This window comes from Anguilla rostrata, chromosome 6, assembly GCF_018555375.3.
Source record: "Anguilla rostrata isolate EN2019 chromosome 6, ASM1855537v3, whole genome shotgun sequence".
Taxonomy (NCBI): domain Eukaryota; kingdom Metazoa; phylum Chordata; class Actinopteri; order Anguilliformes; family Anguillidae; genus Anguilla; species Anguilla rostrata.
Window position 1 is genome coordinate 34,179,527 of NC_057938.1, and position 72,089 is coordinate 34,251,615.

The window sequence follows — 72,089 nt, forward strand, 5'->3', positions numbered from 1 at the left end:
GCCTTTTGTGCAAATATATATTTTTTAAAGTTTTAGATGCTTTTTAAAATCGATTTCCCATTGATTAACACACTCGGAATGTGAACAACATACTTGCAGATGCAAGCTGCCAAGGGGTGGCTGCCGCTGCCATAGGTACACACCGTCTCTCTCTTTTGCAAAGCTTCTAAGGGACAAATTCTCTGGCAATAGGTGGGTGACGTTCGCATCAGGAACATTAGCAACAGCAAAGCGCGTTCAACCCAAACTGATATTAGTTTTCATAATTCCTGCCAGCTAGCACACACATTTCAGCACTGAACATAATGTTAATTATTGTAAGATACTGACACTTGTTACTGATACATGTTAGAATTATTTCTCCTCTCTTATCTTTTCAAAATATGTGATTAATAAGTGAAGAAATTGCCTTTATAAATGCTTTGGTAGGAAGAGTTAAAATCTGTGAATCTGCAGTGTTCACCACATGCGAATTGTTTGACTACAAATATAAAATTGTGGATTACAGAGCCAAATTTAAAAAAAGTCTTTACCCCGAATATTATGGAGCTCACTGTATGTATTTGTGTGAGCGTGACTCATTTTCATTTCACAGCTTCAGTTGATTCACAGATTTGCCATTCTATGTTCTGTACATAGTAACACAGTCACTGCTTCCAGACACAAGTTGTCGATTTGGATTAGACATGGGATGTGTTAGCTAAATTACTAGGAAATCACACTGAGTGTGACTCTAGTGCTGGACCATCTTTGCTTCCGTTGATAGCACCAGTAGAGCAGGGCTGATGCGTGTAAAATGTCTTGTTTATTGGTAAACCACCTCCAACAAGTAAATTTGAAATGAGTGAAAAAAAAACAAAAATAAAAAATAACAAGTGAATGCTGATGCCGAAAACACTGGAGACCCATAATATATGTTTCCATCTTACTTATACACACATAATTCAGTTTGTTCATTCAAAACTTTTTTGTTTTTATTTTTTTTTAATTTTGTTTTTACATTTTTTTGTACATGCGCAAGTGACATTTCACATAAGAATTTTTTCTTGCAAATATTTCAAAGGTCACCTTATTAACTGTGAATTAATTGTTGGCTTATCAAGATGAAGGGCATTGCTGTCCTAGTTTTATCAAAATCAACATACATTTTTAATACTTATGTTGTCACATCAACTCTCTTGGGGACAAAAATTATGTTTGTGAGCATAATTTTTCTAATTCTGGGTTTTTAAAAAAAAGGCAAAAACAATGAAATCTGTCATTTCTGCAGAGCACAGTGTGCAATAATTAGACAGGCATCTTTAAAAACAGGATGGGCAAGAAGAAAATTAATATTAGAAAATGAATTGTCAATTTGTCCATTTATTGTCCAAACGTGGCACTTAGGACCCTTAATGCACTTGGCAACCGCGCTCAGCGACTTCGGCCAACCAAAGCCTCAACCACATGTCCTGACAAAAAAAGGCTTAAAGGTTGCAGCAGTGCTTTCCCAGGCCTTCTGTGAAATGGTAAGAATTACTCATATCCCACCACCTGTTCTATGCAACCAGAGAGATGCTTTTTTTAAAAGTGCTCTCAGTTTAATGTTTTGGACTGAGAACATCCTGTCTGCGTGTGCTTTAAATAGATAACAGGGATTTGAAGAAGATATTGTGTGGAGGGGTGGAAATGCACTAATCATGTGATTGACAAATCATTAATCCATTAATAGGAAGATAACTTAACATGGGTATATAAATATCTCCCAGACTGAAGCAGGAGAAGTAGTCAGACAGTGACCTGCTGCTGTCTGGGGAGAATGTCACCTATCAACGCCCAGTAATAAAATGTGTATGCCTTATAGAAGACAGGGAAATAAGGAGATGAGTTGGGCCCAAGAAATTATCTGTGTTACTGACAGAATCTTCTTCTGTTTTACATTTGTGTTCACTTTAATATATATATATATATATATATATATATATATATATCAGTCAAGAATTTTCCAGTTTTTAGCTTTGAAAAAACACCTTTGTTGCTTTAACAGTTTATTTGGGATCATTGTCTTGCTGTAGAATGAAGCGCTGTAAAATGAATTTGGTGGTATTTGGTGGAACTTGAGCAGATAAGATGCTCTTGTATACATCTGAATTAATTCTGCTGCTGCTATCAGCAGTTACATCATCATTGAAGACAAGGGAGCTGTCTGGGGAAAAAACCATAACACCCTCACCACCAGGTTTGACAGATGAGGTGGGTCGGTGCTTTGGATCTTCGGTAGTTCCTTTTGGCCGGTACTTTTTGTTCTTGCCATCAATCTGATAGAAGTTAATCTTGTTCTCATCATCTGTCCACAAGATCCTTTTTCCAGAATTGTGTGGGCTCTTTTTTTCTTTGATTTTGGTAAGCCTAAATTTTGGCCTGTCTGACTTTTTTTATTTTTCTCATAATGGCTTCCTTGACGTCTTTAAGCTTCACTGGCACAACTCTGGTCCTCATGTTGACAAATGCCAATAACAGACTCCAAAGGTAATCAAAAGGCTAGAATCAAAACTAGATACTGAAAGCTCTCTTATACCTTCACTAAGGAAGCAGTTGAACACACTTGACTAAACAGAAGAACCTGTGATTTGTCCTGAATGTTATGATGCCCTGATTTGGGGGACTATTTATAAAAAGTGCTGTCATTTCTACATGGTGAAGCCCAAGTCTATAAAAACACTCTTAAATACGAGCTGAGAATGTGCACTTTAACCACATGTGAGTTGTTTCAATACAAATCAAAAATTTTGCAGCACAGAGCCAAATCAAAAAAAAAAAATGATGTGTGTATATATAGCTTTGGCTATGAATATGAGGATAATGTGTGTGTGTGTGTGCGTGTGTACATGTGTAATTAAATATCAAGTTGCTATTACAAATTTTATGAGAAGTAAATTTCCATGTCTTGTTCCAGATCACCGGGAATAAGTACAAATGCATATAATGACATATGACATTTGACAGGTCTGCTATCTTTCCCTAATTGATGGAGGCTGCTGTATAAATCTGACAGGGCTACATGTGCTATTAGGCATCCTAAATGGCAAAGAGAAACAAGATTTAAAATATTCAGAATGTTTATTACAAAAATGTGGTCTATGAACAGAAGCTGATAAAAAATTCCACACAAGCCCTCGGCACTGGTAGCAAACAAAGTAATGCATGTGATTCTTGAGGAAATGATGTGGGGGGAGATGTTGACCTACCTCTGTTACCCGTTTAATCAAGATGAATGGCTCACCTGTACAGCAGATGGCCTTCCTACAATCTGAACTGACCTTAGACGACAATCTGAATGTCCTCTAAAATGCTTTCATGTCCAATTCGTCTATGTATGTGTGCATGCATACATGTGTGACTGCATGTGTTTGTGTTTGTGTGTGTGTGTGTGTGTGTGTCTGTGTACATTATAGACATATGTCCTTGGTTATGATCTAAGTTATGGGCTGTTTGGGATTAGGAGGCGGGGTATTGCAGTTGAGTGTACATTTATCCCTGCCCATGTGTCTCACCCCCAACAGGGAATGGAGAGCATGTGACCCATCTCCTGCTCAAGCGCCAAGGGTAGAGTTTGAACACCATATGGAATAAGTCACAGAGTCTTAAAGTGTTTCTGTGGCCTGCTATACAGCTGGTTTAAGACGAGAATGGCCATCTCCAGCTAGTGCTAAGCTTGAAGAGAATCCAAGGACAGAAGGACATTTTGACAAGAAATATTGTAAGTTATTCTCAGTGTTGCTCATCAGTTGAGGTGTCACAGGGCGTAAAAGACAAACTAAATTTATTTTTGTTACATGCTCCTGTTATCACCCATGACCCTTGACCTTTTTACTTGTGATTCATCTACCCCAGAGTCTATCTGTGTCATACACTGTCTATGGTGTTTTTCTAGGACATTCAGCGGTTAATAACCGTAATTAAAATTGGGGTATCAACCCTAAATGGTGACCATTTATTCATTGTCACTTTTAAAAGGAATGCAGTTATCCTTGTTATTTTTACATACAGTATGTGCTGTTAACAGAGATGCCAGTGGGAGGGGCTGAGAGATTCCAGTGAGGGGACATCAAAAGGGGAAATGAAAATGTACAGAAAATACTGACTCAGCATGAACTTGACTAGCTGATTTATGTTTGAATTTATGAGTTTTGACTTTTTGAGCTAATGTTATTGAAATGTATCCTGAAATGACACTGAACTATATGAATACTATGCATTGAACAAAAACAGTCATCTTCAGGGTGGTGGTGTTATTGTAAAAAAATTACTTTTTCCATAAGACTACAGGAGAAGGTAATTTTGTGCATTGTTTTAATGAAAGCAGTACATGGCTCTGTGTTTCTCTTCTTTTAAGTGATTCACAGTCATTTAAATTCAGTACAATGAAAATAGTGACGAAATAGGTTGCCCAACAAAGGGCACACATGCAGAAACCATACAGAATGGAAGGGAGCTACGAAGACTAATTTTATATCAAATGAGTTGCCTTTCAAATCAATATTTGTATATCAGTCTAAGAAATTTAATTGATTGCTTGTTATCAACCTTTCTCCATGAACAGGTGGATAAGCAGATCATTCTGTGGCCTTCCTGTGAGTGTGAGCCTTGGCTGTATTTACACCAACAGCCAGACAGAGGATGGAAATATGAAGAGTGCTATCTTCTGCAGCTAATTACCTTTGATGAAGCGCTCAGAGCTGGAGAGGAAGAGGGGGAGTTCTCAGAGGTTCTAGTCACATCCTGCTCTTGTAACGGCTCCAGGGACAGGCTGGTGGTGGCAAAGGTCTAGGGGTGGGTGTGAAGTTTGAGTCGTTTCCTAAATGGCACATGTACAACCTGCATTTTTGGGGAGGGAGGGAGCAGGGGGAAGTCAGAGATGAGCACCTTTCTCATTTTCTTATCCGCAGCACATTGACAGGTTAGCCCAGGACCAACGAGTCACTTCCGCCTAGATGGATTCATCTTGTCGAAACGGCAATATATTTCATACAGAGCTGGCCCTCTCAAATCGGGCGTCTGTAGAAATGATCGAGAGAACAGACCATTGTGTGCTCCATCATAACCTGGTGTGATAAAAAAAACATAGCATTCAATAGAATCCAATAGCAAGGCTACAGTCATGTTTTTCTAGGCAAAATGGGACGACAAGCTCTAGAGATGAATATCTGTGTCCAATCGCAATGTTTCAAATAGCAATCTCCTCCAAGGACTGTTGACCCCCTGTTTTTATTTCAAATGAATTTTGCGCTTGTCTGTATTCCTTATATCCATGCGCCAATAAATATTTTGAAGGCACAGTTTTGAAGTTGGAAATGGCCCAGCAGCACCTGCAGATGGACTAGAGCAGAGTGAGTGGACCAGTATCCAGTGAAATGGAGAAAGGAGGTAAAATCCTACTGCACACTGAGCCCATTTACCTCATCAAAAACTGGAAAAAAACTGAAACGGGAAGAAACAGAGTTTCTCTTAAAACCCATATCATCAATGGTGGTGGGGATGGGGGTGTACCTGGTGTTTTGGCAAAATTCCCATCAAATATTTTTTGTCTACTGTCTGTATTATATAAATCAAAATAACAAATTGTGTTTCTAAAAATGGTGGTAAATTGAAATGGTGGGATGGTTGGGGGAGGGGGGGGCTTCATTAAAATAAAAAAGAGTGCGGTGATTAAACAGATCAAGCTATGCTGTGGAGCATGGAGCATTTGGAGCTTTGAATTACGAGCCTTTGACTGAACGTAACCATGAACAAAAACCGGCGACACACAAGGTCTCAGCTCACAACGTCCAAATGAATGCAAATGACATTTCTATTCGATTCAAATGAAATTAAAATGAAATGCAACCTCCTCCCACCTCCCTTCTGTTCAGCAGCTGCTTCTTGGAAGAAAAGAGAGCGAGAGGAAGAGAAGGACAGGAGGAGACATCTGCTGGGCACATTCAAAGTGCACCAAAAGGACAGCAAAAGGGTAAGGGCAGCTTTCCAACCTTCTGTGTGCAAGGTCCTTTTCCTTCTGCCCAAAATTGTCCAAAGCCCATTACTCTGAGGTGCTCGGCTGAAAAAAGCTGCAACATGTTAACAAGTCAGCCCGGCAACGAGCCGGGGCTTTAACGAGTCGAGGCATGCTCGAGGTCAGTTAGAGGGTGGTGTTCTCTCCCTGTATCCATAGTAGCTGCTTGTTTGTAATTTTTGACCTGCCACAACTCTTTATTCAGTTAAATAGCACCTCTGGTCCTTTGTAGCTGCGTGGATTTTTGTGGATTGTTTGCCTTGGCTGATTAAAGAAATTAATGGAAACAATTTGTCACTGTCACCACAAGAGCCGCTGCTCCTGCCCACCCCCCAAGCACAAAACTGTCCACAGTTCATTCTGATTCCTTGGGTGTTGTCAATAATAGTAAAATCTACAACACTACTACAAAGACTGACTATATACAGACTGTACATTGAAGAAAAGAATACAAGAGAAGGCAACCTGTGATTTGTGTAAAAATGTGGCTTATGGTACTGTGTTCACTGTAATGATCATGATTGTTTAATATAAATTCAGTACAATCAGAATAAAGTAGAAATAGGTCATCCAACAAATGGCACACAGGTCACTTAGAGGGAACTTGCTGTTTTTGGCTCACGTTAATGGAAATAGCTGGTTTTGAATGAAATCGGAACAGTTCCCGTTGCTTAGCAACAGCAACTCAAACCCATATTGTTTGGCTCACATTGTCCGGCCTTGTGGTAGTGGTTTAACGTTAAGACCAATGTTCACTGCATCGCTTTTCAGAAAGTCTATTTCCACAACATCCTGGTTGTGCAACTAAAGCTTTCATAATCCATTCACCTAGCTCACCTGCAACAGACATATGAAACAGCAAAAATACAACCTGGAATTTGACTTCATTTATTAATGTACAAAATGGCATTATGGGATAACTTTTATGTCCATATACTGTAACACTTAATATGTGTTATTCTTTGTATTTGGAATAAAATGAACACCCTAATATTTGTAACCACATTGTTGTTTCTTCAAAATCAAGGATGAATTTATGTGTAGATTTTACCACAGAGCAAAATAACCGCACCACTGCATGCACTGTGCATTAATCAGACTTTCCATGTAGGTGCTATTTAAGAGGCACACTGCCACAAGGTGCTATGCATGCTTGCTAGAAGTTTGTTGCATAATTCCAGCAGCTGACAACTGCTGTTTGGGATGTTCATTAAAAATGATTACAATTATTATTATTAATATTAATGTTCACACAGAGAATCCTTGCCGAGTCCATTACAATGGATGTAAATTTGTGATTTTCCTTCTGTGTATATTTTTTCTTTCTAAATATATATTTTAAATTCAAGAAGCTAAGGATTTAAACATGGTATTTAATAGGGGTGGAGGGATGTGCCACTATTTGTATTTGTAGCTGTATTTGTTCAACCAACAAAAATGTTTCTATTTGTATTTTGATAAAAATGGAAGTGGGCATGGTTTAAATGGAAGTAGGTGGAGTTTAACTGTATAAAATGTCATTATAGTCACTGGCACTACTATTGTTGCAATATTAAAGCATCAAAGTCATGGTTTTACAATGACATCAATGATAAAAAAAGTCCAGTTTAACAACAGGTAATTTGCTTTTTGAAGCTGTATTTAACAAACAATGACCTATATGTTGCATAGCCATAACAGGCTTTTGTAACACAGAGGTAAACAAACAGTCAAATCAAGTTTCAAACTTAAGCAAAATATTTTTATAAATCAAAACATTTTTTTTCTTCTCATTTTCACTCGAAACTGCATAGTAAGAACTTCATGAAACCCTACTATCATCCCTACCTGAGGGACACTGAAGTCAATTATAAACTGAAAAAAATGCTTTTATAATTCAAAAGATAGTTCCTCATCTTCATTATGAACTACTGTGTGCTATGAACTCCTAATGAAATAAAAAACACTACAGATTGTAAGGCTAACATGTTTTGCTGTTTTTTGTTTGTTAATACTTTTTTTCCCCCTCATTGTGCTGTAGCCACACTTTACCTTTATGTTTGATTTGCTTGGATAAATTAAAGAAACAATCAATCAATGGAATACATCTTCAGCTATTATGTTCTTATTCAAACTTCCTGAAGTTGTATTTTGTGGAGACAAGCTCCTGCACATAAGCTGGGAGCAGTCTACAGTGATGGGGAGACACAACATCCCTGCTATACTGAAATGTTGCTTGGAGGAAACACTTATTGTGTTATGAAAACCATATATTGCAAAACTATTTTCTTGAAATAAAGGACGCAACTGAATCAACTGCAGTGTTTGTATTTCTAAAATATGGTGTATTTGATATATAGACTAAGGAAAAATGTATTTTTCATATTACAGAAACACTGAGGAAAGTGCTGAAATGTGCATGACAAAATACAAAATGGAAAAAGTAGTTAAAGAAATACAAAGTGTGATATGCAAAATCAGCACATTTCTCCCTCCCTTCTCCATGGCTTTTACATAGCCTATACATCGTCACTCTACTCCTAGAACATTCAGAACATGCAGCTATGGTGTACATTCAGAACGTGCAGCTACGGTGGTTTGCTGTGACTGTACAGTTGTCATGTAGCTGCTCCATTCAGTTTATTCAAAATCTCAGTTTCAGTGAAAACCTGAAAATATGTCTGCGGCGTTATCTTCGTGAAGTTCTAAGCCTATCATTTCCATAACTACCGCATCCACAATTATTAATCCCACTCTAAATGCTTTATCAGCTTCATCACATTAATGAATTTCATGTGATTATATGTGCAAAATGACTTTCGATAGCACTTGTTAGGGAAATTTGTATCAAAGCGCCAGTCACTCAGTTGAATACTGTGTCGGAGTGGACAGCAGCAAGGTTGCACCTTGGTAAAAGCACCTGTTGTCTGTTGCTGGCGGCGAGTTTTCTGAAGAAAAAAATGGCACAGAATGCCTGTATTTATTTACTGAGGTGATTTTTATTTAAAAACTATTTTAAGCCCAGATATTTAAGTCGTGGAAAGAGGAGGATATAGCATTTATGATTTAATTTAATTGAGTAATTTAAATTTTAACGAACTCAACACCCGATAGTGGCGCTATGGCTTATCTAGTGTGAAGGGAAACTCTCACTCGCTGTCTCACGGCAGGTGTATTTAAAGATTTAAATGATTATTTTAGATACTGTATATTCATCATCCAAAACTGGAGTTCAAAAGATACTGAGAAAATGGGACTTCTAACAACCATGCAATAATTGATAGACCACCAAAACTATCACCATCACAAGGACAGTACTTAAAGATTTTATCTTTGAGATAAAGGAAAAATCAACCGCCACTCTTTCTTCAGATCTGATGAAATCCACAAGTGTTTCTGTCAATCATTCAACTGTGAGAAGACAACTCAATGCTATGGGACTGAAAGGATGTGTAGGTGTCAAAAGCCACTACTAAGAAATTTAAATAAATAAAAGAGAAGAAAATTTGTACGAGTACACCGAAACTGGACACCTGAGATGTGAAGTAAGTTTTTATGGACCAATGTCTAAATTTGGGATTTTTGGAAATAAGAGAAGGCAGTACATATGTCACCAAGGCAATGAAAGACAATAAAAACAAAAAAAATGTCTACAATCATCAGTCAAGCATGGTGGAGGATTATTACAAGTTTGGGGTTGTACATTATAAAAACATCTCAACAAAAAACATTATCAATGTACAAATGCAATATTGGCTATCTAGCTAGCTCACACAAATTAAACAGGCTCTATTCAAAGGCAACGTTTTCCATATTTTCTAAATAATTTAATGTAACTTGGTCCTGTGTTTTTCATCTTACTGTCTGAAGAGAATGTGGTCATTCAAGCTTTATGTGTCACTAGTTAATATGTAATCAGCAATATTAGGTCAAAGTAAACATCTCACAGTATATGCAAACATAACAACTTACTGTAATTCCATAATTTGGATATGCCTGATGTCAGAACATACAGAGCGCTAATTCACCTACCTGCATGTCTTTGGACTGTGGAAAGAAACCAGAGTACCCAGAGGATTCAATTCAATTCAATTTTATTTGTATAGCACTTTTTACATAGAACTGTCACAAAGACGCTTTACAGAGTAGCAAGGCAAGAAGAGCAAAAAGAGCAATCAAAGCAAACACCAGACCTGAACCCCCAAATAGCGAGAAGATAAACAAGACCAGGTCAAAACCTAGTATATGGCTGAACACATGTGATCCGGCCGACCAATGGTGTAACTTCATAACTCCGCCAACCAGTGGCGTAACTTCATCACTTAGTCACAGACATTCGCGTTTGTAGGGCTTGTAGACCGCTGTTTGTCCACTGTAATATCTGAAAACAATTTTGAAAATTGGCAAAATCTTGAAACAATTGAGGAAACATTAGGTAGCATTGCTTTGGAATACAGCTTATTTCATTTTGGTGAGGCAAGATAGCCTATATTGTCTGTAGTACAGTAACTTGCCATCATTTTGATATCAATACTTTTAATGGCAGGCCTAGATTTTGCCAGTTTGAATGAATGAGTTATAGACAGTGTATGTCTTGTATGTGTGAGTATTGGCATTTTTGTACGTTGAAAATGTATGAGATAATAATCGACTGAACCACACACAAATTTGGCTAACTATTTTGAATAATTGGGGAAATTAAAGTTCTCTGTCATCCCTTTGTAATGTTTAGATAGTGTCAGATTCTGTGGAATGGCCTTTCAATCTCTGTGGGTGTGAACACTGCGTGAATATAGAATTATGAAAAGACTTTTGCGGTAGCTAGCATATACCAATATATCCTTCGTCAGGAGGAGACGAGGAGCCGAGTTGGAAGCTGCTTCACTCGTCTCCTGCAATATTGTGACATTGAATAGAGGGAGGACAGAAAGATCGGTTTCTTGGCCACAGAGGAGACGAGGTGGTTGTAGAGAAAAGGAGGATACATTTTGAGTATTGATACGCACCCAATGTAATCTGTAAGGGGATGAAAAATACAAAAGTAGGCAACAGACCAGTAAAGTGTTATTAGCTAGCTAACGTAACTAGCTTGATAGTTCTCATTAAGTAATATTAGCAAGTGTCAAATACATTAATCCAACATTGAATAACAAAAATAACCACGCCATCTTTTTGTCTTACTACCCTCATTTTAAAAACTACAATTTAAAAAAATCTATAAATTTGTACAAATATATTTTACCACAACCTCTCTCTCTCTCTCTCTCTCTCTCTCTCTCTCTCTCTCTCGGTATCTTTCATAAAATCTCTTTACACTCTACAACTGAGAATGATGGCTTACATGCATTGACACTTGATCAACCCCTCCCATATACTCTAATAGAATGTACAGCTGATTGGTTAGGGAGGAAATCCTCCATAAGTGTCATTTTTGCAATGCAAAAATAAGAGAGCAAAAGTCATGGTAACGAGGTTATATTTGAATGGATGCTTATTGAGGCCTGGGGAGGACGAGGCCGCGGTGTCCTCCCTGCTACATTTTTCCATTGCACTAGAGGGTGCTGTTAAGGTCTTAATATTGGCAATACTTATTGGCAATAATAATAATAATTGGTTTTCTGTATCCTAAATGCTTGGAAATGGACATGAAAGTGATTTATTGAGTGTTATTTTTATGGAATTATTTATTTTTTCCTTCAAATTTTTCAGGAGGACAGCTGTGTCTTCTATGGATGGACCTCCTGTGATATACACACAACACATTAAAAAATTTCACTGTCTTAATACTTGCATACTACACCACTTTCAGACATGACTGCTATTGCGTCTCAATGCACAGTAATTGGCCTGCTGCTTTCTGTCTAAAACTAAACAGCATGTTTATGGACTTGAGAATAGCAGGTCATGCTACCTCTTAAAGCAATAAAAGTCAAACAAGCCCTTTGACAGGATGTAAACAGACACATCATCCATAGGAGCCATTCTTATTTTGGGACTGTTAGATAATTCATCATAAACCACCAATAAACACATAGAATGGTGAACAAAGAAGTGCAATAGTTACTTTATTTTAATTGGATAATGAATATATTAACATGCCATTGATATACTTCCCTAATAAATATTTCTTTTTGATCATTTACTGAGATGTCAGATATAATAGATTGCATCATATTTCATCTTGATCTCGTTCTGCCAAGCTGATGAATAATTAAGATGAATTATTTCAGCTTTCAGACACAATAATCAGATTCTCAGACTTTCCCCCTTATTTGCAAAGTGAAACTTTTTTAAAATGGGAACACACAAGTGTTTGTCTGGTTAAAGAAATGAGCCTATTTAAATGAAGACACAAAAAACCCAAATCCTTTTCATTTTGTGCGTTAAGTTATTGTTTCTCACAGTAGTGTTTATTTTCTCAGGCTGAATGTCAATGTCAATTTTAGCACTGAGATGTTCTGCAATTTCCATTACAAACATTTCACTTTGAAATTATGTTGGTTGGCATGGGTAAAGCCATGCTACAATCCTCTACTAAACCCTACGGCATGACAATTGTAATCAGACAATGGGCACAAATGCTTGAAGGAACATACTGCTATTTTGGATGTTAAAGACCATTTACATTACTACAAACTTTGAGTACATCGCTGCAATCTGTGAAGCACACAACAGCCTTTTAGATTTGTAGGAGGCCAAGCACCAAGGGTGCATAGGACCCCTCTTGTTTTTGCTAGGACTATTTAGGGGTCCAAGCAGCAAGGCTACTATTGTTTTTGTTTTGTTTTTTTTTTAATTATTTTTATTATTAGGGGTCCAAAGCAGTGAAACTTGGACAAACAATATGTATATTCACAATTTAATTTGCACCATATTATATTTCTATGCCATTATGAATTGGAATTGTTTTCAAAAACATATATTTTGTAATTCCCACAATAGTTTTCCAATCTTCACTAAATTTGGCTCAAACAATCTTGGGAGTATCCTGATAATGCCTTTTCAACAGCCTTTTGACATTCAAGACTATTCACGTACACAACAGGCCAATGGAACTTTTGGGTAGGCCCAGGACAGGACATTTCTGAATATTAGGCTGCATAAATCATGACTGCAATGCCTGATTGCCATGAACCTTCAGAACTTTTATCAAAAACATTGATTTGTTGTACCAAATTTGGTGCAGTTTCTGCAGTAGGTGAAACTATAACAAGCTATTTTGTTTTATTAGTTGATGAATTAATAATTTCCATACCCATACGTACCCATTGATTCTCACCAAATTTAGCATACATAAATTGTAAAGGAACTTTTCATACATCAAAAGATGGCCACAGGCCTGTAGTTTAAATTTAGGAACTAAGGCTGACTAAGGTCAAAATATGCATATGGCCACAATTTAGGGCATTTACAATTATATTTCAGGGAATGGTAGATTGTGGATGATTGTGGATGCCCATGCACAGACTAGTAGCATTAGAGTGTGATATGGCCTGTAGGGGGTGTTTTTTGCTAAATACAAATTCTCATTTCCTCCCTAAGCTCAAACTGTATGAAATTTGACAGGAACCCTCAGACAGCTTCCCTGAGAAGCACATCTCCCTCAGTCCTACATTCTTTAAAAAATTAAATATCAATATGCCTACAATGTGGAAAACATATTTGACCACACTTACTTTAAATCCTGCCTCTATTCAATTTTTAAAAATTGAATAGGGACCCACGTAGTTCATGTGTATCAAATATTGTGTCACTACCAGCCTAGGTAGCACTACAGAACCACTTCAAAATTGTTTTTTTTTTTCCTAATGATTATTACAGATTAGGTAATAATTATTACCCTTATATCTCATACACACCAAAGTTTGCAGTCCATGAGAAGTACCCCCCAATGTGCTATGGCTCACCTTTGGTGCTTGGCCCCAAATCAAAGCTGCTGCTTACTTGAATTTGTTTTTCCTAACAATTTGTATACCTTCCAGTCAGCCATTGGCTTCCATTCATTTCCATATGGTATGAAAATCAGCTTGCTGAAACTTGAAAGTTGCTTGAGATAAGTCATCTATCATCATGAAAATGACATTCAAATTATATTGTCAAAATGTATTTATTGTTACATAATAATGCATTTTAAAGTACAGATTGATATGGAAACTAGCCTGGCTAACTTTCAAGAAGGGAAGTCAATTTTTATTTTTACCAAACAGGAATTGCATTGCTAGGGAACAGCATCAATCCTCTCTCTTTGATTGGATGAATATTGGATTGCAAGAAGATGAAAATGTAAATACAGAATGGAACCTTTCACCGTAACATTTTCTGTAACTTTTTTTGATGACATTCTCTGTAATTACGTTGTGCTTTGCTAACTGTCAGTCACAACACATTTCCTGAAGATGCCACCTCAACAGAATGTTTCTCTGCTAGAAAGTAGTTCATGGTGAAAAGTCAGGGGAAAATCAAACTGCAAAATCAAACAGACTTTTTTAACCCTGATTGTTTGCAGGAAATTTGGAGTAAATGGGCTTTAACATCCAAAACACTGGTATGGTCCTTTAAGGGCATAGGACACAGAATAATCAGATGGCAACTTATGCCTATTTTTATACATACAGTATAAGTACTAAATCAAAATGAGTGAGACATAGATTACTACAGAAGTGGCACAGAGGTATCAACTATACATCAGAGCCAAGTGTTCCCTATTAGGTGACATACATAAAAAGCACACTTGTTTTACCTTATAAGAACTGCAGTATCCCAGCATGCTCAGGTGCATGTACAAACATGCTGGGCAGGCCTACTTACCTTTAATTATGGTCAGCATGGTTAGTGGACAAGGCTTCAGTGACTTTGAAAGAAGGGTGATTTCAGGACATGTTTGGCAGGAGATGATGAAGTGAAGACAGCTCAACTTTCTTGTTTCCCTTGGAATCTCATTTAAGGACATGGAGAGAAAGACATCATCAAAAAAGGGCAACTGTGGTTGAAAGCACATGCTCCTGGACTGTGATGTTTATGCATTAGGTCGATGTACATGGCTTAACAGACCAGCAACTCTAAATCAATTGACTACAAATTTCAATTTCAGGCGTGAGCAGGCAGTTCAAGAACAGTCTGTGAAGAACTGCGCAGAGCAGGACACCATGGTCGGGTTGCAGTGCGCAAATGACTCATTACAACCAGCAATGCATGTTTGAGAGTCAAGTGGTGTAAACAGCACAGGTAATGGACTACCAAGCCGTGGAATGTGATATGATGAATCATCCTTCATCCTGTACTTTCTGGACACCTAAATAAGCCAATAGGCCTGATTTCTTGGATCCAGCAGTGAAGGGTTTTGGTAATTCTGTAATGGAGTTGGTGCATTTTCCTGGCATGGGTTCAATACACTCATCCCTTGAGAAAGCAAGGTCACTGCTAATTTCTACCTAAAGATACTGAGGGATCAAGTTCATCCCATAATGCAAAATTGCTGCCCTGCTGGGATGGGTGTCTACCAGGATAACAATGCTCCATCCACAGAGCACATTCATTCATCAAATGGTTTGACGAGCATGGAGAACAATATTGTTGATGCGCCGTTGCTTACTTAGCCAAGTGGTGTGTGAACTCAACCAAGCTTTTATAGGAGATTCTGAAATTATGTCTGAGACATAGTTTTTCGCCTCCACCAACAAGATTTACCTTCTCTTGTAAGAGTGATGTTGGTGGATTCTATCCCACAGTGGATACAAGCTGTTTTGTTTGTTACAGCACCCTATTAATGAACTTCATATTTGTGTTTCCATCTTATTTGCCCCTTTCTGTAGTTACTGTACACATACCATCTGTATATGTAAAATACAATAATGCTACATACACATATTGGTGTTTCAGTTAATATGCTATTGAATATTAACCATATATGATCTTTCCTAAAGCAGTTAAATCATTTAATAAGCTTGTACTAAATATATAATATCTTTTTTGGAATTGTAATGCTTTTTTTAGGAGCTACACTAGGCATATGAATGTTAGAAACAGGTATTAATTGAATGGTACAGCTGAACTTATCTGAATGTTTTGTGAAGCTTGTTCTAAACAATTACAAATAAAGGAACATTTTGTTAATAAATAAACTTTTTAAATCATAGGCAAATTATGTTATCATAGTAATTGGTCATTTATGCCAAAAATGGCATTGCTTGGCAATTATTTACAAAACAACCTACGTAATATCAGTAAAGGAATAATTTTATACCAGACATTCTAGAGCTAAAAAATATTTGGCTGCACATTTTTTCAATTTTCAGTTGCCTTTTGTGGTAGAGTAGGCTTCCATGGCTCATGAACTCTGAAAATGATCGACCAACTAAAATCAACTCTCATCCTTGACTATTTTATTAGAAAGGCAAGCATTGAAGCAGCGTGTGCTCGCTTCTCTTGGTGCATTGTGCCTCTTCCTTTCTGTGCATACACAAGGAAGAGGACTTTAGCCCAGTCAGGGGTGTACTGTATGTTAGGGACCTTCATCTCAAAGCATCTTCCCCACCCCTTTTATCACTAAAATGAAGTGTATTTATGATCTGGTCCATGGGCCTTGAACGAGGCAAGTCATTTTCTCTTTCTGACACATTGTGAAATATAAACTCATATTTGATGCCAAAAGAATACATTTTTTCCCCTGCTTCTGTCACTTAGGTTAGTGTAATGATTTGCTGGAAAAATAACCCCCTGGCATGGCTCTGCAGAAAAACATCAGGAACCACTCTTTCTTTTTTTGATGCTAGGACTCCTAATAATATTTTATGAAAAGGCAGCTTCAATAATAGTATGCTTTGTGTGCAGATTTTCTACGATGGCTTTCATTACCATCGTAGAAGCCCTGGCATCAAATAAATAACACACGGTTTTTGTTGCCCTCTCTTCTTTGAAGCACAGATTACTTGGTATAAAACATGATTATTCTGTTAAAGTAATGCTGCAAGCAAAATTCAGTAAATCTGCTGTGTACTCCCAAAACATCTGCACAAAAATAAGATCCTTGAATATGCAGCCCACAACCACGCAGGAAGCATTTCCTGTGTGAATAATCATATACCACCATAAATGGGAGCTTTCTTGAGAGTTAACCATGTCTTTTCAGGAAGTGTGTTCTAGATTTTAAAATGGGTAGGCACAACCAGATTATAAATAAAATCTCTCCCCGTACACATTTATACATCCACATTGGATAATTGATGGTGACAGCCATTGAATAACATGTGGCTCATATAGTATATCTGAACAAAAAATATTTTTAACATACAAAAATGCCAAGTTACTCACATATACAAAGCAATATAATAAAAATTAAACATGCTGCTACCCAATGTTTCCTAAATTATTTCAAGTAACTTGTGCCCTTTATTTTTTCATCTTACCATCTGAAGAGAATGTGGTAATTGAAAGCGTATGTCACGTCAAAGTATCAAATGACAATTATTTATAGTGGGAATAATCTTGCTGAATTATTTTGGCTGTGTTACACCAATTTTTTTGTTTTGTTTATAATGACTACACAATATGTTTGAACAATTGCCTGCATCCACTGCTTTGGGTGTATGATAAGCACATCTTGAATAAAAAGCATGAATAAAATAGTTTTGTTTAGAAAATTCAGTTCAGAAACATATTTTGTTGAAGAAGAAATTATACTATTGTACTTATTTGGTGAACATTTATTTGACTATCAAGCTTCTATTACATTATTGAGAAAACATATGGGTGGATTGGTTTGTAAGATGCAATATTTATTTCATAGGCCTAAATAATTATCATTTTTATGTATCCCCTCCCCCTTCTGCCATGTGAATGATTGAATGTTTCTTAGTATGATTGTGTGTTTGTAAATGTGAATATTATAAGCTGCCAGGAAAATGTTGTGATGGAGATAATGAAGTATTGCATGTAGACATGTATGGATGTACAGTATTTGCAATATTTTACAATCACAAATGTAGTCGCTTGCACTCCCCCTGCAACCACTACCCACCACAGGTGCAAGGATCCACCCACCACAAACAACCAAGACACAGGGATAAGGTAAGCAGAGTCTTTATTGAGTTTATAATAAAAATTGCAGAAAAAAAAAGCAAATCCAAAAAAAACCCAAGTTAAAAAGTCTACAGAGCCTGTTCCTTCCTGGCCACCCGAACCCAAACTGCCGCAATCCCCGCTCTCTTATCCCTCTCCCTGCGTCTGAGAAAACAAGCGGAAGCTGTGTGAGCTTGTTCACTGGCGAAGAAAAGGAAACCAATTAACCCCAGTCCCAGTGGCGTAGGTTTCGTTTGAACATTGGGGGGGACACATTAAGCGGGGGGTCTAAGGGTCCTCTCCCAGGAAATTTTGAGCGTCAAACACTTCATTTCCTGCATTCTGGTGAATTTTTATGCACCAATTTGTGTTTCTGCATTCATTTATGGTGGAAATGCTTCTTTCATGTTTTTATTGGGGGGGGGGGGGGGGGGGGACAAATGCACATGTTCTAAATATTGAAGGGGACCCCTGCGTCTCCTCCGAAATCTACGCCTATTCCCAGTCCACATACCCACACGTGCTCCCAATTACCAATTAAGAAGTGCTCTTACTGAGCTGGCGGCTTGTCAGGCTCACCTCCTGACAGTAGCAAATGTAGAAGAGCTTGTACATTTTGTAAAATTAACTTTACAAACAAGAATAAGCATATCCTGGTGTATAAGTGTTGTTTAAAACATTAATTTAAATGATGTCTTCTTCCATGTGGCAAATGTTTTTTATGTGATACTTTGTGACACTTAAAAGTTAGAATAAGCACAATGTGTTCAGATGGTAAGATGAAAAAACACAGGGCCAAGTTACTTTAAATAATTTAGGAAACATTGGGTAGCAGTATTGCGTTGAAATACAGCATGTTTCATTTGTGTTCGCTAAGATAGCCAATATTGTTTTTTTGTAACTTGCCGTAATTTTGATATCAATATGGCAGGCCTAGATTTAGCAAGTCTTAACGACTTATAGTGCTTTTTATATGTGAGTCTAGTTTTTGTGTTTATACGGTTTATAAGGCATTTTGATATGCTTACAGTAGGTGTAGGTAGGCTAGAACTCCTCTTTTCTCTCTTCCTCAGCTAGCTTGCTGACCTTACGAATGGACACTTGACATTGGACAATAGCATACACAGACATATTTCCCAGCAATCTTTGCATATCGAAAAATAATAGTAGTACCAAAGAAATTGCCACAAATTATTACTTTGAATAGTTTAAATAATATGTTTTCTGCAAAATAGGCATACAGATTAAGTTTTACATGATCACAAACTATTGTACAAAGAACGTGTACGAACCATGACAGAGATGAGTTTGCTTACGGCACCTACATAAAACTGTATTTTGCAATGCTCAACAAGTGTCTCAAATGTAATTCAGAGTTGTGGGAATATTCTGTTTCCGCGTAAATTACTGCAATGTTATGTGTTTATGTGTTAAGTTTTTTAATGGGGTGTTGTCGACATGTCAGACGTGATTGTTTGTATGTTGGTAGAGAATAGGGCTAGCTAACATTAATCTAGAAGCGTGGCATTTTCAGGTAATGTTAGCTAAAGTAAATTATTCAAAAAAACCATCAATCAGTAGAAACGCCACAGCGGTCATCTTTTTGAAGTTTTTAAGAAAACCAATATATTTGACGTTATGAAATGCATATGGCTCCCCATTTGTGACTTTTGATAAATATATGCAGTGAACATTCTGATACATTCTGAATGTCAATAGTACATGAGGGAATGAAGTTATAAACACAAACTTAGAGTGAGAGCACCTATTAACGACTGGGTTGTTTGACAGACAGGAAAACATAAACATATTTGCATATATGAAATAGGCAAAATATCAGTAACAACATGTATTTATCTTCTGTACTGTAAGTTACTTCATAGAATCAGTTGGGTTCTGATACTGGTCAGAGTACGTTACCCATAAACATCTATGATCCTTCACAACAACAAAAAATAGATGTCAGCCACCATATAACCTCACAGTCCAGATAACCTTTTTTTCATGTTGTTTCTCAGCATCCCCAGAAACTTAAGTGTTTTGGAAGTATTCCCTGGATTTCCCTTGAAAGTAATTTTTTAGTCGCAATAAATATTACAGATTGTACAATGCTGTAGTTTTTTTCAACTTAAAATATTTTGATTTGTGGATGGTCAATCATGTTAATTTTAACTAGAAAGCTAGCGGTGTTCAATGAATGTGGCATTTCAATATTTAGATTCAATATTTTAAAATATTACTGACATAATTTTTTTTCCATGACTAAATGATAAGCATCGGGGGATGTTACTGCTTAGTATTCTCCTATAATTTTGACAGAACTTGCTTGGTACAATAAATATGTTCTAAGATTATTTGGGGAATATTCTCAGCATAATTTAATTTCACAACCAAATAAGAATCTACATTAAATTTTCCTTTGTGTAATTGAAACATTTTGTCTTAGCAGGGAATGTTGCCAGTAAGTTTATATGCAACCTGCCCAGTATGTTTTCAGAGATTTTGAGCGAACTTGTTTGGCTGAGGGCGTCTGAAATGTTCCAAGATGTTTTGAAAACATTTTCACCATAAAATTGTATCAAATAACAAATTGGAATCTAGGTTAACATTCTAGAAATGCTGTGTGTTTGCTGAACAAGTGTGCATACCTTTTTTGGCAATGACATAAGAGAATGAGTCTTCAATGGCAACTATGTGACCCTCTTTAAACACTGAATCACAGAACTGGCTTTTCTCAACCTCTTTCTATGTAAATGTATTTCAGAAGTATCCCACAGCTTATTATAACTGTGAATACAGCCTACTTGAATACCATTGGTTGATGGAATCAGAAATAAAGACAGTAAGCCTGGCAGTGATGAGGTCTGCAGCATCCAGATATGATTCTCCATGCCAGTGAGTTCTGTGTTGGTAAAATTCTCAGATAGCATTAGCCAGAGAGTAGAGAGGATGGCAGGCCAGACCCACAGTTTAACTAGAGCTCTTGTGCCCGAAGCATCTGCCATCTCGCAATGCCGAGCAAATTCCAAGCAAAACCAAACCGTAATAAAATGGACCCATCCAAATTTGTGAATTGGTTATGTTCTGATACTAGTTAAAGTTCATATCCATAAATATCTATGAAGTGAATCCTGTTTAACAAGGGCTCTTGTGCGTGAAGTGTCTGCTCTCTGCCATCCCACAATTCTGTGCTTCACATCTGCAGATTCATTAGTGAAGGGCCATCACGGGTCACCCTGCATTTCGTCATGCCCTGCACCCACATCAACAAAGGCTTGTGGTCATTTACACCACCCACTGCCTTTCCCAGTGGAACATTGGCAAGGACAAATCCCTTTTCAGAGGCCACAGGCTGCATAATGCAGCACGCTGAAAAGAGTCCACGCTTTTAAACTTTGCAGAAGTACATGCATTTGCTCAACAGCAACATGTGCATATGACTTGTGTGGGAATACGGGAATGTTGACCACAGTATGTTTCACCCATAATAGGCAGCCATTTCTCCCCTGAATGAATCAGCCACTCCTAACTGGCCCAGATCACTGCTATGAACAACATGGAGGATTTTTGACAGGAGGAAGTCAGAGAATTTTAGTCTTCATTCCAGACTACATGGAACAGGCAGCCATACACAGCAGCACTAAAATAACTCCACTCCACTCCATTGTTGACGCAACACCAAAACCAAATGTTTTGGGTGTATAATGCATGTAAGTTATTTAAAAGGATTTGATCACTTATATTTCTGTATAACACCTGCTATTTTTTCATTCTAGTCACATTTAAAATGAACAGATTTCGTAGTAGTTTTGGAAAATCTGAAAAAACTGCTGTAGAGGTTTGATATTTTGCCGTTTTCAACAAAATCTTTAATAAATCTATATTTAAAACTGAAGGTCAATTATTATGCAACAGGTATTTGCGTGAGAGACTTATCCGAGCCTGGTGATGTTTGGAATCTTTTAAAAAGCCTTTGACCAGGAGTTGCTTTAAAAGACCATTACAAATATTTCCGCTATGGTATGGTAGCATTTTTTGGAACAACACTGACATCTTGTGCCCAATTGTGGTATTGAAATAATATAATTTCTGCTGCAGGAAGATTCAAAAGGTCTCGTTCAAACAATCTTTTCCACGGATATTATTGTGTTGTGGACGTAACACTACCTGCACTAGCCGAAACACGTGCAATATAAGCTTGATATGTGATACTCTAGAAGTAAAGGTTTGCCTTGGCTCGTTTTCTTTAATTTCCGAATTGTCCGATCCATCAAGTTTGAAAGCACACTTCAGTATTGTTCAATATTGTTCTTTAACCAACGACAGTTCATACTATTCATATATGAACTGTAGGCTACTGATGCAAAAATATGAAAGACATCACCAAACCGTCCCCCCGTTGTTCTCTCTCTACAGTGTTGACAAGAAATCCATTTTGTTGGCGATGTGACACAAATAACGATTCTTATTACAGACCCTGTATTGCATATAAATCGGGCTTGTATATGAATCATAACCGTATCAGCATTGCGTCATTAGCGCATTTATTTCCAGTCGGCATTCCCCAAGCTTAGCTGCAGGGTTTTATCTTCATAATCAAACATTATTGTATCATTCATCGAGAGCCTGCTGGGAGTACTATGGTTTTACAGCACGAGCACGCTTCTCATTATTAAACTTTAATTAAGTACATGGAAGAATAACCTTCCGTTTCCAAGGCGCCCACCCCACGGGGGTTTACGCCCGTCAATACAGCCTACTTCCTTGGTTTCCTAGAGAGATAAAGACATCTTCTGTAAAGACAACGCCTCTCATTTATAAATCTAATTTTGGCCTGTAAACCAAGTAGTCTTGTCTGTAGTTAAGCAAGCCCGCACCAAGCTTTGCACAGCTATCAATAGTGGTATGACTACAATCAATCATTTGAAATTGGGACCATGGGAAAAAAGCTCCCCAATTGTTTAAACATATCCCTGCGCACTCAGGCACTTAACACTGCACATTTAAGCAAATTTAGTTAGACCCAGTTACGCACCAAGTGTGAAATACCAAGCACATCAAACTAAAGCCAATGTGGCAGATATATGGTTTTAAACATTAGCTCAGTACATTGAAGTGTGTGCAAAACGGTTTTGCATGCGCTGAAGGTCTTAGTAAAGCAGGCGCTAACAATAGATATATGTAATCAAAGAGGCTGTCCCAATATGTACAATTTAACACTTATAACGGTGGGCATTTGAACAGTCATGCCTTAAACCATAAAACAATGCGCGATTGCGTACCTCATTTCTTGAACAACAAGTGAGTCATGCATTTATCACAGATGTCTTTTCGATAATACAGAATCACGCGCGCAGTTTAGTTCAAAAGATCACATAACATTCCAAGCATCAAGATTCACAAGTACACCAGTTTACACACAATCACACAGTCTTTACACATTTCATTAATACACTGATCAAAGCATAAGATCAAGATACAACCTCTCTCACTCTGATGCACTCCTCTGCTGATATATAAAACACAATGCCAACCTGAGACAAAAAAAGACAATGCAAATCTGCCCAAATAGCAAATGTTTAAGATGGGAATTTTTGTCTGTTTGTGGTAAACACATAACTGCTTCATGTTCATAAACCAAATCTGGAGATTTATGTTTGTGTGTGTGTGTGTGTGTGTGTGTGTGTCTGTGTTCTTTTCTGAAGTTGCAGCCAGGTCTTAGCACTGCTAGTACCCCATTGTGGCCACGGTCCTGATTTTAAACAAATGCACAACATTCATACCACTTAAAACAAGCGGGGGCCCACAAGCCAGTCTCACAGAGACAATGATCTGTGCCTGTGGTCGCCACGGAAATGAAGCCCACTTCCGAAGCATCAAGATTTTAAAATAATAAGGCCAAGTATCATTGTATGCAAGTGCCATTAAAAAAAAGAAAGAAAAAAGTTAAGAGAATGCATTCCTCTTGCATAGTTTCTCATTTGCAAAACGATCTGGTCGCTCGATGGAACAGCAGCACTGAAGTGTTGTCTGCACTGAGGACTTGGAATGAAAGTGACTTTTAGGTTTTACAAGCTTAAATTAAAATAAAAACAAAACATGAGTTTTTATTATTAGGTGCATCACATGTTCAGCTCGTTTTTTCCTGAAATGGTACGGATTTGTCAGCCGTTCGGTCTCCGATTTTACTGAACACAGCACAGCTGGAGAAATTAAGAGTAATACGTGTAATTACGTGCAGCGCTCTCCAGAAACAGATTTAAAAATAACACATGCGGTAAGAAATGACTGGCCTTTCTTTCAAGGAAATGAATAAAGACCCTCCCTCACACTGGAAAGTTCTTGTGGCCGAAGGAGAATTCTCCTGGATCTGTCACAGGGTCTATTTAACAATGTGTTAAACAGATCAGCAATCTGATTTGGACCCCACTGGAGGGCAAAAAATAAAAATATGAATTCAGACATTTGGCCTTTTTTCCTCCTGGTGGAATGTTCATTTAGGACTCGTTATTGACATGTTGGACAGAACTAATCGTGGTTTTTTCCTTTTCAGAGACATTCACCCTTCATAGTGAAACAAAAATGCATGGCCACCAGAGTCGCATCATCGTTGACCAAGCCACACAGGTTTTTTGTAAGTCTAGAAGTAGTGGTATGCCTTGGTTCAACCCCTTGCCAACACACGGGCACTTGGACAGGATAACATTCCCAGGATCTTTGGCAACTGACAGTGACGCAGATAAAAGTAAAATTCCAGTGGAGGCGCTTTTAATTCTGCAAAAAACTTTCACATTCCAGGCCTGAGCGAGTAAGCTCTGCCCAGAGTGGCTGAGAACCACCCCACAAACCAGTAGACTCTGCCCCAAGCCTAAGAGAAACCCTGAGAAAGGCTGTATCCTATTGGATAACTGGTGAGAAAGTGGTAAACTCTCTTTCATAACACGCCAATGGCCACCCCAATGTATACAACCTTACAAAAATAAAAATAAACACTTCAATACTCCAATGCTAAAGTGAACAACAGCTTTACCACCACACTAAACAGCTGGTGGAAATAAGATTGGACAACGCAGGTGTAACATGCCACCTGGGTCCAGGCACCACATGAATGATAACGGACTGTGACAGTGGAAGTGGAATAGTCAAATCTTCCCCATTAACTGGTCAGCACAAGTATGCCATACCCAATCCTACAGATATGACAAGATTTTGGGCAAGTTACAAATAAACTGGAGTATATACAGAAAAGCAGGCATTATAAACGTACTTTCCACCCAAGATTCTCTGACCATTCCTTTATCACAAATGCAGAACTGTTCTTTACCTATCTTCATCAGTAATGCAGAACGGCTCTTGTAGTGACAAACAGCGCAAATCAAACTGTTGGACCAATCTTTGACTCACAGCTGAAGCCACTTGAACTGCTTAGAGGGTCCAACTGAAAAGGCAAAAACGAGAATCTGACACCAACACGTTAGCACTTTTTTTTTTTTTTCCTGCAATTGTCACTTCGACTTTCGGTTTGAAACAGCCTACTGAAATTCTTTGGTTTGTTCGGTAAAGGTTTAATGGAACCACAGAGTGCACAGGTTTCTCACCACCGGTGCCCTCAGAGGTGGGAACTGCGCGACTCAGCAGAACATGGTCTGACCTGACATCATGGCCAACCTGCTCTGTCACTGTAGGACATTTGACACAGGTAACTGGGAACACATTTTCCCTTATCCAGCAAAATAGAATCTCCATCACCGTAACAGCAGCTAGCATCCTATTTGACCTAACAGAGATCACAAAGTTCAGACGTAACCCAACACAGACAGCTTGAATGACATTCACTCTAACGCAGATAGGTCACATCACATACCCTAACACAGACAACTAACATTGTATTCACCCTAACGCAAGTATCACATTTGGCTGAACGCAGGCAACGTGCGCGTTTGCCTTAGCACAGACAGCTAAATTCACATTTGATACCAATACCTGATACTACTAAAGCACCAACCTCACTTCCTTTAGCCTCATATACATAGGACAGATTTTATCACTTGAATGTCTAAGATGCAGAAACTCTCATCACTAGACTGCAGAGGGGAAAATGTAGAGCAAAACAAAAGACAAAACATCAAGCCTTCACCATAGCAACGCCACAAGAAAGCTTCCTGAGAAATAGATCAAAATATAAGTAAATGCCCGTCTCCCTCATTCTCCCGTCTGGCATGTGATTCGGTGCAGTCTTTAGAAACATGGAGGCACTCAAGGCCACTCAGTACTAATATACGAAACCCCTTGACTGGTCCTTTTGATCATCGTCATCAACTTCATCATCACCATCATCATCTGAAGGCTCTTCAGAGGGATCCTCCATACTCCAGCTTTATGGAGAGGACAGACCTGCTCAACAAACAAGGCCTGGTGGTGGGGGGGGTGGTCCGAAGGCAAAAGGAAGGGTTTTGCTCTCCCAGGCCCCCAGATGCAGGCCAAAAACGTTCACAGCCTCGTAAATCAAGCACGCAGAGAAGGACACAGATACAGCAGACAAACGGCAAACGAATTTGCAGCTAATTTGCGCTGATCTGTGAGCGACAGGAAAGCAAACTGTGCAAAATAAACCCACCCTTTGCACGGCGAGTGCTGACAGCAGGCTGTGGAAAAAGCTGTCCCGGAACTCACAGCCCGCTAACGTTAGCTACAGAGCCAACCTCCTTTCCAGTCTGCCAGACCAATACAATCTAATGGCACGTATTAAGACCGAGCTAATATTGAGCAACACAACACAAATAAAGGGTTCGTTCACACTACAGGAAAATGAACAATAGAACTTCAAAACAAAAATATGTGTAATAGTCATACAAGGACAGATCTGTTATGTCACAGGGCACGGCAGGCAGGGGTATGGTCTACACAGCCACGCTAAAGCTCTGCGCCTCCCTGTAGAAGTGCTGGGTGGGGTCGTTGAGGAGGAGGGCGGAGTCCAGGGCGGGGCTCCATGCACGGCCCAGTCCTAGGGACACCTCCTTGATCAGGTGGTGCAGTGGTTCCTCTTCCAGGACTTGCACCTGGTCGGGGTCAAAGTGGATGCTCTCCTCCGGAACCGCGAGCACCTTCAGGCTGGAGCCGCGCAGGCGCGCGATGGCGATGAGGTTGTGCGCCCACACCGTGTAGCCTGCAGAGGGAAAACCACACTCCTTTACTCTTACTTCATGCTTCGTGTTACCAAGGCATTACACTTCACTGGCCTTTGCCAATGTGCAAATACAGGACTGTGCATTGCCCAAACATATTAAAAATTACAAATAGAAGGGTGGACTTGAAGTAAGCAGGCTTCTTTAAACAGCTGTTTTAATGATAACAGAAAAACATATTTTCCTTATTTCTCTCTCACACAGACATGCACAGGACACATACCAGACACTAGCAGTAATTCACACACACACACACACACACACCGTGGAGCAGGAGCAGAGAGAGGCGCGTGCAGCGCCAGGCCAGCAGCACCAGTGGGTCCTCGTTGCGGTTGTCACTGAGGTCGGGGAATCGGGCGTTGTCGCGGACCAGGCTGAAGTGTGTGAGGGTCTTGTGGTACTGCTGGGAGACCAGCTCCAGGGCCCCCGCAGAGCAGGCCGCATAGCTGTCAAAGTGGAGCTGCTCCAGCGGCAGGCTGGGCTTCAGCACCCTCAGCAGGTCCTCGCTGCGCCCGTCCAGCGCCATCAGGTACACCCTGAGGCCCACGCTCTGCCGCACCAGCGCCTGCCAGTCCTCCTCGGTGGGCGGAGCCTCGGGCGGGGCTGTCCCGCCCAGCAGCAGGGAGAGTCGGAGGAGGGGGGCGCGGCCACCGTCTGACAGGGCTTGACACATGGCCGAGGAGAAGTGGCGGAAGTCGAGCACCAGGGAGCGAAGGTTCGGCAGCCTCTCCAGCTCTGGGGGGCAGAGCAGGGGCGGGGTCCGGTCGTCAGACGGGGGTGGGGTCTGGCCCTCCAGTGGAGGCAGGGCATGGCCGTCAAGGAGGCTCAGGTGCTCCAGAGACGCGGCGCTGAGGTTGGACAGTGACAGGAGCGAGCGGGACTTAACCATACCCAGCATGAAGGCACATCCCAGCCACTTCAACTGCCTGCCGCTGGCCAGGACCTGCTCAAAGAGCTGCTGGATCCTACAGAGCAGAAACAGAGAGATAAATCACATTAAACACTGAACTAGCATCAAAACTATGCTGATCTTAGGTCTTAGGTCCCTCTCTGAAAGGTCCAAGAAAGTATTTTTCAGTTTGTTGTAAATTATCCATCAGGATCATAATTCATTCAGTCACGTTACTCCAATGTTCATGTTAATGTTCCCCCCCCCCCAAGTTGACCGTGTTCATATTTAAGTCCAAATAATGTACCTATGCTAGTTATGTCTCTCATTGTATTGGTTTGCCATCCTGTAAACATAACGGCCAATTAACACAGCTCAAAAGACGGTCAAATGTAATTCAACATTTAAAATTGTAAAATATACTTTAATATATTCAAACTTGTTTTTCAAATAGAATATTCAATGTTATTTTTTGGACAATGTTGACAGCCCTAATTTTCTGTATAATTTATTTAAGCTTATCTTGCCAGCCCAGGAATTGTTTTACTGATTTTAAGCCAAGCTGGGTGTTCTTGTGTGTGGGCTAGCTCTAGAGACATTTTAAAAAGGGGATTCAATGCAATGAATCAACTGAAATTGCAGGGCGAGTGAAATGCTGGATGACCAAATGGCCAGAGAGGCAGTTGACCGGAGTTACGACCTGAACCAAAGTGTTAAGAACCACAAGTGGAACCGAGACATCTGGTTAGTTCTTACACCTAACATACATTAAATGCAAAGTTTTACCCCGAGGCTACTCACATGAACGGAGATCCATCTCCACTTCAAGCAGAAGAAATCTTACAAGTTTAACTAGCCTACTGAAAGCTGTAAATTAGCCTGCCAGTCATGGAAAATGTCAAGTCAGGGGGAAAAGACAAGAAACCGTAACACAAAAGTGCACAGAAAACAAGAGGATGGCTGGCGGGCCAAGAGTAATAAACAGAAACACGGAGAAGTCAAGCCAGCGTAGAATGCCTGCTTCCCCTCAGTAAAATAACAAAAGAGAAACAGCCGAAAGAAAACTGCAAATAAGCCGGGACCACCACCGACTTTAACATTTTTATAAACGTCTCAGTTAGAAACTCAATTGTACGACAAAGCCACTTGCGTGTGCGGTTGAAGTGTCTATTGGGACCCCTGGAGGATAACCATTGAAATACAAGTTTATATCCCTGCAGGTCATGTGGTGGAGATAAACTGTGGGCCTATTCATAAACTGAATGAAATAGTTATTTCTATACGCAGTTCTGTTATTGAAAATGTTATACAAAAAAAAAAAATAATAAATTGTGGTTTTAACATAGTAATTTTTATGTTGATTAAATTTATGTCTATCGTTTGCTCTTTATGTTTATGTAAAAATGTAAAAATTACATTGTGTATTGAGGGCTGGTGAAAATTAACGAGGGCTAGCAAGTTTCACTCCTGCATGCAATTATGAGATTTTACAACTTTACAAAGTGTATACTAGAGTACTTCACTCTGTACAAGAGACACTTGCTGCCAATAACCATAGTCTCCATAAATCACAGTCAAGACTCTGGCATCAGCAAGTGAAAATCGGAATGTCTGAATGTGAACTAAAATCTGGAAGCACCTGTGCCAGTTGCATTTTTTTTAAAAGGAGGAAAAAATACCAGTATTTCACACAACAGACATCATGGCTGATCTGACATGAAAAAATAGTAGGTGTGACATATCCAACATAAAATCTTCAGGATACATAATTGAGGTACACGGTTCACCCTGTCAGCCAGGAGAAGATTAGGCTAATTGAAATATGTTTAATTTTCCAAACCCAGCAGTTTTAACCGTTAACACTCTCGTTGACGTCCGTTGAATCCTGAACACAAGTGCATTAACAGTTAAAACGCCTCACTTACCCAACATGTAAAATATTTTTATTTGATTTAATTTAGTAATTATTATCAAAGATATGAATTATCAATCAAATCGCCAAATTTGTTGATAGGCAGAGCCAACTGTTTGGATCAACCTTTATCAAAATGTACAACTCACAACCAGATTAAAATGAAGAAATGCATTAGCCTAAGTTACAACAAATATTCACGTCTAATCTAAAGACGAGGTTCAACTACCTCAAAACAATTAACAAAGGTTACAGACATGGACAATCACACAAGAAATGAATGAGAGATAGATATCAAACCACAGCTTTTGTCCCAAAGTGATCCAAAATTCAGAATGAAAAAAACAGCAGAATAGTCCAAAAGAACCAGAGATGGAATGCAGAATGGCAAACCTTGAAGCCCACTTCCAACTGTTACAAAACTACCTCCTTCTAAGTTTCCCAAACCTAACTAAACACTAAAAGAAAGCTGACATGTTAACTAGTGAAAAAGAGGAAAAAGAGGAGGGGGCAGGGGCATGGACACCCTCTCTGACACACACACAGACACACGCAGACACACGCAGACACACAGACTCACCCTCAGATAGTAACCCCCTTGTTCCTGCTCTGTCTTATCTCCAGGCTATGCTGGCTGAGCACTTTGAAGCTTCCTATGACTGAGAGGGTTGGGTCGGTTTCCGATTTTGCCGATCCAGTCTGCAAGCTTAAACCGGTTTGATTTTATTTGAACCGACTGAACCGGCATTTGTCATTATGAGACGTTCTGGCAAATTAAAAAGTAGCCTACATCAGCAATCTGTGCCGACGGCGCTAAATCCAACTTGTATTGCATTAGTAATAAGCAATATGACAACGTGACTAACGTAATAGTACGTTTGCTTATAAACAAAGCCACTAGTGTCTGAGTGCAAAAAAAAAAAAAAAGGATTGACAGGCCGTGTGCAATTTAGTGCCGAGGCCGGCAACAAGGAGATCAAATTTCAGTAGACCAATCAAAGGTGGGTGGGGGGATGACGATGCGCACGTGCACGCGCACGGTGTGCTGTTTACTAGTAAGTTCATGGGTTTTTTGGGGTGTGAGACGAGACATGGCAGAGTTAGTGTCAAAGAAAATGAAAACTGCACCAATATGGCAACATATCGGATTTGAAGCCGACGAAAGAGGTGTGCCGAAAAACAGATGAGGCAATGGGTGAACACTGCATGAAAAAATTAATGGCAAACGGTGGTAATACATCTAACTTGCATTCCCATCTGCCTCCATTGCTGCACAGAGGGGCCCCACAGCGAAAGGGGGACAGTCTTCTGGGCCTACTTCAACACAACTATCCATAGAAGGGGCATTTACCAAGGGCTCGAAATACAAATGAGACAGTGCTAGATGGAAGGAGTACACTGAAGCAGTCACCACATTCATTGCTAAAGAGATGGTGTCTTTCAATACAGTGGAAAAGCCGTCTTTTAAATCACTGCTCAAGACACTCGACCGTCAATATGATCCACCAGGTCGAAAGTATTTTTCTCAATCCCTGAGATGTACAATATACTGAGAAACGAGGTTCAATTTTTGATCACTTCCCACTGACGACGGACATGTGGTCAAGTATTGATATGACACCGTATTTGTCACTGACGGTTCATTTCATCAACAAAGAATGGAAGATGGTATCAAAGTGCCTCCAAACAAGCTTCTTCCCGGAGAACCACATGGCAGAAAACTTGGCTGACGCGATTGAAGAGGCCCTGTGTGACTGGTAGCTGGATCAGATCAAACTGTCAGCAAGAACAACTGATAATGCAGCTAATATTGTAGCTGCGATTAGGAAATTGGACTGGCAATGGCTAAATGTTTTCGGCCATAATCTCAATCTAGCCGTGACCAACACACTCTCACACGAAAGGCAACGCACAGAACGAGCCTTGGGGGTCTGCCGCAGCATCACTGGCCAATTTTCCCACAGCTGGCATAAAAAAAGGGATCTGAGAAAAGCACAGCAAGAGCTTGGTCTACTGGAGCGCTCTCTAATTACGGTAAGCTATCAATTCAATTCAATTTTATTTGTATAGGGCTTTTAACAAAGGAGCTTTGTCACAAAGCAGCTTTGCAGAGAACCAGCCCCCAAAGAGTAAGCCTAGGGCAACAGTGGCAAGGAAAAACTCCCTGACTGATAGCAGGAAGAAACCTTGAGCAGAACCGGACTCAGAGGGGGAACCCATCTGCCGCGGGCAGGCACAGGTTTGTTATGGAAAGTCAAGAGTTGCAGGAGGCGGGGGTGCCCAGCTGGCCTAGCTGGTCTAGGGCTGGAGCTCCGGGCCGGGGGGGGGGGGGGTACTCAGCAAACTTGGGCTAGAGCTCCGGACAGGTGCCCAGAGCCGAGGAAAACAAGAAAAAAACATTGTTAGGGGGTTCAAAGGGTAGATTAACAAGCAGAGCAGAAGAGACAGAGGTGCCTGCGTGCGATAAAGAAAACCCTGGCAGAATAAGGCTATGGCAGCATAGCTAAGGGAAACAGAGGCAGGGGCCAACGCAGCCATGAGGGCAGGCTTGAGACGGTCATCACCAGACCATGACCGGTTCAGCTTAACACAGCACTACCAATGATGATCCAGCGACAGCACTAACCGCTCAGTCCACCAGAGACTCTATAGCTATGCCCGCCACCTACTCCTGCCCCTCAAATATAGGAGCGACTAAAAAGATATGTTTTGAGCCTAGCTTTAAATAAGGTGATAGTGTCTGCGCCCCGAACATGGGCAGGCAACTTGTTCCACAGGAGGGGAGCACAATAGGAGAAGGCTCTACCACCTATGGTACTTTTAGCTATTCTAGGAATAACAAGGAGGCCTGCACCCTGCCAACGGAATGTTCGTGAGGGAATATAAGGAAGAAGTAAATCATTTCACATTCATGTAACCATCAATAAACACACACACCATGTGATGGGCTGGCCTTGATTCTTGTACATATGTCTTGTGATGTCTATTTATTTATTGTGACAGAACCAGGGCACATTTGCATTTTGATATACGTGCATAATGAGTGCATAATAAACTTGACTGAACCCACAATTACTATTGATGTTTAGCCTATTCCAATTAGACCTAAACTAAGGCCTAGGCCTATTACTCATTTATTATTATCATCCAACAGGACTGTGCAACTCGTTGGGGCTCAAAACAAAAAATGACCGAGCAAATTCTGGAGCAGAGCACCGCAATCCGGCGCGTTCAAAATGCTGACCGATGCCCACATCCCTCTCTCACTTGGCAAGATGTTGATGTCTTGGACTCCATCCCCAAAGCCCTCAAGCCAGTCAGTGAATTTACTGACATTCTCTCAGGGGAGAAGTATGTCACCACATCATGTCTTCTCCCAATGCTCCAACTCATCACAAATGAGATTTTGGCTGAGGCAGACGAGGACACAGCCCTCACCAAGGATTTGAAAGCTGGCATCTTGACGTGTCGAAATATGACAACGACTCAATCAAAGAGTTGAGGCGCGTGGCCACATTCATTGATCCACGGTATCGTGGAATTCATTTTCCCGAAGCATATTTGGGTTGCACTGAGCACAAAGTCGAGGAGCAAGGCAAATGCACCAAATTAGAGAGGAGGGGGAGGGGCAGGAACCGGCCCATCCGCCACCCCCTAAAAGATAAACTTTGGGAAGTCTTCTCGGTGTCAGGTCGGCAGCCCCTGTCATTGCCAAAACTACCGAGGAGAAAGTTGCCGCGGAGGTGGTAATCTACAAACAGGAGGCAGTGATTGACGGAGAAGCCGACCCTTTAGAGTGGTGGAGAATCAACGAGTCTCGCTTTCCATTGTCCAACGTAGCACGCAAGTACTTATGCATTTGCGCAACAAGCCATCAGAGAGAGTTTTTAGCACAGCGGGGAATGTGGTTACGCCTCAAAGGTCTCTTCTGAAGCAAGCAAAAGTGGACATGCTGGTGTTTCTGGCCAATAATTTGTAGAGGATTAACACCCTGAGAAAGCCTAGACTAAACCTATGCCGTGCAGGCTTTAAATGGCATTATTTTGTATCTTTGCACAGTTTGCAGTGCTATTTAAAAAAATATATATTTGTTATGCGTAACAGTTTTTCTATTTGAACACAACGTGTGGGCTACAAGCTGTAAGTATTTCTCATGTTGCACTTGGCTGCAGCCGGACATTTAGTTTTGACTAATACTTTCTATGTTGATGTTTACAGTTCATTTACATTATCCATTCTGATTGCACTGTTTGAGTAGGCTACCGATTTATGCCGTTGTAAACTGTTGTTTATTGAGGCCTATTTGTTATCTTATAGATAACAATTTATTATTTTTTACATTACATTACATTCATTTGGCAGACGCTTTTATCCAAAGCGACGTACAAGAAGTGCATTTTCATGATCGTAGACAACTGCTGAACACGGGTTCAGTAAGGTACAATTACTTATTTTGTACAGCTATTTCTAGCTGAGAACAATGAACACTATCCTGGTCTAACATCTGCAAAGCCAAACTAGGCAGAAGATTAAGCTAGAGTATTAGGACAAATACAATTTACCAAGAAGTGCAGGGATGGGGCAACATGTAACAAGTGACAAGGAAAAAGGGTTTTTTTTTTTTAAATATATATATATATACACAGCATGGTGGTGGTTATTCTAGGTATAGTCTGAAGAGATGAGTCTTCAGGCCACGGCGGAAGATGGATAGTGAGGGGGAGGTTCGGAGAGGGACGGGGAGTTCGTTCCACCACTGGGGAGCTAGGGTGGAGAAGCTCTGTGATCCCTTTGGGCGGGTGGGAGGGGTTACAAGACGCCCTGCTGCTGCAGAGCGGAGTGGTCGAGCAGGCACATAGAATTGAGTCATGTCCTGCAAGTAGATGGGGGCTGTCCTGTTGGCGGCAGTGTAGGCAAGGGTCAGGGCTTTCAAATTTTTGCTCCTTATAAACAGTTTCTTAAGTTGCACTAGGCCGAACTAAGTCTTATTTTATTTATTTTGATGTTAAACTTTAGAAGAAGAAAAGTTATGTTGAATGGTTGTGGTGAGAAATAAAAACATGATGTGTCACTCAGTTTTCCTGATTTCTCATTATGTTCCACTCGCGAGTCATGGGCGACACTTAGTGGTAAAATTCGGTATTAGGCTTAATATCAAACCGGTTTGAAAATTTTTACATCGGCCCAACCCTACTGAGAATGGCCACATGGTGAATTACATGTCTGACAACCCCATAACACCATGAAAGTATTGTAGCTTTGTAATGTACACAGCAAGAGCCAACCTGAGACACAGTCAAAATTCTAATTTGCCCACCAATTCATGTGGCACCCCATCACTTCTTTAAAAATAAGAGCAAAATAATAAAGCATGATCAACTGACATATGTACAGCCCAGGCTATGTAAATATTTTTAATTTCCCTTTTTCCACATAAAAAGCATAACCTTTTTTTGAGCCGAGAGACGCACCAAATGCATTACCAATGTGCTGCTCGGCCTGAAACGTTTACCACCCAAATTTGTGTGTCCCATCTGTGCAGCTCTCCTACGGGCCTCCACAGCTGCATGATGTTGCATCTGCGCCAGAAACGCTGAAGGGACGCCACAGCTGAGGTATTGGAGGGTGAAGAGATTCCCTCCAGGAAGAAATGTGTACATACATGTGGAACAAAAGGACTCACTCTTTTATTTTCTTGCTGCCTTGGTTGTCCTCGTCCAGGGAGTACAAGCTCCCCAAAATCCCCTCCTCCTGGAGAATACAAGTGGCTCCATAAAGGCTCAGCTTCTGGAGGTTTCTGAGGAGGAATACGGTGAGAAAACAAACATTTTTAAAACATATATCTATTATCTATAACAAGAGGAACTGGTTGTGAGATCAAGTCTAAACAATGAAAACTTTGCACGTGTCTGTACTGTGCAGCCTGTTATCCATTTTATGTGCAGGGGCTCACAGCAAGACAGAAATCTCATGCCAGGTAAAATAAGAGACAAGTTAGCAATTTCAGTCTACTTTTTGCATAAAGGTGAGAATCTCATGACAGAAATGGGATATGAAAGATATATTAAATATTAAATTTCCATCAATTACATTTCCATCTTTCTATTACTCAAAGGGAAATTCCACATGGCCTTTAAACAGGTGACCATCCCTAAATGGCTACATTGTCGTTCTGAAGGCAAGGGGTCATGCAATGCAGAGGAGCACAGAACAAACTGTTTCTGAAAGAGAGGAGTGACAGTTGAGGGTTAGCACCTGTTGAGAGCTATGGTTACGGTACACATGCTTGTTGCTTTCAGCAGTAAACAAATTCAATCAATGACTGATTGAAATTCTTTGTGGGGCAGTGCTTTCCAAAGTTAATCCGGGGTATCACAGATTCCACTGCATTTAATTGCAACCAGAATAGAAATTGCATAGGTCTAATGAGCCATTTACTGATTCACCAAATCGATAAATTGTGATAATCTGACCTCTTAAAGTCATGTTACAGTTTTTCTGTCTGTATAATGTGGTCGCTTGCACCGTAAATAGACCAGATATAGGCCTATCCAGGCACGTGCATGGATAGACACTAAAATATGCTGAAGAATATGTCCCCAGCCCTGAGACAGCAAAAGTGCCCTTTTGGTAGCAGCTTTTAACCTACAAAAGACACCTGCACTGGCAGTACTCAGGGGCAGCACCTAGCCCTTTTCCCCCAAAATACAGAGTAAAAGTGAACTGTAGTCACTTTTCTTTCCTTACTTTAACAACCAAACACAAACATGGTGCGAGAAATGTTACAACCTTAACAGCCTTCAGCCAAGCCATTACTGGCGTATGTACTTAGTATAAAGCTAGCTAAGTTAGTTTATTATAAACTGGAGTGATTCCACTCTGGGCAGTTCTTTTTCTTGTTACTTATTCAACATTTAGGCCTAACGTTAGACTAAGGTGTCGAGCCCGGGGAGGAGACCCAGGGGTAGACCTAGGACACACTGGATCGATTATATATAAAGGCTGGCCTGGGATCGCCTGGGGATCCACCGGGATGAGTTAGCGGACGTTTCTGGGGAGAGGGACATCTGGGCTGCTCTGCTTGCCCCTTTGCCACCCTGACTCTGACCTGGATTAAGCGGTTAGAGAATGGATGGATGGATAAAAGTGCCTTATTTATTTATTTTTCCTCTCCGGTTTCTGCTGCTAGTTGTCCAGAGCCACCCGCACATTTTTTTTTTTTTTAACGTGGTCTTGGTGCTTCTGTTTCGGCAGTAACTTACTCAAGACATAGGGAGAGATAGGGTGATAGTTAGGGGCTAAAAATGTGGCCAAAGCTTTGTGAGGGTTGCAGGATGATCGCGTTTTCTGGAAAACGATTTCCAGGGTGAGTTTGTCTGCCACCGTTGCCAAATCGTTGAGCACCTCGAGAGAAAGATACTTGATCTTGAGGGCCAGCTTGTTCGCAGTTAGCAGAGTATCAGGAACTGAGTAGTACTGCCTTTAAGGAATTGGTGTGCACGCTACAGCTGGGAAGGGGGCAGAAGCCAGAGCAGGCAGGGAGAGATAGTTGGGTTACAGTGGGGCACAGGCACAGAAAAGGGCAAGCACACCACACAGGGGCAACATCTCCAGTGGTTGTGGTGTCCAGCCCTTACAGGAATTGGATCTTACTCTTCACCCGGAGAGTGGGAAGACTGAGGAGCCACTGGGCACCCAGGTGGCCACATCCTCACGGAAAAGGAAGTTGGTGAAAGAGGGAGATTCAGTTATTAGGGGGGTAAACAGCATAGTCTGTTCACATAAAAAGGAATCCCGTACGGTATGTTGCCTGCCTGGTGCCCAGGTACGAGATTTCCTGGAGCGTGAAGACAAGCTCCTGGCTAGAGCGGGGAGGGATCCAGTGGTCATGGTTCACATAGAAACCAATGACATAGGTAAAGGTAGGTTTGAGGTTCAGCAGGACAAATTTGTGGAGCTAGCAGAAAAGATTAGGAGCAGAACCTCCATGGTAGTTTTTTCTGAAATACTACTCGTACAATGTGCAAGTAGAGGAAACCTAAATTTTTTGTTTGACAGGTGGCTACAAACCTGTTGTAGGAAGGAAGGGTACAGGTTTATGGGGTACTGGGACTACTTAAGGGACAGGGATGACCTGTACAAGCACGACAGGCTGCACCTGAACCGGAGGGGTACTGCTGCACTGGGCCAGCATATGCTTAAACTAGCAAAGGATTATTTAAACTAGGGACATGGGGGGCAGGGAGGTCAGAAAGTAAAAAGTGTAGGGAAGTGTAGACTGCTAAGATAGAAGCTGTCAGGGCTTCCTATAATAGTGTGAACACTAATTAAGTCTTTTTAAGGCAAAGTTATAGTAAGGGTGGCTTGGGACGGCAAGGGGGTGATGGAACGGGAGAAGTAATAATCTGTAATGTCTTCGCTTAAATGCTAGTATAAAAAATACATTTTTGGAACTTGAGGCTGCAATGAATAGGGGGGGTTATGATACAGTTGGGATTATAGAGACATGGCTTGGGGATGAGGATGGATATGAATATATTATAGAAGGGCACAAACTCATTAGGAAAGATAGATCCAGTAAGAGAGGTGGGGGTGTAGCTTTCTATGTAAAAGAACATTTTAATGCGCAAAAAAATCCAGAAATTGACCAGCTTGTGCCTAGTGAGGATATCTGGATAAAGCTCATATGGGAACATGAAAAGGGCCTTATGGTAAGACTGTGTTACCGGCTGCCGCTCAACGCTCTTTGGAAAAGTAAAACAAGCTTGTCAGGATTGTGAGACTATGATTATGGGTGACTTCAATTACCCTGCTATTCATTTGGGAAATGATGACAGGACAAGGAAAAAGTGAGGAAGAATTTTTAGATGTTAGAAATAACCTTTTTTTTCCACAGTATGTCAATCAGCCCACAAGAGGGAAATCAATTCTGTATCTTGTGCTATTTAATGACCTGGACAGAATTTGTAGCATAGATGTATCCTTTAAACTAATAATTGATCTCAAACTGTTTTAATTAGGCTAATTTTAAGTGATTAACAAGCATGCAAACAATCTGACTAATCAACTGGAAAGTGACACACAGCTTCTTCGCATTGTGTTGAAGGAGATTGATAAATGCGATTTAGAAAAATCTGTTTTAATCACTAAGAAGTGGTGGAAACTTCCCCTGATTTTCCTTGAGTATCAATACAATTAATCCACAAAATAGGCTATTCAATACTATCATATATAGCCAGCTCTCCACAAATAGGCAGTTTTAGCGATTAGCCTAGGCCTTACAGCCTACATTTATTTTCATTTGCAATACAAAATTGTGCACATTTTTAATCAACATTATTTGCAGACACATGTACTTCTTTCTCCGCACTGGTATTCATGGCAAATATCTGAAATGTGTAGATTGTAAAGTACAGGTTTTGTTTTTGCTGGTTATTCTGAAAGCTAACACAGTAGATAACAGACTGGTGTATGTTGTTTGTTAAGTGTAGACTACTTGGTGATTAAAACGGATTTTTAACGAATAAATTGAATTTATGATTTAATCCCCCTAACACGGTATGAAGACGCTGTGTGTTAGGGCTACTTGCATTTGATTAGTCCAATCGTTGGCACGCTTGATAATAAACAGGTTGAGATCAGATTAGTTTAAAGGAAAGTTTTGCGCCCCACCAATTTTCAGCTAACCAGTCAGCGCTCTCTTGCCCGCAGTTACAGGCTCATGTTACGGAATTTAAACTCGGCGATTGATTTTTTTGTGTAGAAGTGCACCATGGGAGTCGTAGTTAACCTAGAAATCATGTGTAAAAAGACAGCCAATTGAGAGGCCCGCCTTAGTTGTAACTGATGATGTAGACATTTGCAGATCTGTGTACGCATTTACAGATTTATTTACGCATTTACAGATCTGTGTACGCATTTACAGATTTATGTACGCATTCACAGATCAGTGTACAAATCTGATAACGCATTTGCAAATCTGATTACGCATTTGCAAATCTGATTATTGCAAATAATAATAACCCCATATAATTTACAGCTATGTCATCCATATGCAGTTTCTTAAAGTGAAAGCACCAGATACTTTTCAAGCTTCAAAACTATAAAGTAGGGTGGGTGAGGGTTTCATTTCCTAGTTTGATCTTGAAAATTGCTTGGGTTGTACGATTCAGTCGTCTACAATTCCCACATTATAGCAATCTTGGGGATTATTTGTTTTTTCAGAATCACCCAATCTTAGGTTGGGGGGATATTGATCGCACATTGCCTCCTGTAGCTTTTGAGAGGTTGGGAAGAGCAAAGGTTGTCAAGGATATAACAGGTGGATTTTACTGAAATGTGATAATTAGCTAGCTAGAGTGGTTAAACTTCGTGGAGTTTTCTGCTGTAGCAATACTGGCTACCTAGCTAGCTGGCTACTGAACTCCTATAATCCATCAAGTCTGGAAATCAGTAAATTAATACACATTACATGCATAACTTAATCTACTACAATGTGAGCCAGTATGCCAAACCATGCCTCTTCTGTGCTTTGTTGTCTGTTTTTTTTAAGAAAACTTTTGAGAAAAATAAAAAAACTTCTAACTATGAACAAAAACATGGTCATCATCGCATATACTATTTTGGTTTTGCAGGCATGTAAGAGCAAATACGAAAGATTAAATAGACAATTTTATATAATTTGGCATAAATAAATATGTCCTAAAGAGGGGGTGGAAGTGGGTTTAACAAATAAATCACGTTCCCCATTATCTTACTTTACGGGTTAAAACTAAAAATAAAATGTTGTACCTACAGTACGTGTCTTTATCTGAGCTTAGCTTCACATTTAAAGAAATAACAGAGTTTGTACATAGCCTACTATAGGCTAGCCTAGCTAGGCCTACAGAACACCCAAAAAACAGTAAACCTATTACAGTAGTTGTCAAACCAACCAAAATCTCTAAAAAACCTCTAGTTGGCTGTTCTTAATTGGTGTAGAGTTTCGTTTGAATATTCTTTGATTATTTGAAGAATAAAAAAACAGAATTTGCATGCACCCATAAATACTGAACAAACCACAGGTCAGACGACATGGACGTGTTTAGGGTAACCAATTTCAACAAGGCATGGCCTGTGAACTCAGTTGATAGGGGGGACATTTAAAATATTGATCGTCCTTTCCAACTTGTCCATGTGTTAGCAAGCCGTCTTGTTCAGAGCTATAAATAAATGCGCAATTAACGGCTGCCTACAGTAACACAGCCAGTACAGGGTGCAACTAGCCTACATTCTGTTCGACTTCGAGTACTGACCACCGACTGACTATCTTCACACGATGGCGTAGTTGAAGGGGTAAAAACTGAGCAATTTGATCCGAGCTATAGCTGCATTACTCGTGGGCAACAAATACCTTTACAAGAGGAATTACCAGTGGCAAATTGTGTACTGTAAAGACAAATTAAGATGACAGTGAAGAAAGCCAACAGGCTTGCCCGCCAAGCTCTGGTTGGATAATGAGTTGAGTTATCGATACATTCGCACATACATGTTAAGCTATACCATTCAATTCAGTGTGTTAAGGTTGCTGTGTTAGTAAGTTATCTGATTGTCTGACACGGTTACCGTGCAGGTAAGATAATGCGTTTGTTGACGCTAAGTTACCCAGCACAGCATCTGTGCTCGAGATGGGCACATGACGCTCTTAGCAAGCTAGCTAACTAACTTTACATGGGTTAGATTTCTACAGGGTAATTTCGATGATTCACCTGTTATTTCGCAGACTTCTCAGTACGCATAAAACTTGGTCCAAATAACAGCCCATGGCATCTTTCCAGCGGTCAGGAAACTGCGTGTCGTGACCGTCAGGATCTACATCCAGCACTGGACCGGGGTATCCTTCTACAGGGGAAAACTCCAACTCAAGCTCACGCACGAATGATCCAAACTTGCGCATGAGAAATTCAAGTTTCGGGGTTTCTCCAGGACCAGTGCCGCCACCGTTCACACTTCCACCGAGCCGCAGCTTTAGATCCGTCCACAGCGCGGGGTAGAAGAGACACTCCCTCCAGCGAGAGCATACCGCCGAGGCCCTGAGCTTGTCCCGGTCCGACAGGAAGGAAAATATGTGGACAATTAGCTCGCTAGGTAAGGATAACGCTCCTATGTCCCCGCACAGAGCCATGGCCTTTTGCTATCTGACTATTATACTGTAATGGAGGACGAGTAACCGTTAGAGGGTAACGTTACATCAGCATCTAAATACACCCTTACCCCTACCACTGAACTCACTGACCCCTACTATACTTTTACATACCCCTTTCCTTCTTGAAAACAAAATCGTAAAGTAATCGTAGCTTCCGCCTTCAGCAATACTGGATTGCGCCATAACGTGTCGTGTGTAGGGTTGTAGTGGTATTTTTAAAATAAATATTAGCATCTTATTGTCACATACCACCACTACTTTTGGTTATTTTGTTCTTTTTTACGTTGTGCTGTATTTTTCATAATATATAGATTAAACGAAGCCTTGTCGGATTAAATGATTGACATGTTAACAGATGAAATACCACATCTTTGCGTGGTGGTTTAACCCAAACCTTAGAAGTTTCAGTTTTGTGATTGATTTCGTTATTAGGTAACGTTACTGTTATAATTTTACTGAATAGTTTGTCGACTTCAGATTTTAATTATTTTATTTATGCGTTTACTTACATATTTTGCAACCGAAAAGCTTGGTCTACCTTCATGAGCAGTTTACATTTAGTCTTTTTCCGAATGGTATCTCTAGCGTTTCTAATTTGGTTTACTGTCTTTTTAGCTAGTTAGCTGAGGGGATAGAAGGGTCAGTACAGTATGGGATTTCATGTTCGAATGAAGCAGTAGGCTTACAGTTTATGAATTTAAATTGTGCCACGAATGAGTATTTCATAGGTATTCATATGGATAGGTAGCTTTGCCACCAGAAGTATGCCTCTTGTCTTGCACAAGTTGTCGGCTCAGAGTCTCCGACCGGCCTTGAAAGAGTTAAGGTGAACTATGGAAGGTGTGGTCAGGGAGATGCTATTTCCGTGTTTGCCAAGAGAAAACGATATGACCGGACTGTCTCTTAATCTCCCAAACGTGTCTTTAGAACAGACAATGGAAGGAGAAATGGTACGTACGTCTGTTCTATTGTTAAATATTATGATAGCTTTTGATACTGTCGGTAATGTTCAGTGTCCACCAACAAGGTCGCCAGTTAGCTATACCATTCTATTGCACACATAACATTGGCGACAATACCGTGATTCTTTTGTGTTTGCGCTGACTGGTAGCCTGATATGATTATCGGCCTTCATCCTCGTCTATCTGGGAAAAACATGATTTTATCTAATTTAGGCGAATCACTGGGGTTGTTAAGGCTAAATAAATAAAACTGCCTGAAAATAAATTTTGAGGAGTTTGCACATCAGACGAACAAATAGAAAAGTGCTCTCAACTGCTGCATATCCAGTAAGTGCCTTCAATACCGAGGGCATGTATGCGGACTGGTCATGCACGTTAGATTTGGTTAGCTTGATAACATTAGGTATAATGGCGCTGTTACAACGTTAATGTGACAGGATTTGTGTTGGTGTTAACACGTTATCTAATGTTAAAAGTAAAATGCCTGGAATATGTGTTCAAATTAGAGGTGTTCTTCGAATATACCTCCCAATCCCCACTATAATAACATATTTTATACCCTGACAGAGAGAGAATGTGGATGCTCAGGAGGATTTTCAGACTGTGGAGGTCGGGGAGCTCGAGGAAGGGAAGAACGCGCAAAAGGCTCCTCGTCGGGTTATCCACTTCGCAAGCGGAGAAACAATGGAAGAGTACAGCACAGAAGATGAGGAGGAGGAACCGGAGAAGAAAGACTTGCTGTCCCCTGATCCGGTAAGTGCACGAGGCAAAAGAAGAATTGCATCGCCCTCTCGCACTTGCTATTTGCTTATTAAGGCAACTTTCTGATTTCCGCGCATCTAGTCTAACCTGACCTGGGGGCCGTACTTCTGGTTCCACATGTGGAGGGCGGCTACATCCACCGTCTCAGGTGAGAAATTGAGATGAGGACCCTTCCTTTGGCGATTACTGTTTGCTGGAATTCCCCTTCAAATTATTTCGGTAGCATGGGCAATTGGGAACACCACAGCATCACTGATCTTGCGAAATATAAATCAAGTATTTGAACGTTACACCTGATTTCTTTGGGATATTGAATGGCTGAAATGTCCTCAATCCATTCTGGCCTGCTGTTTCAGCATGTGATTTTCTTGGAGAGAAGATGGCTGCAGCCCTGGGAATCACCTTGCCCAAATACCAATATGCCATTGACGAGTTCTACAGGGCAAAGAAGGAGGTGTGTAAATGCTTGCATAGATGAGGTATCTGCATTGGAATATAGGCCCTGGCCCATTGTTGCATGTGCGGTAGCATTTGTGTTCACTGATGCTAAAATCCAGGTCTTCAACCCTGCAGGAGGAAGAGGAACAGCAGGAAAATCGTATGTCCGAGGAGGCAGAACGGCGCTTTCAGGAGCAGAAGGGCCAGGAGGGCGCCCTCACAGAGCAGCCGGACAGCTCCATCTCTATCGTCAACATCACCTGTGAGCTGGAGAAGGAGCCTTGCCAGATCTCAGATGCCTCTCCATTCCCACCTAATCCACTCTTACAGGATGATTTAAGAGTCTCTGCCCCTGTCCCCTCCTAACCCACATTTAGAGATCTCAGAAACTCCACCCCTGTACCCTCATAATCCATATTTACAGAGACCAGAGACTCCAACTCTGTCCCCTCATAACAAACTCTTACAGGGATCAGAAATTCCACTCCCGCCCTCTCATAATCCGTATTTACAGAGGTCAGAGACTGTACCCCTGCCCACACCCAACCCACTCTTAGGTGCCATTTGAATGTGTTGCAACAGAAAGGTCACCAAGTTTGGATGCAGAAGTGAGCAAAAAGATCTAACTGGCCACCAAGTAACCAAATTAGTGCTGTTTACAAGACTCACTCGCATGACATTTTTGCTAAAAAAAAAAAAAAGCCAAGTTGGTGGAAGTCTATATTATGATAAATACTACTCCTACTTGCACTACTACTTCCATAATTACTGTTATTGGTTGCATTTTTATATTCTCACCATTCCCTTAATTGAACTAAATATGGTGAATGTTTTGGATAGAATTAATATTGCTTTCTCTAGCTCTGCTGTGTGTGAATGGAATGGACAGTGTCATGATTGGTCAGAGACCAGATTTTGTCATTTCCAGTTTGTCACAGTGCAAGCTGAAAAAGCTCAACGCTTTGAGCTTTTGCCATTCTCCAAAAGCTTTTTGAGAGCTGGGGTACCGTATTTAATCTTTGACCTTATCTCCATCTGCAGAAGAGATTTCATTGGCAATGATGATTTCTGTTAAAGAAATGTTTATGGTCTGTTACATTGCAGAAGGACATCAGATACTCCACCTCCATCCCCTCCTAACCCACTCCTACAGAGAGATTTCAGAGCCTGACTCATCTTTCCCTATCATCCTATTCCAAAACAATAGTTTTATAATGTATTTATTCAAAATCTATTTAAAGGCAAGGTTGTTTTATTTATTTGTGAAGGAAATGTTTGTCTATTTTGTACATAACACCACTTAATAAACGTATTAATAACAAATGCACCCAAGCTGCTGGTGTCTTAGTTTTGTTGTTGGCACAATAATTCTTTGTTCTTCTGGTGTTGGGATTTGAGAGGTTCGCTGTGGAGGCTCTTGTGGCCATGTTCTTCGTTTCCCATAGTAGCGTAATCTACTTTCTTGTTGAGCAAAACACCCTCCTCTCAGTAAATCAGTCACAAATCCGCATTACTTTGAGGCCTCCGACTGGGTTGTTGCTGACAGAGACCTCTTTGTTTAAGGCAACAGGAGGTCAAAGAGGACAGTAATGACTTTTGTTCAAGCTGCTGGTCAGTTAGGAGATGAGCCCATGCATGTTCAACTGGGTTACTGAGAACATGCTCTCTTTGTCATTAACAAACTGAGCGAGAGGCATGAGACTATAAGATGGACAGTATCAAACTTGTATACATGTTTATTAAAATAAATACTTCAAATCCACATATGGTTATAAAAGAAAACTGAAAGCACAAATACAATACTATTAACATTAATATTTTCAAAACAACCTTACTGTGTTAAAGAACTTGCCAGTAGATTATTCTTGGCATAGCAGCCAAATGTACCTTGACAGCAGCATCCACCTCAGTTTTTGATATTTGTATGGTACTGTTTGAATCATCTGTGATACAATCCTTAAAACACGCTAAGCCATATCTATTATGCACTAGCAGCCTCTGACTTGATGCCCTTTCACTGGATCCATGCACATTTACATGTATTTGTTAATCTAAAATGTTTGTGGGACGTTTCTGGGTGTGGTGCTCTTTTCTGTATGGGGAGGGGTGTGTCACAACAAATTTGTTGTGACAGGGTGCATGTGGCTACAGAGCCTGTTGTTTGAGATCAGATTTCAGCGTAGTGTGTTGCTAAGCAAAGACAAGCCAACGACTCATTGAAGAACTAGAATTAAGTTTGGAATTGCTTTTCCACTGTGGCATCAGCTGAAGTTTGCCGAGTGGATGAAATGTGACACGGAGTGCATGTTGTCTGTTGGACCTGTATGTAATGTTACTTATAGCTATCCGGCAAGTTACATTAGGTAGCTAGATGGCCAAAGACGGGTATTCGGGCTGAGTAGTGGGTGGGGTTGAAGACTGAGGAGGAGACTTCATTAAATACAGGACCACAGACAGGCTAAAAATCCAGCATGGTGTGCCTTTATTAAGCAGCGTTGTTTTGGGGGTGGCACATGGATACAATGTAAATAAATTTAATACACGGGAATAAAAGCTACCTACACTGCTGTGGACAAAGTTATTATGCAAATTTATGCAAATATCTAACCAAATTATGCAAATATGTAATGTGTTTTTAAACATGTCTACATCGTTCTGTAGACCTTCTCTGACTCCTAAAGGATAAACTGCTCAAGGGTAGCTTTACAATATATACAATATTATTGAAGCTTTACAATGTATTTACTGTATAACTCCTCATGGGTAGCTCTGTTTTATAATTGCTTTTAAGTGTGTGGTTTTGTTTTTTGTTCCTCTTTGACATATCAGTAGTTGCTGCTTGATGAGTTTTGATAGTTCACAGGCATCCATCCAGAGCAACACAGCACATACCCACTGGTGTTTATAGTCATCTGTATGGGCTGATAATAGATGGAGATTATTGAACTAATACATCTGTATGTACTCCTATACTACCATAAATAATAATAATGCATTTAATTTTCCTTGACATAGAGTGCTTTGCTTAATCATACATAATCACATACAAAGTTCAGTATCTGTGCAAGCTCCTGCTCAGAGCTGATGCCTGTGAAAAAGCAGGCCATATCCCTGCCAGCTTATAGGCCTACTGCACCACTGGCCTTGGTCTTGTAACCCAGGGGTTAATGAGCGCCAAACATGAGCTACTGACTGCTTATGAATAGCACCCACCCAGGGTGGTACCATACTGGGACAACTCTTCCTTATTCAGCTGCCCGCCGTGGCCTTTGTCCAGACAAAAGCTTGGGTGAAACAAGGACAGCGTTTTGCTGCAGACAGTACTTCTCTCATAGAGCCCAGGCAAACAACGGCAATGTTTCACACATCTGAGTATGCACAATAAAGAGGAAAGCATAAAAGGGAGGCAGGCCTTTGTATATGCCATGTACTCATAATTTGCTGGGGTGGACCTTTGTAGTATCCACCCAAAATTCACTGGGGTTGTCTGTATATCACATACACAAAGACATTCTCAGATAGCCAGACCAGTGGTTTACAAACTATTCAGACCCACGGCACTGGAAAATAATTTCAATTCCCATGGTACCCCAAAGTTGCATATGCAGTTTTCAACACCTTATACATATGTTTGTAAGCGATAATAAAGCTCACACTATAAATTGGTGGTAAGTCTTTTAAATCTGCATTAGAGACAGAAATAGATGAACATATCAAACATTCAATCTATTTTGTTTCAACAAATGACATTTTTAGGCAATCTTAATTTGTCTTTTTTTCATTAATGTTAATTTCTGTGGTAAAACTACTATTTTTAGGCTACATGCTGATGGGAGACCAGTCTGCGCAGACTGGGGTTAAATGCAGAGAGGACCTAATTCAGAAAAGTCCTAATATTTGCATTATGAGCTTACAGATATTCTGTTATGAATTGAAATCAGTTGAGCTTACAAATGATCCACCATTAATTGCAATCAGTTGAGCTTACAAATGATCCACTATGAATTGCAATCAATTGAGCTTACAAATGCTCCATTATGAATTCAAATAAGTATTTTAATTCACAGTATGATTTCTTAGTTTAATCTTAACCTTTTGATTATTAACAAAAACCTCTCAATCACCGTCGATGGCTACACAATGACTGCCTCTCACTCTTCAAAGAGCCTGGGGGTGGTCCCTGATGACCAGCTGGACCTCAAGGAGCACATCAAGGCAACATCACGGTCCTGCAGATTCCTCCTGTACAACATCAGGAGGATTCGACCATACCTGACCACGTACTCCACCCAGCTACTTGTCCAGGCTATGGTGATCTCCTGTCTTGATTACTGCACCTCCCTCCTTGCAAGCATGCCGGGCTGTACCATACAGCCACTACAGATGATCCAGAATGCTGCTGCCTGACTTGTCTTCAACCTTCCTAAGTTCTCTTACATCACTCTCCTGCTGAGATCACTCCACTGGCGACCGGTCGCCACCAGGATCAAGTTCTGACCCTCACCTACACTGCAGCGAACAGGACAGCCCCCGCCTACCTACAGGACATGATTCAATCCAACACACCAGCTCGACCACTCTGCTCTTCTGTAGCAGGGCAACTCGCACTCCCTGCCATCTGAGTGAATGGTTCTCGCTTGTCCCTACCACGGAGCTTATCCACCCTAGCTCCCCAGTGGCGGAACAAACTCCCTGTTCCTCTACGTACCACTCAGTCATTGCCCATCTTCTGCCATAGTCTGAAGAAGTATCTCTTCAGACTGTACCTGGACTAACTATATCACTTATCACTTGTACCCTTCGACTTTGTTCCTGTAGCACTTTCATGTTACACATGCACCTCCTGTACCACTTTCATGTTACACATGTACCTCCATCCAGTACTTATATTGCACTCGTATCATTATCTTGATGTTGTAGCTCATTGTCATGCCTCCCAGTTTGACTTAACATTACTTTCTGACCTAGCCTCTGCTTACGACGTGAACTGGGCTTGATGTGTTCATGGCTATGAATAACTGTTACATAATTAGTATTGTACCTTATCGGACCTGTGTTTTATAGTTGTTCCAATGGCCTTCGGTATGCACTTATTGTACGTCACTTTGGATAAAAGCGTATGCCAAATAAATGTAATGTAATGTTAACATTACCTAAATTATGAGGCGTTAGGCTGTCAACTTGAAATTGAGTTTGAATGTAACCTTTTAAAACCGGCATGAATTTGAATGTATTCAAATATCAGTTGCATATATAGGCGTATATTGTCCGACACAATATGCAATGCATAAGATGCAGTGACGCTGGCCTTGTATCTGATATAGGCCTAAGCATTATCATCCAGAAGGGTGTGGTATAACACAAAAGGATACTGACATATTGTTGAAAATATACTTTTGAGGGCCCTAGGCAAAAATTATTTGGCGATCCCTCTAAAACAGCTACATTTTCATGAAAAGGTTGTTATTATTATTATTATTATTATTATTATTATTGTTAATTTAGTAAGACAATATTGGGCAGACCTATATTAAAATAGATATAGATTGAATTATATCAATGTAATTATCTCTATGGGTATTACATTGTTCATCATATCAAAGTGATTTGACCTCCTGTGAAATATGTAATAATAATGATGATAGTAAGTACTACCATTGTTGGACGTTTACTTAATTTGATGGGAACAATTGATGGCAACATAAACCTGCTTAATGAAAAAAAAAAACAGCTGTTTGTACATGCACATGGGTCTGAAGATCAACCCATGTGCTTGCTTGAACTAATTGTTAGGTACACTGAAAAGCTGGAAAGCGTGAAAGAAAATCAAACGTCATGGATATGGCTGGGTATTTGAAACGAAAAATATTGACTCAGGGCAGTCTCAGGGCAGTCAAAGTTGTTGATAATCACGGAAACGATTGAAATAACATGAGTAATCACAGCAACAGTAAAAAGTGCTTGAAGTTTCAAAAAATCATAGGTAAGACTCATTGTTTTTAACTTTTTTTTTTTTTAAAAGGAGCCAATTGGTTTAAATCGATTTTCACCTGGATTTTATGTTTCAGAAAGCAAGTTTCCGTAGAAAATCTATTGAGTCAGTTATATTCACATTTTGTACGGATTGCTTTTTTCCCGACTTCACATGGCCTAGCCTAATGTTAATGGTGCTTCGTGGTTGAGAAGAAGAATTGGTCAATTATTCAAAGTCTCTTTAATGAATTGATGCAACTGATGAATCAACCAAAAATGATTGTCTTATGTAAAATGACATTCATTTAAATAAATGTTGTAAAACAGATACCATAAACGGATATGTAGACTGATTTATTAAAATTATGACAGAATTACATGTCATTGCAAAATTTTTGTGGGTCAGAAATAAGTATAATGTTAACATAAAAGATACATAGTGACTATTAATCTGTGACAAATAAATAATTTATCTTTCAAGAACAAGTGGTGCAGATAGTAGCATGGTGCTCACATGCAAGAAGATTTTAGTGGGTTGAATACTAAATAAATCGCTTTCTGGTGAGAGTTGCCTGCTTCTTAGTTCAGACAAGCGGCATGGTACACGGTGCCTCCCATTGGGTTTAGAAGACGGCTCCGTGTTGAGACCCTAACATTTCGCCTAGTAGAGTGTGTGCTTTGTTTTGCCTGATGTTGCCAGGATGTAGTGTTCTATAGCTAGCCACAACAGAGTTGCATTCATGAACGTGATGGTGCTTGGAAAACACACTATTTATGTTAATTAGGAAATGCAAGACCTAAAACAAAGGTTAGAATTCTTAGATTTAAGTTTGAAAAATTAGAATTATATTCAAATATGTTTCGAATTTTTTTGAGTCCTATGAGGCACCTCTTGACGGATTTCACGGCACCCACTTTGAAAAATGCTGAACCAGACAACCAAAATCAAAGAGTAAATAAAATAAAGACAGATACAGTGGAACATCGAGATACATAGGTAGAAGGAGAGAGGGGGAAGGAAGGTGAGAAAAAGTGGGTGAGACAGAGACAGGAGTACCAATGCCCCGCCTCCTTGTTTCAACCTTTAACATTTTGACTTTTGCTTTTAACATCAGTCAGTCTGTCGGTTCAGCTCTGATAATTTAATTCTATAAATATAAATTAAATATTTCAGAAGGAATTGTGTTTGCAGGCAAAACCAATTCCTCATGCATGGGGGGGAAAAACCTTGCAGTAAATGTTACCACCACTTGGTGGAGGCAGTGTCCCACCAAAAACCAGGTACCCAGTCCGAGCAGGACATCATCCACTTCCTGATTCCATTCCATTCCATTCCAAGGTCTGACTTCCCTATGGGAATGTTGCATATGCCTGTATTAGCTAATCACAAGACTTTGCTATGGTCTGTGTTTCCCCAGCTTGTTATTTTGATGCATGGAGTCACTGGAAACTGTTTCCTATGCTTTTTCAGAAATGAACCCTGCGTTTCAACCAAGAGATTTTAATGGTTCCTTATTGTTATTCTGGTGTACTTCACCCATTTTTTCATTCTAAGAATAGTGAAAATACTAGTGTAGCAAGTAGCATAAGTTTTGTGTTAGTTTTTTTATAGATTGCATTTTAATGAATAACATTTAATCTCAAAGCAGTAAAAATCACCTCAGCCAGTGTGTAACATCAACCTTGGTGACGCATGGTGGCTTTTTTTGCATCACAATGCTCAGCACACATTAGCTGAGGTGAATAGGGAGGGGGGGAATTGCCAAGCCAGTTGAGCTGGGGGATGATTAAGTGTCCAGAGACACTTAATCATTCGCCTGTTTAAGTGTGACAAAACTGATTTGGGAAATTGGCTGGAAAATTTGAGAGCCCTCTTGCAATAAATGGCATGCAAGCTTTTATTATTTTTCAATGGTTAAATGCCCTAACTTGCAGGGGACGTTTACTTGGGATTGTGAAATAAATTTGATCATGACTGCACATTTCACTCTGTACTGAATCCTGTTCTTGATCTCACAAGAAGAATGGAGAACAGTAGAGATGAAAGGGTGCTGCTGTTTTGAGTGGAAACTGAAGACACCTGTATAACTCCCCCGACAACATATAGATAGAGTCAGGCATCTAATTTAGATTTAGGGGAATTCCAGCCCAAGTCTTATTGTGTTTGCCTGCATGCCCGCACAGCAAATAAAGACCCCAAATTCTTTCTCTGCAGTGTCAGAATCCCAACACCTCTGTCCTGTAACATGCATTGTCATGTCACAGTTTTATGGAAGTGATGTCATAGTGGGAATGAAGTCGCAGCCACAGAACTGTTCTGTGGTCACAGCACTTTGAGTTAGAGCAAACATCTCAAATAATGGATGTGTGGAACTTCAAACAAACCTTGACAAAAAAAAAAAAAAAAAAAGATTTCACACAGGCAGTTTTCCTCTCATGGTTATTTTTTTTTACATTTTACATTTTATGCATTTTGCTGACACTCTTATCCAGAGCAACTTACAATTATTGCAATAAAATATAACTAGTACAAACAGAGTCTAATCAATTATCTGAAGATAAGCATAATGTAACATGTTACAATTAAAAAGACCTTTATTATTTCTGCACTAGCCAGATTCCTGGCATGCAGCCCAAATACTGAAGCATTGGCGCTTACCAAGACCACATAGTTTACTAAGAAAGCACTGCTATGGATTGGCCCTTTCCTCGCACCAAGGTCCAAATGTGCTGGTGTCCAGCCTCTTTGCATCCCATCCACAAAATCTGCCTATAATAGCAATGACCCTTCTTTATCTCCCCCGTTTCATGACCACCCACTTTATTCCCCAGCTTTCTTGGTCCCTGTATTAATCTGCTATCTGTGCTAAAGCAGATATTATCTCTTGTATCATGCTAGATAATATGAGTTATTCTTGTAAGCACAAGGAAAATAGTTAGAGCTGCTCAGAAGTTTCTGTTTGCTGGAAGTTGTGGCATTAAGGTGGAAGTACTATTAAAAAAAACTGTAAAACCTGATTGCTTCCTCCTAGATTACTGTCTCAAATACTTTGGCATTTGCTGTAGTTGATTTTGTGGTTTGTTTAAAGGGTGGATACCGGCTCCATTGTTCCTCCCTGCACTATGAGAAGTTATGTAATGCCCAGCGATTGCACGATATCAAAGGATTATAACCCTTTGCAGGAGCCACCCTGCATTTTCATTTTCTGCTGGCCTCTTAGGGTACACAGTGTACACTCATTCTTATCTGGACACAATGGGAACACTGCGTTCCAGCTCCGCCTGCTGTTGTCCCTGACCAAACCAGAATGCAGAGCTGACAGCGGTGTTTTTCGGGATTTCCGAAGGCCTCATTCTGCTTGACAACTACGCCTGTCTTGCTACTTGCAATGTCTGTGCGATACAGATCCAGGGCCCTTGAACATTATGTATGCCCTTGATAAAGGCTCCATAAAAAAAAACAATATAGGTCATCAGCTATATGCCATGCTAAAAAAATAGAAAGATTATATTATTTTACACAAATACAATTGGTCAGAGTGAAAGATTTTGCTTAACAAGTATTTTTTCCCCAAAAAGATAGTTGTCACAGTTTTTCAATGCTAATTATTCACATCAGGTTCAAAAATGTACTTGCCTTTTCTTACGCCATTGCCTACTTGTTAGAAGGTGGGTTTTCTGTAACCCTGAAGCTTTTTTTTTTTTTTTTTTGGCTAATTGTGAGAAATATTTTGTGAAATGTGTTGGTACAGAAATTGTGTGTATGTGTGGGAGTGGCAGAGGAGGGTAACAATAAAATTAAGGGATTTCAGTGTCACATTAGTGACTTTTTTTGGTAAAAACCCCTCTGCAGTTTAGGAATTCCCCCAACATTCAAGTAAGTGCTGATGTGCCCCCTCCCCCCATACTCTCTACTCTCAGCCCCCAGACTTGGGCTGATGTGCACTGTAAGTTTAGTGGAAGACTAGTCCTCTGACTTTCTGTCAGAGGCGGTTTGTTCTGTGGATTTTCATTAGCTGTTGCCTTCAGTTTTGGAGAGAGTGAAATTACTGTATAGGCGAGCCAGGTCCTCATATTCTGAAAAACACTGGAAGGGTTTGCTGTTCAGTTCTTTCAGTCAAGTTTACCACAGAGCACTGCATTTCTGAAAAGAAATATTAAACCATATGTTGTACCTGCACTTGACCAGCAAATGCAGCATGCGCAGCCGCATTAAAATGCAGTTTTCCTTCTCTGGGTAGTGGCATGACCCACACTGTTGATACAGGTATTGTGAAAGTACTGGTATTCCTCCCATTGCTGCCAAAGGGGAATACCTAGACTGTACACTTGAGTATGTGCATACCGGTTCTCTTGTGAGGGAGGGAGTGTGAGTGTGAGGGAGGAACGTGTGCATTCCTTTGCTTTGTGTCCAATGACAAAGGTCTGTGAAATTTAAGTTTTAATCCACACAGGTGGCAAACAAACATTTCAGGTATTTATAGAACTCTGCCCCCACCCAGCTTCCAATCCACTCAATATTAATTTGTATGTGTTTGTGTATGTGTGTGTGTGTATGTATCGTGTGTGTATATATATATATATATATATATATACATATATATATATATATATGTATATATATATTCTAAATTTAATTGACTTTGTCCAGGTGACTCAGTTCACACTCTGCCCTATGTTTCCTTATTTGGTAATCTAGTTTGCCTTATTTGCATGAAAACCGGAAAACAAGGTTGACTGATCTGCTGGTTATTTCCTCTCTGAATTCCACCCAGAATTCCATCTTTTCTCAGAGCATGTAAGGCTGGCTGCTCTTGCATCTAGTGTCTCTGTTTCTTAGCTATCCTTGACATGAACACAGCAGGTTGGCTAACCTTAGTTTCAAAGATATACCAAGCAACAATACCTCAGGCTAGCCATCAATGTGAAAAGTAGGGTATTATTTGGTGTGTTCTCTTTGGCATTAAGGATAAAGAAAATTCAGCTTCAACAAATAGTGGAGGATTGTACAAAATGGAAACCAAAACAATATGGGCAGATTATTTAAAAACTCATCTTTAAACACACAAATTTAAGTTTTTTATTTAAAATATGGCCAGTTATGACAATGTTTGATTAAATTTCAAAATCATGCATTATTGTTTGAATATTAAAGGTTAAGCTATATTCCTTGGTTAATCCACAATGTGTCATGTGTCCCAACATGCCATTACCTTATACATAGCCTGTTTTGTTTCTTGGTCTTAATTTTGTGCTGGTGCTCTGAAACCTGTGTGATTCAAACACAACACAGAGCTCAGTGTCTAACTCTACTTATCTCCTGCTGTCACACCAACTGCTAAAAGCATGGTAATAGTACACATCACATGCTCTTATGATGCTCTGAGAAGTTGCAACCCAGATAGCAACTTTTCTGGGCCAGATCTCAGCCGATTCTGGCCTGAAGTCAGCACTGCTGGGGTGCAAATGGCACAGATCCAGCCTGGAGCTGCTTGCTATCTGTGAAAGAACCCTGAAGTAGGCAGTATACTCCAAACGAACCACCAATGAACATGTCCGTGGACATCCAGGTCAGTATACCCAACAAACTTCATGAACTTTGTTTTATGTCACTTCACAAAACCATATGTTATAAAACTATTTTGTTGAAATAAAGGACACAACTGTATTCAACAGTTTTATTTTTATAGTGGTTTTGTTAATAACAGCATTATTACAGATAATGAGAAAAGCACTGAAATGTGCAAAAGAACTGCTCCCACAGAACTGTACAGTGATGAAATGAACCGTAAAACAAGGGAGAACTCTGCCCCTGGCCAGTCAACCATGACACAACCAACCATGTGATTTGGGTGGACCAACTGCAGACAGGTGGAGGTCTGCAAATTATGAACAGTTCACGCTGGGGGCGTGCACACACCACAACGCTCAAACTCAAACACTACATCTTTTTGTTCGTCTCTTGTTTGAAAAGGGTCGTTTCTGGCACCAGTATTCTGGTGCCTTACTACTCATTAGAACTACTGTTCTAATGAATCACTTTCCTTATCTATGTTTATCTGCTTAAATTCCTGTATTATTATTGTTGTTGTTATAATAATAATAATAATAATAATAATAATATTATTATTATTGCATAAAGCGTCAGCCAGCAGCACAGCATCACATAGGCACCAAATGACAGATCTTAAAGGGTACACCCCCCTCACCATAAACATTTTGTTGTTTGACAGTGAATTTTTCATTGCTTGTGAGTGCTCGGAATAGTAACCCTTGGGCATTTGGAAGGGCGACTGTGAACTGTGTGCAACCACATCTCTCTCTCACTATTTATCTGTCTGTTTCTCTCTCTTACTTTGTTTTCATTCTCTCTATCATAACTGCAGATGGAACAGTAATGTGAGTGAAAGAATCCCCTCTGACTAAAAGAACAAGCTTGCAGAGAGTAGAGTATTCTACATTTTCTTGATTTTGGTTTTATGTTTCTAGAAAATTCCCAAATTTGTTTTGACAAAACATGAAGTTTGCATTTATTTCCTTTATTGTCTCTCCAGTGAAGGTTAGGTGATTCCATAGCTGAGGAATTTATTGTGGTGTCAGTGGTCATTGCCTCTTTAGAGAAAATGGATTATTCATCTAAAACTATGCTTAGTTGTAATGATTCAGCTGTTAAAAATAATAAGCACAGAGACATTTCTAAGCATTTTAAAGTATTTTTTCAAGGTGCAGAAAATCATCAGTACATTAATAAAATTAGTTGTACATACTTCATGAGAGCAACCTCAATGGATTTAATGAGACTTTACAGTGGCTAACAGATGCTCAAGCAAATGTATTAATCATCAATAAAGATCATGTGAGTCTCGAGTAACATGGAAAACACACAGCATAAATGTGCCAGTGAGCTCAGAAATGATGAATGTTTCAGAGTTTGTGAGAGTGAAAATGCATATGTTTGTTGTTCTTGTGTGTGAATATAGAAAGCTCTGGCTTGGTGCCCTTAAGATTTCAACAGCACACTAGCTATTCTAACAGTGTATCGTAATGTTTTTTCTCAGGGCTGTCCAACTACATTTAAGCCAGTGTGGCTGGGGCAGTGTGTGGTTGATAGGGTAGCAGGTAGCAGGGTGCTTTTCCAAACAGAGTAGAATTCTAGGTTCTAATGTCTGTGGTAGACTAGGGTGAGTTGAGAGGAGAAGGTTAACACAAGACGAAGGGAGGAAGGGGATGGAAGGGGTCTCCTGTGTAGGAGGCATGGCAGAGTGCACTCCCCACCCTGACTTCCTGTGAGGTTCAGAGCTGATATTTTTAGAATAATTCTATAGACAACCTTTAAGCCTCCCCTAACTGCCAATGGTGGGTGTGTCAACTGCAGCACAACACTTTGGGGTTTTCCAGTGACCCCTGTGGCTCACCAGGACCAGGATTGGCCACCCCTCAGCTGTACTCATTAGCTGCTCATTAGATATATCAATGAGGGCCACAGTATCAACCCTGGTTCAAGCCAGAGTATAAACCTGACAAGCACACAATCAGGTATGTATGCAACTTAAACTGATTGCTTTAGTTGTACCACTGAAATTAAAGGCATGTAAGTATTCCTATTTAGAGGCATGAGAAAAAAAATGTTTACACCTCATTCAACCCAGTTTGTCGAATCCTCTCTTTTTGATCCCTTGATTCAGTTCCATTACATGAAAAAGCCTTTGCCTAGCACCAGACCTGGGTCAAATACAAATACATATTTTTATTTGAAAATGTAGTTAAATACATATTTGCAGAATTTTCAAATACATTTACGCATGAAATACCTGGGAAACCAAATACTTTTTCTAATAGTATTTAGAGCCTTTTAAAAATACATTAAAATACAAATACAGTTTTAAAATATTTTTAAATATTTCTGTAATAGACAACAGAAATGACTGAGCCAGCAACAATATAGGCTTCATACTGAAGGGGGTATCCCAGAGTTCTTAGTACAATCTTTGTGAGTGGCCCTCGATGTAATGTCAGTGAGTTGTAATACTGAGGGCACTCCAGGGGAACTACTAGGGGCTAAGGGTTGAATCTGGATCATGGGCAAGGGTAGCCTACACTGGCAATTTTAAACAACCCATGCGCTGCCTCTAAAACAGTAGCCTAAATGCTCGTACATGTCTTTGCATGGGGAGGATGCTAAGCTAAGTTTGATAAGCTGCTTGCCAGTTTATTTGTACCCATGCAATCTTTTTAAAGTTTTCCTCCTTTTTTCTGTTGTCAGAGTGTTCAACAGCCATATGTACAGTTCCATCTCTTACATTTTGTAAGGTTAGACACTGAAAAATAGAATTCAGCCATGCATATTCACTACCAATTAACAATGCAAATTGGTAAAATTGGATTGGGGTCGTCAGCAGTCACTTGACTCTTTCTCATCAAAATACTGTCCTCTAATTAAAACTTAGAGGACAGTAAGTAAATAAAACTTTCAGAGCTGATAGGTTCTCGCATATCCAGTGCTTTTAAAGTCTTTCAACAGCTTGGTGCAATTGCACATGTTGCTCCACTGGCCTTATGTTGTGAAAGTATTTTCAAATAATTCTATTAAATCAATTAAAAAATATTCAGTATTTTAAATGTTTTTTAAAGACCTATTTGAAGGTAATTGCAAATACCTGCAAATGCTCCTTAAATGTATTTTCAAATAAATTTTGTAATTTAAATACTCAGTATTTGTAAATGCTGAATTTTAAATAATTTCTAAATAAGTATTCAAAAGTAATTCAAATACTTTACATATGCATTTGACTGAGGTCTGCCTACTACAGGGGTGTAAAACTTTAGTCCTAGAGGACTGTGGTATTTGCTGTTTTTTCGAGTGCTTCAGCACTGTTTGGCTGAAAAATTCACACACCTTGCTTCAGAGACACAAATTGGTTGATCACTAAAAGGAACCCAGTAAAATCTGGAGCCACCAAGGCCCTCAAGGACTTCTGAGGCTTGACACCCCTGACTTAGCATGGAAAAGACTGTATTGCTGAAGCCTCAACTTCTGTATTTAATTCTGGTGCTATCTACTCTATAGCTGAGCTGCATAACTGAATAACATCTTTAACCCTTGTGTTCTGTGTATGTATTGGCTCCACTGAAACAAATAGCCTGGGCCAAATATACACAGGACATTTCGGTCATTATAAAGCAATATAAAAATATTTTTTTTAAATATTCAACATATATGCATTATCTTTATTTCAGTTTCAAACAAGTAAAAGCAGTACACAGTACACTATGTATCATATGGGTAATGGTTGCCATTCACTTCTGCTAGATCACATTTAACAATGAAAGTGACATTTCTTTCTGTAAAAATGTAATTTATATATGTATATATTTTTAATGCTCTATAATGAAGGCATAGGGCATAAATCATGTGTATCTGAGAAAAAAATAAAATGAAGGTTTTCATTGAGTGGATTATTGATATTTATTGTTTTTAACTGACAAACTCAACTATTTGTCATTGTTATCATATTATATTCAAAGAAGCCATATCGACAAAAACGTGAAACAAATACAGACAGTGAATAACAAATAGAAACACAAAACAAGAATCAAATTCACACTGGTTTAGACACTGGTTATGAAAAGCATCTCTCAAAAGTGTCATTCCTCTTTTACTAAATTTTTGAAACTGGTCAATTTGACCCAAACAGAACTATTAAACAGAATGTGTTAGTAATTAAGATAAAAAAACATAAGATACATTCTATGACCACTCTTTCATTTCATAATACACCTTGGCCTTGATCACTCCCTATCATTGTAGACAATGGTTTAGGTACAGACACATAGTGATGGCCGCAGACTTGTCTTCAGAAGCAAAGTGAGACAGCGGGGGCTTTCTGCCGAACTGCATGATATGACTAATGCACAGACTCAAACTGAGTTTACTCTGGAGCACATCCCCACCCACCCACCCAACCCCACCCCCAATTGTGGCTGTGACCATTGCCCCACTTGCTGATGCGTTGCGGAACAATGATTCATAGTCACATAGGCCTTCAAGTGCATTTCGACTGGTGCCACAGTAAAGGCACTGCCAGCTTAGACAAGAGTTAAATGTGTTCAGCTGATGACAATTTTGCTTTTTTCATGTTCAGTTTGCTCACAGGCAAACTTTTGCACTTCTATCATCAGCATAGTTTCAGCATACTCAGCTCCCAGAAGATTTTTTGAAACACTATGCAGTGCATGCATACATTCTGTTACAGACTCAGTGGGAAAGCAAAAAAAAAAAACTTAAGATCAGACGTTAAGCTTGTGAGCACCGTTTTAAGAGGGAATGAATGGTGACAATATTTTCACTGTCCTGGTGGAGTTTTGGAATCCATATGAAAAATCCCAAGATCAAAGCATGGGGTCCATTATTGCATATAAGAGAGAACAAAAATATGTAGTGTGGTTCATAGCAAATACAAGATTTGTGAATTGTATTACGCCATTTGTAATATCAGTTAAAAGTATCAATCTGAACTGTCCACATTCAAATTAATTTAGCTCTGTTGGTTTGCTATCCACATTTGAAAGAGCATGGGCTTGAAACTTGCTCGTACTTGTTGACTGTGGACTGACTGGGTTATGATGGGCATTTTTAATTTTAGGTTTTGTTTCCAGTGAGTTGTCTTTAAAAACTTTTTTTTCTTATTTTTAACCCATATGAAAAATCAGGCAGACTGCAGGAGTCAAAAATTCTGAGCTCAATGCTGCTGGAGTACTAAGTGACTGCTAAGTGAGAGATTCTCCTCATAAAGTCACAAGTAGCACAACGTCTTTTAAAACCCAAGATCAAAGCATGGGGTCCATTATTGCATATAAGAGAGAACAAAAATCTTTATGTGAGTGGAGAATTTTTCCACTGGGCTGTGGTTCTGCCCCTTTTTCATTCTGCCTGGGGAGAGCAGAGGAGGAGTAAAGGCAGAAAACTCTCAGCATGAAGGAGAAAGAACAGAAGTGAGAAAGAAAAGAGGGGGTAGAATTTGAGAGAAGTATACTTGCCCACAGTGGGCTGACCAGCTCATAACGGTCTTTTGCTTTTAGATATGACCTAGGGGGGACGACAGACTCGTACCCAGAGCCGAATAAAGACTACGTGGGCTCCAGGGCTACAACAGTCTTTAGCCACAAACCCCCCCACCGCCTCCATCTCCCTCCCTCCATGCGGCAGTTCCAGGTGTGCATCGTTGCCTGCCCCATGGAGAGAAAGAGAGTGCACCCACACCAAAATAAAATAAAATAAAATAAAGAAACGCCTTCACCCTTCCCCCCTTCAACAACACTTCAACAACAACAATGCAATTTTAAATGCAAGTGTATTGTTGTTGCTGACTTGTGGTAGGATAACTTAGTGTTGCACAATTTGCATTTCACTTCATTGTCATTCATTGACAAGTTCCACTTGGAACTGTTACCTTGCCATGCCATTCTTTCCATCTCTTAGCTGCATGCACTGATGCCAGCAGTATGTCCCTCATATTGTGTAAGGCATTTACATAGCCACCAGATGGCAGTGTGAACCATATACCATTGCAACTCACACAGTGGGCTACTATAGCCTACAGTGCCATATCTGTGACTCCATACACTGTGTTAAAAAAAAATTATGAAAAAATTATATGTCACCCTGGCATGTCATTTTAATGTTTATACGTGCACAACTAGTCAAATATTCTAAAAGACTAACTCACCGCTACTATTAACGGCAATAAATTGCAATAAGTACACAATCATGTGATAGTGTTCATACTATAGTATCCAATCAGTGGTGGACACATCACAATCACTACAAAACCAGAAATAGGGGTTCACCGATGGCACAGGGGACGCAGACGATGTACTTACACCGGCAAAGCATGGCTGAGCAGACAGAGTAGATTGTTACACATAGGGTGTCAGTTGTTACACCAGTTACCTAGGCATGACATACAGCTGTAATCAACTGAGACACCTACAGTGGGGTCCAAAAGTCTGAGACCACTAGTCAAGATATTTCTATTTTGCATTTGTTTTGAATGTAATACTAATTCTCTCATTACAAATGATAATATCAGCTTAACAATTTGAGTGAAAAGTTGAATTTTTGAAAAATGTACATGAACCTCAGAATATCTTCGTATTTGGTATGTCCCCCTTTTGCTTTAATGACAGCATGCACTCGAGCTAGCATGGACTCCACACATTTGTGAATAACCTGATGACCCATGTTTATCCCAGCATGATTTGACAATGTTCCAAAGAGCTTCTTGTGATGTCACAGAATGCGTGGCCATGATTTGACGCTGAGAAAGCCCCTCTTTGCTTAGAATAACAATTTGACTTCTGACACTTTCATGTTTCCCACTATCACAATGCTACTTAGTAAGCAATGATTTGCTAGAAACTTGAGGCACAGCCATATTTATAACAGGTGAACACTGGCTGCAAGTTGAGTTACTTGAACGAGCCTCTGATGAGTAGATCAAATCCACCTGTCATCTGAACGCATGCTTCAATGGAAGGGATACAACTCAAGGAAATCTGACCTTTTGTACAATGTATTTGTATAAATAGTAGTATAATAGTATAAGTATAAATTTGCTTAAATTTGATTGCTGACCTAGAAATAGTGCATAATCTTAAATATTTCTTCTTCATTTTACATGTAATAACTTCTTGTGTTTTTAAATGTTTCTGAATCCTCAAACTTTCTGATTATTTCCAGGTTTATGTGAAAATATTATAGATTCTCAATGTGGTCTCAGACTTTTGGACCCCACTGTATATAAATTAAAACCATAAAGTTACTTTTAGGAGCAGCCAGAAATAGTAAATTGGGTTGTTTTATTTTCTATTTTTCTTGCTTTAACTCAGAGCTGACAAAGATGCACTGGAACCAGCTGGACTGAATTACAATCTGAGGTGCTGGCATATGAAATCAGCTCCAATGTAATTCTAATAAAAACAACAGGATGGATCTCGTGTTAATCCCATTTTTACCCGTACAGTTTGAAAAAACACAAACCTACAAACAGTTTAAAAAACATTTTAAAAGATGATAATTCATTTATTTAAAAAAAAAAAGTGAGAATTTTCCTCACCCATCGTAACAAATGACCCCGTCAGCAGGGTCCATTCTTACGACAAAAGTATTCTGTTTTAAATCAAACTGTACTTGCACATTTCCGTTTGGGTTTTATAAACATCATCAATAGTATACTGTATAATACGATTGGTTCCGGACCCACACTATTTTTTCATAGCCCACCAACATATTGATTTCAGGCTACGCCATTGAGTTACAGTCAGCGTTACTGTAAAATGTGTGAACAAAGTATAAAGTCACTCTCGAGTCACTCACGAGTAAGATTGTATCACAGTACCAAGTAAATGTGGATTTGATTGCACAAAACCAAAAATCCCCCAGTAGAGCAACATAACATTGATTCAGATTCAGTTGATCTGCAACCTACGGCACCAAGTATGGATGAACTACTTCAGAATTTAAGAGATAGCCTTTTTTCGGATTCGTTCTTAAATGCAGGGAGAAAAATCAACTTCTTCTGTCAGTTCAACAAGATATAGTTTATTATATTAATTTTTTGTTTTGCTTTTTCATAGAGAACTATGACTCATTCATTTTAAATCATCTTGAAAGAAATGGTTTTGATCTCGGATTGCCCAGAACTTCAGCAAGTTTTATTCACACCAGATATCTTTGGGAAAAGATGTAGCCTGTAGTGTGGTTCATAGCAAATACAAGATTTGTGCATTTTATTACGCCATTTGTAATATCAGTTAAAAGTATCAATCTAAACTATCCACAATTAAATTAATTCAAATTAACATTTTGTAAAAAAATTATCAAGAAAATTATGATTATCATGTTTCCCAGACATGATGTGCATGTGGGCCATGCTTTTTTTTCACACAGGAAGAACCACTCTACAGCTCAGTGGGGAGAACCAGCAATGTGTGGCAAGTGGCAGTTGACCATTGGAAACTAGTCAGTCACAGTGCTTCTTACCAATCAGGATTAGAGGGAAATGAGAAAGGAGGCAGTATTTGGTATTTGGTAAGGGGTTTGGAATATGCTGCAGGTATTTGTTCCCATTCAGCCAAAACAACATTAGTGAGGCTGGGCACTGATTGGGTGAGTAGGCCTAGCTCACAGTTGGCTTTTCAATTAATCCCAGAGGTGTTAGATGGGGTAGAGGTCATGGCTCCATGCAAGCCAGTGAAGTTCTTTCACATCATTCTTGACAAAATAATTTCTATATGGACCTCGCTGTGTGCCCAGGGGGATTGTCATGCTGACACAGGAAAGGGCCTTTCTCAAACTTTTGCCACAGAGTTGAAAGTAGAGAATTGTCTAGAACATCATTGCAATTAGATTTGCCTTCACTGGAACTAAGGGGCCTAGCTCAAAACATGAAAAACAGCCAGAGGCCAAGGGGTGTCCACATACTTTTCTTCATATAGGGCCAAAAGTAGTTGGATGTTTCTGTAGTTAAATACACTGCAAAAGGACAAAAAAATTGATTAACTACTACAACCAATATACAAATTTGAATGTTGTTGAACTACCAAAAAACTGCTACAAAATGCAGTTTAAGGTTAAATTAAATTAAATTAGTAGTTAAACTACTCCCCAACACGACAAACAAACACAAAAGCCAAACCTGGGCCAGAACTTCCACTGGTGAATGTCAATAGTAACAATGTAACAATATAATTTTGTCACACCGGTCACAAAATTGTACTTTTTAAATGTAGTTCTACTAACTGACAGCAAGGACCTGCATTTGATTAAATCGATCCCAATATCCTTGTATCCCAGCTATAAAATTGCATACTAATCTCTAACACTAGATTGGTTCAGATCCTACCTTTCTAACAGACAGTTCTCAGACTCTATAGGTAACTTTGTATTCTCCCATGTGTACATCCACTACAGAGACCCTTGGGGATCAATTTTAGGCCTAATTATTTTTCCCTATACACGCTCTTCCTTGGGGAGAGCATCAGAAAACATAAGATCTCTTTTAATTGTATACCAATAGTACACGGCTTTATGTGCCCTTAAAACCCAATGACAATAGAAACTCAACTGCATTATTACAGTGACATTAAGTGTTGGATGGCTGAAAACTTTATTCACCTCAATGAAGACAAGACAGAGGTTTTTTCCCTTCTTTTTGAATCCTTCATTGATATGTTATCACCACTTCCTATCAAATATAAATTTATTTGAATAATTTATTTGACAATTCTGCTAATTTGATATACATTTTAGCAAAATGAAAATTCTAACTATATGTTCATTGTGCATCATGGTCAGCATTTATTCAGTCGGTTTAAATGACTTCAGAGCCTGACCACAGCCTGACTACAGATTTTTTTTATTTTTTATTAGTAAGATCAGCTGCCTTTTATTCCTGCCCTGGTGCCATTTATCTGACTGAGCCAGCTTTCCAAGGTAGTGAACTTCCTGCTTGGCACCCAGCTGAACAAAATATATGCCACATGATAGCGGTCAGAGAGTGTCATGTTCCATTTCCTGATTGATAAAAAAAGACAACAAAAGGAAGTGTGTCATTTCATCGGGTATTTCATTCATGAAGCAAGGAGGAAGTATTCTCCGCTTGGTAGACAAGAGATAAGTTAAAGGCCAGTACATGATCGACCAAAAACGATGTCTGTACCAGCTATTGGTGTCATGCTGCACAATTTCTTAGTGCAAGTTTTTTTGGCCACCACCAGAGGGCAGGAGAGAGGACGGGGATTTCTGCAGGGTTTGCCACACTGCTTCACACAAATGTACATTCCCTACTCCCCCCTCATCTGAGCCATTACCATCCCCTGAACAGAAAGGGGAAGCGGCCCCAAGAGGAGCAGTGCATCTGGAAGAGGTGCTGATGATGAGGATATGTAACCAAGGTCAATTCACCTACTGCATTTGGCCCCACCCTCACAGGAAGCAGCAGAACTGAAGGGGAATCCACTGAGACTTACCACAAGTTACTGGGACTTTACTGTTGATTTGATTCAAGGTTTCCAAACCAACTTATGGTGCTTTCTGGCCCACAACACAATCACTTACTGGGGAAGAACCTTTTCCATTTTTATTTAAAATAACCAAAAAACCATACTGAGATAATTACATTTAACATAATCACATTTTCAAACCATCATTGACATTCACACACCTAGTGCCTTAAGGTTCTATATGGTATCTGTTTTCTAAACCAATGGTTACCAATCTGATTCCTTTTAGCATTATTTCCTTCATATTTCAGTATTTCATTGTTACGTCCCCAGCCTCTGCTTGCCTGGGTAGTGCAGGTGGAGGTAATACCCAATTGCTTAATTGCTTGATTGCCTCCACCTGCCTGTGGCCCAATATAAGCCCTGCAGTATGAGGCTGGGGAGATTTCATTTTTTCAGAAAATAAACTGGTTTGGTTTTCATATCCTTGTCAACACTGTGGGGAAAAACCGTGGGAGTAAAGCAAAGTTGGTATTTCCTCATACTCAAACTCTATACTGGATGACTGTCTCTATGTAGGACAACGGTTATCATAGTGGGATATTGGAATAAGATGGCTAGACACCCAGCTGCATTGTTTTTTAATGCTATACATTATTACTTTTTTCACAATTTGGAATACCCAATCATATTCACTATGCCTTTTTTATACCACAGTCTGAAAGTTGTGCTTACATAGACACAAGTCAGGGGAAGACACTTCATGTGCAGCCTGAGCATGCAAACTTTAGCTGGTGAGCAATGAGACATGGTTGTATCAGCTGACATGTTCCATACTCGACCATGGGGTCCATCCAAACACAGGAACCATACTTTAAATGGATGATCCACCTCAGCTGCTTTGTCTTTAATGAGGACAGCGCACATTACATGGGCATATTCTTCAAGTTCTGATGCTTACAGGAAGGTGAGGTGAGGACGCATGGTGTGTCCATGTTCTGAACATTTGTCCTGTTATACAGTGATAATACATGAAATCTTCGCACTGTACTAAACTGCTGCAGATTGTGTAGGCCCATGTTTTCAGGATCAGTTTGTTAAATAACTACTGCATTAGAGCCTGTAATTAAGACTTGGATAATGGTGTCAAACATTTCATTGAAGTGGAGCTCCTCATCCACAGAGTAGTACTTTTAGTGGGGCTACAGATTAAAAGATTTGGGAATTCAGGACAAAGCACAATGTTTCATAAAATGTTTTGCCTAATTCAATCCCATTAAAAAAAAAAAAAAAAAGTTTGGTGACACACAAGACAACAGCCTAAAGTCACGTGATAGAATTATCGATAAAGAATGTAATTTAAAGCTCACTCTGAATACATAACATCATCCCGGAGAGTACAACAGGACTCACTGGATTGGAATGCACTGGAACAAGCCAGGGAAAGCCCACGGTGCTATAGAGGATGACATGATTTCAGGGGAAGACAAAACTCCCTCCTGCCTTTTTGTGTTGAACTGATTACAAGTCAGTGTAAGAAAATTCTTTTAATATTGCACTACACTGTAAATAATTCCCTGCACAATGTTGAATTTTGTGATGTTTCCTTGTCTTTCAGAGAACTCAAAACAGCAGCAATAAACTACATAATTTAAAATGTACACCACATACATGATATCAGATTACCATATACACCTATTTTACAACATTCACCTCATATTCTGACACATATTATTTAATATATGGGAAGACTAAATCACTCACTTCTAGTCCAACTGAAGGATATGTCTGATCTGAAAGCAGATAAACGAACTTGATAAGCATGTGCACAGCCTTTTAGTAAACACAAAAATGACCAAATATTTTCCTAGGGGAATGCGTCATCAATGCTTGGCGCAGCCATTCGGCTGAGGGTGATGAGGATTGTGAGTAAAGCGTGACACACATCACAGACAGATCACGTCTCCATGCAACATAAAAATGTCCTCCAGTGCTGTCTAAAAACAGACACTAAGCATGACAAACCCTTTTTGTAGGAGTGTGAGCTAAAACATCAGGAATGAGGATGTGATCCATTATGGGGATGTTAGTGTTCCTGTAATAATTTAAGTTTTCTGCTGCGACAGGAAGGTATAAATCTAGTTTCCACTTGCCAACATATCATGATATGATATCCAATAAATAATTGCTGTTAATAATAATAATAATAATAATAATATTGGATATTGCCTGCCTTGTATTTTCCCACAAGTTTTAAATCCATTAAGATTTCACAGAGATACTTTGTAAAACTGTCAATGATTTTACTATGACGGTTAACAAGAGTTAAAGGCATATGATGCGGGATTTTAACCTTTACAATATTATAAAATAACCATGCTAAGGCATATGTATGATGCACTGGCAATCTGTCTTTTTGCCAAATTCATGCACCTTTACCAGTATTTGCCATTTTGGGACGTTTCTGGGTAGGTGTGGCTACAGAGAATGTGGTTTGGGATCAGATTTCAGTGGAACTCACAACAATACAACGAGGGTCATTCAAGAACTAGATTTAACCTTGGAATTGCTTTTCATCGGTGGCGTCAGATGAAGCACTCCAAGGGGATGAAAAGTGATGCGGAGTTGGCTTGTTTTCTGTCGGACCTGTAAGTTACATTACCGGCAGCGTGAAGGTGGGGACAATAAGGACGTTTGTGATGGACTGAAATTTTGTAAATTTTAAGTTAAGTTTAAGTTCCAAAGATAAATCCACTATTACATTGAAAATAATGGAATTAATTAAGCACTAATTGAATCCGCCTTATAACTGTCACTCATTTCACGGTACGAACATTACCTCCAGCTATCCAGTTAGCTACATTTGGTGGGGTAACTTACTTGGCATGAGTGGGTGGGGTTGAAGATGGAGAATGACACTTCTTTGATTGTAAACACAGGCTAAGAAATCATGCATAGTGTGCCTTTAAAGAGTAATTGTAGTAACTGTTTCACCCTGGCTTTGCCTACTACACAATTTTGCAAAATGTATCCCGGGGTGGGTGGAGTAGGTCCATCTCATTTGTATTACGTATTCTCTTTGCAAATTAATTTGTGCAACTTACCTGCGCCTGACTCATGAAACTCAGATCAAACTTTCAAACTTGGCATTGCAGATCTAATATAAATACAGATTCAGCAATCACATGGCCTATTTCTCACCTTAAATGTTTTCAGAAACCTATGACAAAGATTATGAACAAGCCGCCATGTATCTCTGGTTTGAAAAACATTGGGCTGAACGCTGAAACCAATCTAGTCAATCAATTGCCTGCAGTGTTCCTTCGTATTAAAAAGTAAACGGCAACAAGTTTCCAGCTGGGTATCTTGATTGACATTGACGTGATGTAGTAGTACCCCCAAAGAGGTTGGCTATTTTTGTATCACGATTAGGGCTGGGCCAAGGTGGAATGCAAAAAGAATTTTTCGAAGTCAGAAGGCAGCACCAAAACATATTCTACCATTTTTTTCTGCCACATGGTAGCCTATTATTTTAAAATTGTTGGAATAATGCAGACGTGGGTCAAATACGTATTTAAAGTATTTTTAAATACTTTTTAAAAATAATTATTTGAAATTCAGCATTTACAAATACGGAGTATTTAAATTACATTACATTACATTACATTATAGGTTCTTAGCAGACGCTCTTATCCAGAGCGACTTACAACAAGTGCATTACAAAACTCAGAGACAAGCGCTTTACAACATTCCTGCAAGAGAGCTACAATAGGTATAACTTTGCAAAAAGTGTGAATTGTACACCCTTTTTTTTTTTTTTTTTTTTAATTTTTTTTTAGAAAAAAATGTTAGAGGGTAGTGGGGGGTGATGAGGTGAGATGTAGCTTGAAGAGGTGAGTCTTCAGTCTACGTTTGAAGACGGCCAGGGTCTCTGCTGTTCTGACTTGCACAGGAAGGTCATTCCACCACCGTGGGGCTAGAACAGACAGGAGGCGTGACCGGGTGCTGGTGCGAGCCGGGGCAGGGACCAGGCGACATGTGGCAGCAGAACGGAGAGGTCTAGCTGGGGTGTAGGGTCTGATGAGTTGACGTAGATAGGGAGGGGCTGACCCCCTGGCTGCTTTGAAGGCAAGCACTAATGTTTTAAATTTGATGCGAGCCATCACGGGGAGCCAGTGGAGGGTGGTGAGCAGGGGGGTAACGTGGGAATGTCTGGGGAGGTTGAAGACCAGACGCGCTGCTGCGTTCTGGATGAGTTGCAGGGGTCTGATAGATGATGCTGGGAGGCCAGCAAGCAGGGAGTTACAGTAGTCCAGGCGGGACAGGACCACTGCCTGGACGAGGAGTTGGGTCGAGTAAGTTGTGAGGAAGGGGCGGATCCTCCGGATGTTATACAGGAAGAACCTGCATGAACGTGTCACTGCTGAAATGTGCTCGGTGAGGGACAGTCTGTTGTCCATCACCACGCCAAGGTTTCTAGTTGAGGGTGATGGTGTGAGGATGGTATTACCTAGGGAGATAGAGAGATCAGAGAGAGGGAGTTAAGAGCCGGAATATAAATGAGCTCTGTCTTACCTGGATTGAGCTTGAGATGGTGGCGGACCATCCAGCTCTGAATATCACTCAGGCAGGCAGTGATGCGGGCTGAGACCTGTGTGTCAGAGGGTGGGAAGGAGAGAAACAGTTGTGTGTCATCAGCATAGCAATGGTAAGACATACCATGAGCTGTGATGACAGGGCCAAGGGACTGGGTGTAGAGAGAGAAGAGGAGAGGACCAAGGACCGAGCCCTGTGGGACTCCGGTGATGAGGGGGTGTGGCGCAGATACTTTACCAGCCCAGGCTACCTGGAAGGAGCGATCTGAGAGGTAAGACTTAATCCAATTGAGGACTGTGCCACAGATCCCCATTGCAGATAGGGAGGACAGGAGGGTGGGGTGGTCGACTGTGTCGAAGGCTGCCGATAGGTCCAGAAGTAATAAGACGGAGGAGAGGGAGGCTGCTCGGGCTGCGTGGAGAGCTTCGTTGACAGAGAGGAGTGCGGTCTCTGTCGAGTGGCCTGGTCTGAATCCAGACTGATGGGGATCGAGGAGCTCATTCTGTGAAAGAAACACAGAGAGTTGATTTGATGCAGCACGTTCAATGGTTTTTGACAGAAATGGAAGGAGAGATACCGGTCTGTAGTTCCCAATGATGGAGGGGTCTAGTGTAGTCTTTTTCAGGAGGGGGGAGATGAGGGCCTTCTTGAAGGTTGACGGGAAGCAGCCGGATGTCAGGGAGGAGTTAACCAGGGAGGTGATGAATGGGAGAATCTCGGGTGAGATTGCCTGGAGGAGTGGTGAGGGAATGGGGTCAAGGGCACAGGTTGTGGGGCGATGGGAAAGTAGGAGTTGTGAAACCTCCAGGTTTTACAACATGTATTTGAAAATATATTTAAGGAGCATTTGCATGTATTTGCAATTACTTTCAAATATGTCTTACAAAAAACATTTAAAATACAGAATTTTCAAATACTAAGTGCTTGATTTAATAGAATTGTTTGAATAAACTTTCACAACATAAGCTAGGCCAGTCGTGCAACACACGCAATTGCACCAAGCTGTTGAAAGACTTGAAAAACACTGGATATGAGAGAACCTGTCAGCGCTGAAAGTTGAGCATTTTGTCTAATTAGAGGACAGTATTTTGATGAGAACACGTCAGGTAACAATTGTAC

General features: G+C 40.0%; 2 protein-coding genes across 2 annotated transcripts; one reads left to right on the forward strand and one right to left on the reverse strand.

Moving 5' to 3' along the window:
* Positions 1-23,727: 23,727 nt before the first annotated feature.
* LOC135256985 (F-box only protein 33-like) lies at positions 23,728-42,404 on the reverse strand. The gene is made up of 4 exons (XM_064339300.1): positions 41,801-42,404; positions 35,737-35,850; positions 27,517-28,217; positions 23,728-27,233 (listed from the first exon to the last, which is right to left on the reverse strand). Exons 1-4 carry the CDS (start codon positions 42,214-42,216, stop codon positions 26,968-26,970), a joined length of 1,497 nt encoding a protein of 498 aa, XP_064195370.1. The 5' UTR covers positions 42,217-42,404; the 3' UTR covers positions 23,728-26,967.
* A 239-nt stretch (positions 42,405-42,643) lies between these two features.
* On the forward strand, positions 42,644-45,726 carry LOC135256986 (protein FAM177A1-like). The gene is made up of 6 exons (XM_064339301.1): positions 42,644-43,187; positions 43,767-43,952; positions 44,043-44,109; positions 44,318-44,415; positions 44,535-44,780; positions 44,841-45,726. Exons 1-5 carry the CDS (start codon positions 43,071-43,073, stop codon positions 44,763-44,765), a joined length of 699 nt encoding a protein of 232 aa, XP_064195371.1. The 5' UTR covers positions 42,644-43,070; the 3' UTR covers positions 44,766-44,780; positions 44,841-45,726.
* The last annotated feature ends 26,363 nt before the right edge of the window (positions 45,727-72,089 follow it).

Excerpts from the sequence above, each read along its gene's own strand:
- LOC135256985 (XM_064339300.1), bottom strand. The coding sequence starts at position 42,216 with ATGGCTCTGTGCGGGGACATAGGAGCGTTATCCTTACCTAGCGAGCTA. Across the intron at positions 28,218-35,736 it reads GGCAGCAAGAAAATAAAAGA|GATCCAGCAGCTCTTTGAGC; the intron begins GTGAGTCCTTTT and ends TCTGCTCTGTAG. Across the intron at positions 27,234-27,516 it reads CTCTCTGCTCCTGCTCCACG|GCTACACGGTGTGGGCGCAC; the intron begins GTGTGTGTGTGT and ends TTCCCTCTGCAG.
- LOC135256986 (XM_064339301.1), top strand. The coding sequence starts at position 43,071 with ATGGAAGGTGTGGTCAGGGAGATGCTATTTCCGTGTTTGCCAAGAGAA. Across the intron at positions 43,953-44,042 it reads ACTTGCTGTCCCCTGATCCG|TCTAACCTGACCTGGGGGCC; the intron begins GTAAGTGCACGA and ends CCGCGCATCTAG. Across the intron at positions 44,110-44,317 it reads GGCTACATCCACCGTCTCAG|CATGTGATTTTCTTGGAGAG; the intron begins GTGAGAAATTGA and ends CTGCTGTTTCAG.